The sequence below is a fragment of the Anoplopoma fimbria genome, chromosome 3 (assembly GCF_027596085.1).
Source record: "Anoplopoma fimbria isolate UVic2021 breed Golden Eagle Sablefish chromosome 3, Afim_UVic_2022, whole genome shotgun sequence".
Taxonomy (NCBI): domain Eukaryota; kingdom Metazoa; phylum Chordata; class Actinopteri; order Perciformes; family Anoplopomatidae; genus Anoplopoma; species Anoplopoma fimbria.
The window spans coordinates 26,953,883-27,025,971 of record NC_072451.1 but is presented as its reverse complement, the minus strand read 5'-3'; the positions used below and the strand labels follow the sequence as shown (position 1 = coordinate 27,025,971).

At 38.0% G+C, this 72,089-nt stretch overlaps 2 protein-coding genes across 2 annotated transcripts in view; one reads left to right on the top strand and one right to left on the bottom strand.

Annotated features, from left to right (window-relative positions):
* The window catches only part of LOC129112194 (vasoactive intestinal polypeptide receptor 1-like), a 26,083-nt gene extending 3,483 nt beyond the window's left edge, over window positions 1-22,600 (top strand). Inside the window, exons 3-13 of the mRNA XM_054624208.1 lie at window positions 9,648-9,755; window positions 12,227-12,327; window positions 13,070-13,167; window positions 13,552-13,684; window positions 14,295-14,448; window positions 16,876-16,936; window positions 17,084-17,153; window positions 17,719-17,813; window positions 20,737-20,866; window positions 22,215-22,256; window positions 22,454-22,600. Of these exons, the coding sequence (XP_054480183.1) occupies window positions 9,648-9,755; window positions 12,227-12,327; window positions 13,070-13,167; window positions 13,552-13,684; window positions 14,295-14,448; window positions 16,876-16,936; window positions 17,084-17,153; window positions 17,719-17,813; window positions 20,737-20,866; window positions 22,215-22,256; window positions 22,454-22,600 (1,139 nt within the window). The remainder of the gene's footprint in view (window positions 1-9,647; window positions 9,756-12,226; window positions 12,328-13,069; window positions 13,168-13,551; window positions 13,685-14,294; window positions 14,449-16,875; window positions 16,937-17,083; window positions 17,154-17,718; window positions 17,814-20,736; window positions 20,867-22,214; window positions 22,257-22,453) is intronic.
* A 7,170-nt stretch (window positions 22,601-29,770) lies between these two features.
* On the bottom strand, window positions 29,771-52,642 carry LOC129112178 (pituitary adenylate cyclase-activating polypeptide type I receptor-like). The gene is made up of 14 exons (XM_054624207.1): window positions 52,562-52,642; window positions 49,266-49,465; window positions 44,382-44,478; window positions 39,327-39,437; window positions 39,138-39,238; window positions 38,959-39,056; window positions 38,487-38,619; window positions 36,627-36,780; window positions 35,957-36,017; window positions 35,265-35,334; window positions 35,043-35,134; window positions 32,053-32,182; window positions 31,325-31,366; window positions 29,771-30,025 (listed from the first exon to the last, which is right to left on the bottom strand). The coding sequence occupies exons 2-14, from the start codon at window positions 49,305-49,307 to the stop codon at window positions 29,822-29,824; spliced, it is 1,335 nt and encodes a 444-aa protein (XP_054480182.1). The 5' UTR covers window positions 49,308-49,465; window positions 52,562-52,642; the 3' UTR covers window positions 29,771-29,821.
* Window positions 52,643-72,089: the final 19,447 nt, after the last annotated feature.

The window sequence follows — 72,089 nt, the reverse complement described above, 5'->3', positions numbered from 1 at the left end:
GTGATCCCCTGACTTCATCTAGCACCACCATGAGGTTCACAAAAGTGGTTTTAGGTGAAGTATAACATAAAATCTGGTCCCGACATTCGTTACATTGTCACTTTGTTGATCCTGACTTTTCACCTAGTGCCGTCATCAGGACGAAATTTTTATTTCTCCAACAACTTGGTTTCCAACAAGTGTTATGACCAACTACTCGCCAAACTAATGCCATTCCCACCAGCCTCGGTGCTAATTAGCAAATGTTAGGATGCTAACACGCTAAACTTTGATGGTAAACATGGTTAAAAATTCACCTGCTAATCATACGTTAGCATGGTCATGGTGAGGAGGCCGTGAAATGATCTCCAAAGGCCTGACTGCGCACAAGTGGCTAACAATGCCCGATTACCTACTCCTACACACCATTCAAAAATGTCTAAAGAGTATAATGGCTTCCGACGTTCGGGGTGCGCCTCCATGCTGCCATCTTGCTGAGTGCTTATTTTCTCTTTTTCGTTTCTCTCTTCTTTTCTGAGCATCTGTCTTTTGATGACATTTTGAAAGTCTTTCGGTGTGACGGAAGGGTGTTGCTAGATCTTAAATGTTTGAACATAAAGTTTTACAATTTACCGCTTTTTGCATTATAGAGAGGGAAAGTAATTGTTTTCGACCACTTTGTCAAGGAAAATGTATAATATAAAAATATATGAAGGCCCTGGTTCACCGCAGTAACAGCGGCCCTGATTGTGAGTATGTTAGCATGCTGACATTAGCATTTAGTTTACTGAGCTGCTGGCATGGCTGCAGACTCTCAGTGTTGTTCTTGATTAACAACTTAACAATTATTCCTTTATTAGAACTTGTAAAGATGGTAACATTTCACATAAAACACCCCTATTTACCATTAATAAACCGGGCTACGGTGCCAACAAACCGTCCTTTGACAAACAAATTGATTAGTCGACAAACCGTAACAGCCCTAACTTGATTTTGTGTTGATTCTGCTATTTATCAGCGATCAAATAAGAAAGGTTGCTGAAGGTTTTAATGGGTTTTTACACAGCTACACTAAGACGTGTTTTTTTTCTTCATTTGTTTAAATTATCTTTTAACATTGATCGGATGTTTGGCATAGAAATAGATTGAAAGTAAAGTTGTTTAAAGGTGGTATAAAATAGTCATATTTTTCCAACAAAAACACCCAAATGTCCACTAAACATTACCATTAAAACTAAATTCCACTGAAAAATCATGTGAATGCATGCTGCTTAATAAATGCATTGAGAAGTAAAATGACGGTTGTAATACAGTTCCCCTCTCAGGGGTGCTTTGGCAGCACTCACTTTGTGTCCAAGGTAATCACAAACACCTTTGTTAATCCTCAATGAGGTGACACTCAAGTGGTTTAATGTAAAGCTTATTCTAGAGCTGGCTCTTGATAAAGGCCCAAAAAATAGAGCACTGTTCAGTGGGAGAAAAAACTGTTGGTTTACATGAAAGGAAGTGTTTGAAACTAATTAAGTGCTTGACATGAGTGTTAATTGTGAACTCTTGACAGACACACCAGGGGACATAATGGTTTACTCAAATGATAGTTCAAAATTCACCCTGCTATTAAGCACGAACGCAAAAATGTCATAGTGAAACGGTGTAAGTTTCTATAATTCTGGGTTTATGGACTGGCTTTTGTTACAAATGTGTCTTCAACAAAGATCATATAATTGTGCCTCTTTATTTGTTCTAATATCAGGCTAAAAATGAAATATTTTCATAAACTGCACATTACAGTTTTCCCATCACTCTCAGTGTCTGTGTGACTCAAATCCAGAGATCTGAATACAAGATAAGATAAGATAAGATAAGATAAGATAAGATAAGATAAGATAAGATAAGATAAGATAAGATAATCCTTTATTAGTCCTGCAGCGGGGAAATTTGCAGGCTTACAGCAGCAGAGAGTAAAGTGCACACAAGAGACATAGTAAAGAAAGACAAGATAAAAATAAAAAGTGAAAAATAAAAAAAAAACAAGTATTATAAATAAGCAATAAAAACAGTAGAAAAACAATAACTGAAATATAATATTTACAGACAGAAAAAACTATTTTAAGCATCAAGAAGCAGGAACTCTCTTATGGGAATATTACTCCACCACTTGACAGTAAAACTTGTATTTGCACTTGCAAGCAATCTAATCCATAAGAGCAATGCTCAGCATGTATAATAGTTACCATGTTCACCATCTCAGATTAGCTTGTTAGCGTGCTTACGTTTGCATTAAAAACAAAGTACAACCGCGGCCAATGTCATTAGTTTTGAAATTATTTCATCATAAACAAAGATGTGGGACAATGGGAAGTTTTAAAGGTGAATACTATTCATCATGAATGTTTTTTGCAAATTTTATTGCATTCATTCAATAGCTGTCTTACTGTTTGACCGGCTGATTTACAGACCCAGAGGCCCAGATTGCTAAAAAGCTGAATCATCACTATCTTCTTTATTTCTGGCAGAGTAGATGTTAAATCAGCATTTTTGCTCTCATCCAACACCACATTGTAGTACAAAACCGTCCTCATAAAATAACTGTTAAATATTGCTCATGTCAAGTAACAAATTGGGAGAAAAACACCCCAAACTAACTGGCACAGGCTGCACTGCAAAACACCCACATCCATTATTTATTTTCTTTGTGAGCCCACATACTGTCATTGTGTGAGGATACACACTCTTACACTTGGCATCATGGCCACTGTACCTTCTACTACGGATCTTGTCAGTGTGGACCAGGCTGTGTGTGTGTGTGATTCGGGCATCAATTGATGGCAAATAACTAAGTACATGATGGGGATGGTGTCTGTTGCACTTTGTCCACCTTAACATCAGATCTTCTTAATGAAGCTTCAACTTTCTTAAAGAATTCATCCGCTGCTTTGTTGCTGTCTACTGCCAGATCATTTCTATAAAGCAACAACTGAAAATCAGTAATTAAATCAGGTCTACCTTCACCTCTCCTGTCCTGTACTGTCCTCAAATTAAATTTCCCTCTGCAGCTGGGTCTGTACTGTTGCTGGGTTTTGTGTGTTACACCTGCCAACATGCTGTAAACGTGCCGTCTCTGTAATGAAATCTATAATACTATTTGAAAGAAGTTTCCTCTACTGAATAGATGCCTTGTAATTTTTTATTAGGATTACATCCATCTGTGGAAACCTGAAAACGATCCTCCCACCTAGGATATGCTTGGGAATTTCCCCCTCCCACCAAATAAAAAAAAAATGTAGGCAAACATCCATTTTTTGTATTAGAAAACTACAATATTGTAAAATGAAATCTCTTAATCCTGAATACCAATTACCTCAGCACAGTTATGTAGTCACTGTATAAACACGATGTACCTTTTCCTTTAAACTCCGGCAGATAGTGACAGCAAGCTTGTAACCACAATATTTATTTTCAAGTGTGTACTTCACATCTTAATTGTCTTTCCCATAATGGATTTGAACAAGATGCACTTGACAGGGAGGCGGTTAGAAAAGCTTTTTTTTGGAGATGTGATTAATTATGGCTTAGTGTTGATGAGAAAAACATGCATCTTTATATTTAGACCGCTTAATATGACAGGAATCAACCTTTTCCAGCAGATATTTTGCCTTTTATATGTGACCAGATGATAACACTATACTCAAAACCCAGAATAAACTGGAGCAAGAGATTGCTATAGATTTTATTGATAAAATAAGGTAAAAAAAAAAAAAACGAAGCTATCACAAAATATGTGGACACAAATCAATTTAAACCAAATCAAAACTATTCTACAACTCTCAGATGTACCTGTTCACAGCAAGCTAAGGTGACTCAAACCACACAAAAGGTCCCACAAGACAAATAAAACAGAAAATTGCCCATTCAATGGATTTGATAAATGCACAAGACAATCGAACAGCTTTGGACAAAACTGTAGTTGGCTCCTCCATTAGTATCTTTGTTAAAAACTAAAATAAATCTAACAAATAATACAATTATTTAACAACTGTTTAATTTGATACTATGAGCTAGAAGAAATATATCATAGTTCAGTTTCACAATTAAAATCATCCTTTTAAACAGATTTTAAAAATGAACAATGAATGAATGAATGAATGAATGAATGAATGAATGAATGAAAGAGCTTACCAAATCAAACACCAAACAAAAGCTGGCTTCTCTCTCAGGTGTGTCAGTGCAGGAAGAAAGGGGCAGGTGAGATCCCGCCCCTTTTTGCCTGGGTCCTAGTGCTAGTCTACCTGTTACCTTCGCTCTATCATATAGCAGGAAAGGCACAGGTGTATTACAGTTCAATTGTCCCAGTAAACCAGTGAGAATGGTCCAGGAACTCATGGATAATGCATGTGATTTTTCCATCATAACCCTGCTGAATGTCTTCTGTAAATATTGTTTATGAGGGTTCAAGCTCCCCAGAGCCTCAGGTGGTCTACAAATATACATCTGTAAATATTTTATACTTTAATTTCAAGCTACTCTGGCTCCAAGAGATGGATAATACATTTTACAATACATTATATTATATATGTTGTTTTCTGAGACAAAGTGGAAAAAGGAGAAACTCAATTTTCAAGTTTATTATCTTGTGCAGACTGAAGCTGGACGGTTTATCTCCCTGCTGTCAGATTTTGAGCAGCAGTCTACTGAACCCATATGTATGAGGGATGGGTCCAAAAAAAGTGCACACTTTATATAAAAAAACGAAGATTACATTATAAGCAGTTAAAAACTAAAGAAGGGTTCACTGAAGAAAATGATGTTGAATGTTGTGGACACTGTTTGACTGATGATACTGATTGTTACATCATTTTGTTGACCTCTCTCATCACATAAACATTAACTTACCTGAATATGTTGGCTGAGTTTTGGATGTATTTGGAATGATTGGGGCTTTAAGTACAGTTAATTATAGTATATGTTACAGAGTATTTTGAAATATCAATAGATTTCTTTCTGTAGACAGGAGGCTTAGATAAAGGTTGTGGCATGTTTGTTGGTCTGCTAGAGCCACCTGCTGTGTGAAAGCCCCACAATTCATAGCTCCACCCCTTAGGCAACAACTAATTGAGCTAAAAATCAACGAAAAGACAGATCTGAGATCTAAGAGGGCATTTTGACACAATCCCCTCTGCCCCTCCTGGATCCTCGGCTTCAGGAATATTAGTCTGACTCAGCCTGACAACACAGGTCCTTCGTGAATAACTGCATCTTATCGCTTCCCAGAGTGACGTTGGCAAATCACTTTCGTGGGATTACCTGATTGGATGCAGGTTGTTTTTGTGAGACAAGGACACACAGGAGAGGGAGTGGATAATCGATTAGATACACTGGCTTTGTACAAATGAAATAAGGTACAGAGAGAAAATTTATATTTCACCCAGACATATTGCTGCCTGTAAATCACATGCCCTGATTCAGATTAATGTCACAGCCACAGTGGATTGCTCAAATAACGCAGATTCTTTATTAAGATCAGTTTTTTAATTTTGATTTGTTTTCAGCTATAAGATAATTAAAGCACAGACTGTTCAAGGTCCTATGAACCAAATAGTGTTGTTACATCTTCTCAGTTTTAGCTCTGTGGTTGCAATGTCTTTGGTTCATGACCTGCTAACGTCGGTGAAAACTTTAGTCTTGTTTTCAAGTAAATGTACATCAAAAGGGATTTAAATGTTAGGGTAAGTTAAATTATTATTATATTTGCTTTGATTTCATTAAATCTTCGTTTTGCCACCAATCCAAATGTATGGCTAAATGCACATGGTGAAATAAATGACAGCACAAAGATGTGCTACACCAACTTCCTGCTGTGAGAAGAATAAGAATCATAGTTTTACATGCAGTAAGACTTTGTCTAAGTTTCAGTCAGAATCTGAAACACTTTTATGTTGGTTGAAACTTATAGTACCTGAGGTGTTTTTTTTTTAAAGAAGATGCTGAAAATGTATTTGACATTTATGTTGGTTGCATTTCATGATATATGAATTAGTCCATTATATACATGTGACTGCTCCACAGGTTATTGAGAATCTGTGAATTATAGGATAGTACAGTGGTACAGTGATGTACCCCCTGTGAAATAAGTACCCCCTAACCAGCGCAAAGCATTTTTGGTTGAAATAAAGATGTAATACACAGCGCTGTGCCATCAGTGTCTGATTTATTAAACTGTCAACACTGAAGATTGCATCGTCGCATTGAATTTAGTTTATGAACTTACACTTATATTTTATTGAATATTTATTAAATAACTATTTTTAAAGGATTTGTGAATGGATGCTTATTTTAAATATATATTTTTTAAATGTCACGTACCCCCTGGAGTGCCTTCACGTACCCCCAGGGGTACACGTACCTCCATTTGAGAACCACCGGGATAGTATATGGAAAAACCTGAGTGCGAGGGACATTAAGCAAAGCATTTACCCCCAGTCCATTTATAGAAACAAAGAAACGCAAGGACTGTCAGCTGGTATAGATTTATTCAGCCAGTATTAGGTAGAAATATCCTCCTTTTTTTGCATGAGAAGATATATGTGAATAGGTAATCAGGTCACCTGCATGTACTGGACCATTTGACTGAATGCCAAATAGTACTGAATCTTCTTTTTCTAAGTAATATTTGGTTAGATTAACATTCACAAAAATACTGTCAGAAAGGCAATCGTCTTTTTAAGTGGCTTATGTGTATTGATAAACTGGCTTCTCCTTATTATGAGCGGGAAATATTCTTTTGATCATCCAGGGTGTGAAAATGAGCCTCCCGACTCACTTCCACTTCGGGACGTAGCGGTTTAGGACGCAATGAAGGTCTTTGAGTAGGCCGCAAAAATTCAGCCAGCAGCATAAATTAGTTGAAAAAACTGTGATTTATTTTCCATGCTTGAAAAGTGAAATGGCCACGACAAACAAAATACTTTGATAAACAAAACAAACAAGCAAAGTTCCATTAATCTGAACAGGTACCAGCCTCACAGCAAGCCGTCTCTCTATGCCTCCACACCCCCCCTTGAAAGCAGAAAATACCGGGCTTAAATAAAGCCAACCAATTACACAAAATGGTAGATACCAACTGCCATGGGGGTTCACTGACCCAAGTACCACAATACATTTATATTTTATAACGAAATCATAATCAACCAGACACTTCATTGCATATCTTAACAGTTTGCATCTTGATCATAAAGTTCACTGTTGCACAAATGCAAAATAGCATGATAATTAAACATAGAAAAATAACGTCCCCCCTCCCCCTTTACAACCAGTCAAGTTCCTGCATCCCAATCAGGCAATGATTAAATTCCAGGTGCTCATGTTCGTGAAAAGGAGGGCTACCTTTTCACACAGGGGTTGTCATGGTGTGCAAAATACAGAAAACATTTCAAACAAGAGTAAGAGTGCAGCCATGCTCGCATTGCAACATGTTGATGTTTAGCAGGTAGGCCTATATTGTTTATCATGTTAAACTTCTTAGTTTAGCTTGTTAGCATGCTCACATTTGTTAAATAGCACTTAGTCTTACATAGCCAGACCTATTTCCTTAGCACTGTGTCAGCGCTAAAGAAAGGTCTGACTCCACACATCATTCTGGTATAGAAGTAATAAACGTGGACGACTTCTACCGCCAGTCCACATCCTGTGAGTCAGACTTTATAGCACTAAACACTAAATCTCCTGAGGGAGATGTGCATGTCTGACTCTGAAACAAATTTCATGGCAATCCATCAAATAGTCGTCATGAGATTTCACTCATAACCAGAACCATGGCAACCTTATCAACGTGTTTTTGGTTTCATCCTCTGGGAACATCGACTGTACAAAAATCTTATGACAATCCATAAAATTGTTGTCGAAATATTTATGTTAGGAACCAAAGTGGTTGACCAAATTACAAACCAACATTGCAATCAATAGACAACACAACATTACAGAAAACAGACTCACGACAGAATAAACGTCCCCTATGCTTCTCAGCCTGGACCCTGAAGAACCAAGAGAATTCGATCTAGTTTTCATGTTGCCACGTTGTCTTCTGAAGAAATGTGTTTGACATTTTCAGTTCAGCAGACAGAACCACTCAACTAATATTAATGTGATGACAGAGTGCTGACAGGAAGCCTTCACTCTGCAGGAATTATATATGAAAGAAGCCAAGCAACAAATTATGCATATTCACTCATTCAGTACATACATATGATTATTGTTATTGTTAATTTATATTTTAAGTGTCAACACTCCGTCAACACCACTGACTGGCTGCTATGAACCAGCAGAGCTGTTGGGAGGAAAACACACAAATACAAAAAGGTCATCGGAATAACAATTGATGCATAATCATTCTTTGGAAGTGAAATTGGGTTTCTTGACACATGTATGCAGCTCTGGCAAGTGATGTTGCCCTAAACAAAGCCTGAAGGCATAATGATGTCTGCGCATACTTTGAAGACAGATTTGTCCATCTGATCTAATTCACAAGGACTTCAGAGGATATTTTCTGTGGTGGTATGGGAGAATATTCTCAGCTGTGATGTGATTCTCAGTGCCATATCTTAACATGCACAAATATCATCAAAATGATGTGGTGAATGTTTGATCCGTAGAATCCAAACAATTGTAAGGCTTATGATCATACACATGCTAATTCATGCAGTTGTTTGTCTTCTTATTCTTCTGATTGTCTTATGAAATATGCATTTATATCCAGTATGAAGTATATGTGAAATGTTCATGAGATAGGAATGCCTATTTTATTACGAACAATGGATGTTTTTTTATTTTCCTGTAACCTCTTACATTGTTAATATTTCAGATGAAGTTGGACAAAAGGACACTTAAACACATTTAAATCTATATATTTGATATTTCAGATGAGATTTGTTAAACTGAATTTCCAGAAAATCTGCAAAAGAAAATGCAAATGAATGTGTGTTCCCATCCATTGCTGTTATGTGCACATTAGAAAAAATACAAAAACAGAAAAAAACGTAGTGCAAATATGGCATTCATGTTTGTTTCTTGTAATCTTCTGAGGAAATGTCTTGCTTGATACAGATCTGATGTTTTCGTCTCCTCAGTGGATAGGAAGCTTCAGTGATGTTAAGTCACATGCTTTATGTACATGATGATTAATTTGCTATAAGTCTGTTTCCAACTATTCCACCTCAGCAAAGTGTTGATTTTTTTTTTTTTTACGTTTGAAATGTGCATACAAACAGGTGGATGGAAACGCACTTTTTGTAGAATCATCTACATCCGTTAAATCGCTTCACAAAACTAATTCTAGGACATTATTTCATTTCCAACATGTTTAATTTCTTATTATGATTATAATTAGAGCTATGGTTATTATTATTATTATTATTTTTGATATTGTTATTATTGTTATACTTATGGTTATTATTATTATTATATTTTGTTCCTATTTTATATTATTGTGCAATATTTCATTACATTTTTTTATTTGATTTAATTATCTGATATTATTTGCCCCATTGGCTTCTGAGATGTTTTCATCATGGTTTAAAACTGTTTAGAACTTGCTGTGTAGATACAGTTTATCACTATTATTTTTATTTCTTTTTACTGACTGATCCTGCTCCTCCCTCTGTTTGTGTTTGTAGGATGTAACACGGAGTGGGACGAGATTGGCTGCTGGCTGAGAGCTGAAGTCGGGCAGGTGGTCAACAAATCCTGCTCTGAGGTCTTCCAGCATTTCTCCAGCAATCAAGGTTGGTTTCTATGTTAATACCAATCTCAACAACCACAGGATAGAATAACTCAATTTCAGTTATGTACTCACTAGAGTAGTTCAAATACAGAAGTCAATGTAGAAGTCCCATTGCTCCAATGCTAAGTATAATTATCCGTTCTCTATAACTTGCAGCGCAAATGCAGGCTGGAGTTGCTCTGATTAAGGAGCACAATGAATTATTCATTAATGTTTGTTGGCAAGAATATATATGCTCTGGGATGTTTCTGGCAGAAGAAATGACGTGGAATTTTGTCTGCAGGGTTCATACGTGAAGTCAGACTTCCTCTTGGGCTGTTGCCTTGATTTGTGTTTCCAGAAGGATGGTGCCAATGACACCGAGAGAGACATATTCTGAATAATATAGTGATGAGAATAAAAGTGTTATCGAGTTTGAGAGGTTTATATTTAGAGTGATAATCCTTTTTGAAAGAGTTATAGTATTAAGTACAATCAAATATTACTCATTTGCATCTGTAAATTAGTGTTTATAGGACAGCTAGTACATTTTAGATATGGGAAACTTCGTCATCCAGTCTAAAGACACACAGACGTAGTGAATAAAAAAGAAATTCTGTATGTACCCAGTTGTCTTGACACAATTGCCATAATGACACCTCATTCAAGGAGGTACGGTCAGGATCATTAAGGAATAATGTTCTTTCCCTTTTTACCTTAAAGGAAATCATGGCTCATGATTATCTGAATTGCGGATCACTCAAACAGACCACAGTCTTTGCTTTCAGCAGTGTAGTTGCCAGCTTTAGTTACCTGTTTGCTCGGCTCAAAGGGAATAGAAAAAACCTACTGCCATGCGTTTCTATGTGCCTTTGTTCAAACCGTCCAGCTAAAGCCTGCATGTGCTATCTGGCACAAACATTTAGATGTACAATCCTATAAACACGGCATGGCAGGAAGCGATCCAGCTGATAATCTTCTCCCGGCACCTGCTGTTTCCAAAGGGTCGTTTCTGACTGAAAGCACTAATGGAGTGAAAAGGTGCAAGAGTGGCAATACCAAATGTAGCAGTCCTCAGATGCACAGGAATTACAAATTGAAACAATGTAGTTTACAATACATCAATTAAGAATTTGCGATACTTCACTATTTAACAATACCATTTTGAATGTTCTGGAATGTACAATTGAAAATCATTTTGAAGCAGTTTGAAGCAGTAAAATCTTTGTGAAGATGATGTTTCCCAGTGGTGTTGCACAATGTCAGTTGCTTCAGGATTTTAGGACATACAGTTTTGATCTGTGTTCAAATCGTAGTAGTAAATTCAATTATAAATACTGTTGATAACAAGAATGGATTAATTTGCTGATGGTACAACTTGGTACAACTTGTACAACTTGTGTAATGTTAGGCTATAAGAATATTAACGATTTCTTCAGAGGGATGGAGGACCAAAACACTGGTGTTGGACAAATTATTCATATCCTTTACGTTAGTAAATAATAGCCGTTCTGCAACAAAAAATATAGCACTGTTGAAATCTGAATGCTTGTGCGTGGAATATGTAGTAGCTGTGAAAAAAAATGTTTTTCTCTTGGACAATAACGACTATCTATCATAAGAAGTCAAAGTGCTTTATTAATCTATTATTGTACACAATTCGTGATATCCCACATGTATGCATTGCGTCGAGTCAATCGACGGAAAAGAAAACAGAAAAGGAACTGATCGATTGACCTTTCCACTTTTCCATCATTTTCAAAAACCCAGGAACCTTTTTATCATCTTGATTTCTTTCCTACTTAGTGCTGGGTGTCACAAACTGTTGTGAAAGAAGTACTCAGACCTTAGAAAGTAGCAGGAGCAATACAACAGTGTAGAAATACTCTTAATATTTACTTAACTTTACTTAATTCAATCTTACTATCTGACATTGAGAATGGCTTGTTTCAGAGGGGTGTTATTGGATTATAATTAGTGATGCATCACTTTAAAGTTGCAGCTGGTAATGGTGAGGCTAAGAAATTAATATACTACTGTGCTACTTATCTATAATAGTAATAGCAAATACAATTTTATAACATTTTATAACATTTTACATTTAAAATGTAAAATAAATGCAATGGAGTAAAGAGTACCATTTTTTCTTCAGAATTGTACTGGGGTAGAAGTATAAAGTTGCATGAAACAGCAATACTCAAGTAGAGTACAAGTACCTTAAAAAGAATAGTATTTGCGTAAATGGACTTAGTTACTTGTGGCTACTGGTCACTTGCATTTGAAACCATTTTCAGCAGAATTTCACAGCATAATTCATTTAAACTACATCATCTTTAGACAAAATTAAGCCAAAGAGAAGATTAAGAAGAAGAATAACACATTGGTTGAGCTGAATAGGTTGTATGACGCATTGTGATAATCTTAGCAGTGGATTAAACCCTTGAAACCAGTCTGATTCCCTTCATGTCCCCTCTCTGTCTACTCCCACATCAGGGTATGTTTATAGGAACTGTACGGTCCGTAGCTGGTCAGAAATGTATCCACCCTATGACGAGGCCTGTGCTTTCAGTGACGACAGCGAGCCTGAATCTGAGGTAACACACATGATGCATTAATCATGCCATCAGTTAATTATTCATTTAGTTTCTACTTCCTCCTTTCTCATCCTCCCTCGTGTTTTCCTTTTCAGTTCAGACCTCTTTCTAGGTTTAGTGCAAAAACAATACACACTAGTGATACTTTTGTTCCAAGAATACATGTAAACAGCTTAGGTTAGGCAATAGTCAAATATGTTTGATAAAATTCTCTAAACAAACAACAGCAAAGTTAAAGTTTTATTTATTGATTATACTCTGTCCTGCAGTAGAGAAAGTACTCAGATCTTTGATTTAAGTAAAATCAACATTAGAACAGTGTAGAAATACTGTGTAACAAGTAAAAACCAACATTTAACGTAAGTAAAAGTACAAAAGTATTAGATTATATTTACAGTACCTAAAGTAAAAGTTGTCATCATGCAGAATGACCCATTTCAGAATAATGTTTACCAAACTTCTGGATTATAATTACTGTCATTTTAAGGCTGCAGCTGTTAAACACGGGGCTAATTTGTTTCTGTAATCTTGGGACTTTATGATAATATATGAAATTTTATTTATTGATTATATTTTGTATAATAAGACTGCAAAGTAACCAAAATTATCAAATAAATGTACTCTACAACTGTACTTCTGTCAGATCCACTGTTTTAAACATTTTGTGTAACATTTTGCCCTTCAAGTTATTTCCCATTCGTACCTTTGACAGCATCACAATTTACTGTTTGTCTCCCTGCAGACGAGTTACCTCTCCACATTAAGACAGCTTTACACTGTGGGCTACGCAACCTCGCTCATCTCCCTCATCACAGCCATTGTGGTGTTCACTGCCTTCAGGTAAGACCAGAGCAGAACACACTGTCCCTGGAAGACACACACACACACACACACACACACACACACACACACACACACACACACACACACACACACACACACACACACACACACACACACACACACACACACACACACACACACACACACACATAAGGGCAATAAAATGGACAGCTAGCATGCTCACTCACCCAACATTTATGTAGTTCAGATTCTTAACTGGAGTGTTAGGAAGGGCGGTGAGCAAGAATTAATTAGCTATTTTGGAGACGGGTATATATCTGTAACATACTCCAACAGACACAAATATCAATATATATTTGTCAGAGGATTGGGACTATTAGTAGAACTGTTTGTGTACATGTGTATTTGTGCCTCTTTCAGGAAGTTCCGCTGCACTAGAAACTACATCCACGTCAACCTGTTCTCCTCCTTCGTCCTGAGAGCCAGCGCAGTTTTCATTAAGGACACCGTGCTGTTTGCTGACGAGACCCTGGACCACTGCTCTGTGTCCACAGTGAGCACACTAATTAGCCAACAATTATCCCATCATAAAGCAGATTCCCACATCTGCTGTCTGTTTGAATTAGCATACAGATGCATGGCAGCTGTAGTTTTGCAGGAAAATCCTTCATTAGTCTGCAAGATTTTGTGAATTCTTTTAGCAAAAACATAGTTTAAACAGCAGGTATGTTTCATTTTTTTGATGCCATGAATGAAATGTTAACAAAGTGAAATGAGAAAATTGTACACAACTGTAATAGTTAATATTACTATAGCATCCCGTTGTGGAGAAGGGGCATGGATTTTCAACTTTCACATGACCCGGTCTACTGAACCATATCCTGAGTGGTTGTTAAGTGGTGGAAATGACATAAAACACAAATATTTGGAATCCATAATGAAAACAAACTGTTTACACAAATCATTTTACATTGTGGTGAAAAAAGCTTAATTTATAATCAATCAAGAATAAACAGAACAAAACCACCAGGATGTTTATCCAATATATTTTGTTAAGAGTAGTTTGACAATGCTTTGTTGAAGGTAGAAAATAATGTATGTTCATGCCAAATGCATGTACAATAATGGAAAGTAATAACTTTGTTCCATGGTGTCCTATCTAGACAGCGTGCAAGTCAGCCGTGGCTTTCTTCCAGTTCAGCATCCTGGCCAATTACTTCTGGTTGCTGGTGGAGGGCATGTATCTGCAGACCCTGCTGGCCCTGACCTTCGTCTCTCAGAGGAAATACTTCTGGTGGTACATTCTGATTGGCTGGGGTAAGTAGAGATGACTGAGGAGGTCGTCTGAGGATGTTCAAGCCCATAACAGATGAACAAGTGATGATTGAATCTATACACATAATCTTCACATAACCTGTGGAATACGTCTCACGAGCCTACATGAATTTCGCAATTGCTCAAATCAAGGGGGGGATGTTAAACACCCAGTGGCAAGAACTTTTTTGGAGGCCAAGCACTCAATGGGAGATGTATGTTGTATTGCTATCGATAATCTTAATCAGGATGCGAAGAGGGAACAACTTTTTTAATCATATTTGGACAGAAGCAAATATTTCACTTGTCATTTGTATGAATTTGACCCCTGGACGGTTTACATCTATTTGGCCCAATCATCACCTGACTGTCAGATGCACCTACGTCAACTTTATGATGGTATTTTTTATATTGAATGTGTCCAGCTCTCATTGGGTAACTAACAAAGATTCTGCTGTCTTGCAGAATAAATATGGCGATGTTCGAAATACACAGTGGCTTTCAACGTTTTCCATGGTCAGATCAGTACTCTAGTTTGGCAGTTTCGGAGGTGATACATTAATCATAAAAGAAACATTAACAGCTCCAGGACAGAGAGAAACTCTGTAGCCTTCACTTCGTCTTATACCAAATATTACAAAGAAAGGAAAATCAAACTCAGCGTAAAATGTGGGCCTGTTTGAATAATTTGTCATTGTGTGGAAAAAAAGCACTCTATTATTTTGCTTTTGTGGCTTGCTGACACTGATATATAGGCTGTGTTGTACACACAATGATGAAAGCCTTGTTTTGAAATGCAATGGTGAAATAAAGAAGATTCTTCCAGATATTCAGCAGGCGTAGGAAAGACGTTTTTATGCCTCCATGCCGGTTACATATGTGGCAAGAGGCTTAATTGTTCTGGGTTTCCTTCCGCCCATTCTTGTGCGCAAAATCTCAGGTACGCCTTGAAGGAAATTCCTTTGAAATTTGGCACGGGATGAACTGATGTGACTTTGGAGGTCTAAGGTCAAGGTCACTGTGACTCATGTCCGTCCCATTCTTGTCAATGCGATATCCCAGAAACGCCTTGAGGGAAATCCTTCAAATTGTGCACAAACGTCCTCTTGCACTCAAGGATAAACCAATTAGATCTTGGTTGTCATACGTCACAGTCACCTCACAAAACACGCTTTTGGACAATAATTCACATGCAAATGTCTGATAGGATAAAATAGTGAAGTGATGCCATTTTGGATGGACATGGATTCAAGCTCCAACATGACTGGTTGGCAGAAGCACACAACAGAGAGGCTGTAATTCCAGTTTCACTTTGCTTCTTTGTGACTTGTGCATCTCGTTGACTGGTTTAGTCTTGACAGCACACTCAACCCTTATTATTAACAAAAACACACTACAGTTTTGTGAAACTTATCAAAGACACTTTAGTCTGTGTCAGAGAGGTAGTGATTTAGCTGGTCATTCCTGAGCCTGTATTTTGTGATGTTGTTGTATTACACTGAATGATACTGGAAGGTTTTCCTGTTGGTCTGTCTTGTGAATGCACTATACAGTCACATTTTGGTGGTTGGAAATCTATTTCCGGACAAGATTTATTTACACAATAGCTGTTCCTGAGCAGCAATGGTGGCTGCATTTGCTTTTGTTTCCTCTGCTTTTGTTTCTCCTCCCTTATCTTTTACTTCACTGAGCTCGATGTTTTCAGTGCTTTCCCTTTGTATAATCCTGTGTTGCTCAGTCAACAGATTTTTATGGTCTCACCATCCCTATCTGTTGGCTGTATATTTTCCCTGTTTAAGCCCGTACTCTCAGGTGCTTCTAGTTATGTTCCACAGACTGTGACAGAGAAGCTGAATTTCCTAGTGAGGAGCAAGAGTGCTTGAATTTTTTAGCCAACAGAACCGACAATTGGCAAAACTAAATATCTAGAGGCCATGCCTGGATTTTTGTTATCAAATCTGCTTATTGTAGTGGTTATAGTTATGATAATGCATGGCATATTCTCCATTCAAGCGGATGAACAAACAAAAACACATTTAACGGGTTTCAAACATAAAACGATGCAATAGTTGCCAAGGAAAATCTGGACCAAAATATTTCTGTCCTGAATATCTTATGTTTTTACTATCTGACAAGCAAACCAGGGTCTGTTTTTGATTTGGTGCTGACTCAGTCGCTCTCATGTGTCTTATCAGCATCTTTCCGGTTTGTACTATCTTGCTCTCTTTCCTGTCTCCTGCTTTCATCCTGTGTCCGTTTCTTTTTCTGCAAGTGGAAGACGGATACATTTAAAACACAATGCTTCATATGTACAACATATAAATTAAAAATGTAGTGCATCTGTGAGTTAGGGATCGAGCGCCTTTTAGAAGAATTTTACTTGACACATATCCAACCTATCAATAATTAATCTCTGCTCTGATGTTGCAGGGCTCCCATCAACAGTTCTTATACTTTGGGTGTTGACCAGATTCTTCTATGATGACAAAGGGTACGAGCGGCTTATATTTTCTCATCATTTCACTGCTATAGTAACATTGTGCAACGGCAGTAGTAGAAGTAATTCTCCAAGTGTTATGGTGTACTTTGATTTGAGTGCAACATGATTTTATTTCATTTTAATTGGCTTTAATTGCAGTTGCTGGGACGACACAGACAATGTTCCTATTTGGTGGATTATTAAAGGACCAATAACAGCCTCGCTGGTGGTGAGTCAAGAATAGTAGTCCTAATATTGAAATACATAGGATTTTTTTTAGGACAAAGAGCCATTCATTTCACACCGCCTCCTGCTGACCTTTTAGTGTTTCTAGATGACTTGTTTTAAATCGAGAACCATGCAGGAGGTCGCTACATACCTAATATCATGCTAAAAAGGAGGTTAAAGCTGCATGTGCTGGGTAAATCCTCATCCTCACCAGCTGATGTCCCAGTATTTTGATAAAAGTCTGTCAATCATAAATCTTTTCCTGATGTCACTTCCTTATGTCATATCTAATGATAGATTTTTCCTTATGTAACTCTAACATAAATCAGTTTGGATGCTTATCTTATATACTTGGACAAGCAGAAGTTTAGGTATGTTTCACTTTTAGAATTCAATAAATTGCAGGAACAGGACATTATTATCCAAGACTAGCTTCCAATCAGTGGGGAAATACTGTACCATGCAGGGGATATGCTATGGTTTCCAAAGCAATTTCTCTCACTCTGTGCATGTTTGGATTCTGTAATTTGTGTAAATGTGCATACGTGTGCATGTATCTCTTCCAGATCAACATTGTCATCTTCATCAACGTGATCCGGATCCTGGTTCAAAAGCTTAAATCTTCAACCATAGCCGGGAACAATGACACTGGACACTTTATGTGAGTCATGACTTTCTGACACAATTGGACCATAAACTTAACATTTATCCCTCCTAAAACAAACAAAAAAATAGACACATCAGGCAATTTATCTCTCTAGATAATCTAAGCAGCAACAATGATTCTGCGGGAAGAATGTCTCCCCTAACAAACACTTAGATATAGGCTATGAATAGCATATCTAAGTTAAGCAATAGGTTACAGCAAAATAGAAAGGTAGGTGGAGTTTGGGGCGACGGAGGCAGCTACAGTCACAAACAGTGTTGTTAAGAGCAGAGCAACATGTGAGGAATGTCTGGCCTTTGATAATGAGATTGGCTACATGCTGGGATGTAACGCCCAAACAGCTGATGAGTGAACCACTGATTGTGAGGAAAGCTACAAGCAGCTGATGCCAATCAGCTAACACAAGCATGCCATCAGAGCTCTGTCTGAATTTACCTAAATCCCTGACCTGTTAAGAAATGAAGAAGAAAATAGATAACAGTCTCTATATTTAAATTATTACATGGGGACTTTACCGTAGTGATGATTTGTTTTGCATAATGCCATTTAATAATAAATCACAAATGACAGGAGGTTATCCTGTTTTTTTATATATATTTATATTGTTTTATGGGATACATATTGATTATTGCAGTAGCAGATTAAAAAGTCAGTAATGGTCTTTTAAAGAACTTTAATGTATGGAAAAAGACTGAAAAGTGAAAATGTATATATTGTCTATATAGTTCAATCTTATAGTTAAAATATGTTTGAGGAAGACATTTTAACATGGCACAAGTGTGTGTTTCCATTCACATAACCTAAACTCTCAAGAACAACGGGGCTTCCTTTTCTTTTGCTTCGAGGCTGATAAAAAGAGTCACTGGATAAAACACATCGGGTAAACATCAGGTACAGCTAAGTCACCTAGCTAGCTAGTGTTGGTGACGTAGATTTGTGCAAGACGAGAGATTTAGTTCACTGAGCAGTTTTACGCAAAATAAACAAACCTACAGCAAACCTTTAAAAACAACAACATTTGTCACGTCAAACAGGGTCATAGGATTATTTGTCACTAGCCTTAAATATTTTTTCTGAAATATGGTCTCATGGGGGAGACCCGTAAGGGGAGGGACTTTGCCTCTCTATTTGCTTGCAGTGACCCTCCTTTTTTTACTTACTTACTTTTGGAGACAAATTTAAGTTGTGCCAGTGCTTCTTGAACTATTTGAATATTTGAAGCATTTGTTCAGTGTTGCAGTAAAACTGCTGAGTAAGAAACTGATATGTCGGAAACAGTTGGCATTTTCTATCTAGAGTTTACTAGGAAGAGGGAAAGAAGAAGTGTTTTGATGAAATCCCTTGATAAAGTACTGATGTCTCCTCACAGTTGAATAGAAAAAATGCTTCATCTATGAATCTACTCATGCAACCCAGAAATCCTTCTTAACCTGAGTGAATCCTTCCTTCCTTTTGACTTTTGGATGGTTCAGATTCCAGCTCAGCTGAATTAACAATGAACGCAGCATATAAAAATAGCAGCGGATGCCAGAAATAGATGTCTCCTCTATCGCCGTGCGACAGGATTGTTCCACCAGTTCAATGATTGTTTCCTGCCTTCAAAAGCTTCATCTCTGTCTTACAAACTTCAATCTGATTCAGACACATGAACACAAAGGCATGAATCTCCGGTGCGACAAAAGACAAACACAATCCTATTATAGGCCTGAAAATACTCTAACTTTAACAAAAAAAACGTAATCTTCCAGCAGCCAGAATGTTATGTCTGATAAGAGTGATTATTTTTGTTATTTAGAATCTCCAGACGACTCTTGTCACATCCTTGTTCAAGCTTTGAATCTGATGTGGATAATGTGCAGACATTTCTATTGGCGTTAGATCAACCACCAATTGATCTGTGAAAGATTATGTTTTGAATCAGCCGAGAGTTTAGATCACTAGAAAATGCGTGAAGCTGATTTACCATTTCTGTGACATGAAATAATCAACTTTATAAAGATTAAGAGAATAAGATGAGGTACTCATCAGTGGAAGTTATGATTTTTGAGAGATGTCATGCAAAGGTGGAGTTTTATTTCAAACCACATGACTTGTAGCTAATTGGTGCAATAATTTAATGTCACCGCTATTAAATAACATTTACATGTCATCAAGAATCTGATTTGAACTAAACTTTGTTGCACAATACGTCAGGGTTTTGTATTTTGACATTTTAATCTATTCCACTGATAATTTGTTGTTAAAGGTCAGTTTGTTTAATACAGAATTTATATCTGCCACATCTGCTCTACCTTTGATGAAACTTGGCAGAATAATGCATTCTGGCATTTAAAACAAAAACAATGATGAGACTAACACTGATAAAGGTGAATATTTCCAACTGAGGAAAAGTATTATATTACATATTCAGATTTATGTTATTGAGATGATGCATCTCAATTTAAAGCTCCTGGAAACGTTCTAATCTTCATTATTTGTCTTTTACATTCAACACTAATAATCAAATATGTGAATTAGAGTACACAAAACAATATTAGTTATAATTTATCAATACATTAAGTCTAAAAAAACTCAACATCACAAACAGCAACATTAGCAAACAAATCTATAACTGTTGTCACATTTTGATTCAAAGTTGCTGAATCCTGATTGGTGCATGAGAGTAAGTGACATCATTTATTCCAAAATGATCCCCACCCACTCAAAAAGTAAAGATAACAATCCTAAAAAAAAGTAGCAAGGTGCTAAAGGAGCAAAAAATAAATAAATATCTTATCTGAAACAACCAGAAGATTATGTTCATCAAAGTCCCCATCACTTAAAAGATGAAGCTGATTGAGAAAGTGTGTAATCCTCTACCTGGAGTGCTTTCAAGCCTTTCTTCTTTCTTTCATTCCTTTGTTATTGTTTCCCTCAGGAGGCTGGCTAAATCCACACTGTTCCTCATCCCTCTGTTTGGTATGCACTACACAGTATTCGCCTTCCTGCCCGAGAACACTGGAGTGGCGGCCAGACTCTACATCGAGCTGGGTCTGGGATCCTTTCAGGTATAAAGCAATAGAGATGTAGCAGGATAAAATGTCCAGACTTAAAAACTATATAAAGACAAATCACAAAAGAAGTTACCAAAAGTGAATTGCTTACAGTAGGTTGATCCTGAGATAGAAGTTTTTCACAGCAGACATTTTGATTTATTGTCCCAGTTAATCATGAAATAAGCACATAAATAATTTAATGTAAAAATAGTCTGAACACGGGCTGCACGGTGGTGTAGTGGTTAGCACTGTCGCCTCACAGCAAGAGGGGCCCGGGTTCAGTTCCCGGGCTGGACAACCTTCTGTGTGGAGTTTGCATGTTCTCCCCGTGTCAGTGTGGGTTCTCTCCGGGTTCTCCGGCTTCCTCCCACAGTCCAAAAACATGCAGCTTAGGTTCATTGAAGACTCTAAATTGCCCGTAGGTGTGAATGTGAGTGTGAATGGTTGTCTGTCTCTATGTGTCAGCCCTGTGACAGGCTGGAGACCTGTCCAGGGTGAACCCTGCCTTCGCCCATTGACAGCTGGGATCGGCTCCAGCACCCCCCCACCGCGACCCTTAACTGGATAAGCGGTTACGGAAGATGGATGTTCTGAACACTTTACCTGTTTATTTGGGGGCATTTTTTTTTCTTCAGTCAACATTTGACAGTAGAAAGATGAAAGGCAATAGGTCCTTTTACAGCAGCCATTTTGGCATGTCATTTCAGGGTAAACACAGGTGTGATTAATAACGTTGATTATGGTCCTGTTCCAGGTGGGCCAGTGCCCTGGTATTGTGCATGCTGACTCACTAGAATGGCTGTGGCACTAAATAAAATGGAACAATGATTAACTTTATCAATTACACCTGTGTTTACCCTGCTGTAACATGTCAAAATGGCTTCTGTGAAAAGGGCCAATATAGGGAGGGAGTGATGGGGGATTAACCAAACATTAACCAGGGATGTGGGTCGGCAATGTAAACTAACTTACACTTTAAAAATAATTTGGAACAACTCCTCAGCTGTCAATATTTATGTATAACAGATTTGTCGAGGTTAAAAGGTCATCTGTTGGTCACTGCATATTGACTAGTGAAAAAAATAATATTTTCAAATGTCTCCTTATTTGTCACTTGAGGTGTGTAAAATTCAGGAAAATCTCTGGATCTGAATGATTGAGATCAAGCTTAAAATCAGCCCAAATATGAGATTGTTTTTCCATTATCGCAATATCTGAGAAATTTACATCCAAGAGATACTTTGAACCGTTTATCTTTAAGGCTGACTATACAAACATCATGAGTATTTACTGTAGTAATTTAAGTAGAGTGTGTATATAAGATTAAAGTGTCATAAGTGTCATGTCTCTCGTATTGCAGGGTTTTGTGGTGGCACTGCTTTACTGTTTCATGAATGGAGAGGTAAGTGACTAGGTGACGATTATAAGATACAAATGTTCAAGCATGTGTCATACACAGACAGACAGAGAGAAAACAAACCACATAAAGCTGTAACATCTTCACTGTTCTTCACTCAGGGCACATTGTTCACATATAGTGGCTTTAACAAAATCAGATCCTGCCACTGGTACTACTCTTCAACATGTGTTTGTGTGCAGGTCCAAACAGAGCTGCGGAGATGGCTGTGGAAGTGTCACAATCAAAATCCACTCACCCCGGCCAAGCGAAGCATCACTCAGATAACAGTTCACTCGCGTGGGGGCCTCAGGCGACCTCCTTCTAGCGGAAACATCTCTTCAGTTTGATTTTTAAGAGACGAGCCATGAGAGACAAGTTGTCGTGAGAATGTCAAGCAAACTACTAGAGGCAGTCCTCAACCTGCTTTTGACAATAACTCAACAACCCCACTGTGGGACATGCGTTATGAAAACTGGTGAGTGATTGAGGAAATGTTGCATTATTAAATGCATTATATCAGTGTCAGCAGCAGCTGGCCGTCCATGACATCACACATTTCTGAGTTAAATCACAGATTCTTCTATAATGGTTGCAAGCAAAAGTAACTAAAAAGTAAAGGAACACTGGTGCTTGATTTGTAAGGATGTTGTGGTGACATTGTGGTCCACAGTAGAGACAGAGCTAGCCTGAGAACTTGTAGGAGGAGGATTAAAACATGGTTTTGTTTACAGAAGCCCTGTCCCCTTAAAGTTACTTTCCCATACAATGAAACAGAATTACAAAGTAAGTTTCGAGGGAAACGTATTAGTGCATGGATTAAATTTGCCTTTGATATATCACAAATACATTTTAAATGAGTCTTTGGTGAACAATGTATTTTTGATGCCTTAACATAACCAAGTAGCAGTTATGTTGATTAAAGTTACGTCGTTTTTTTTAAACACATTTTCACTCCCAACTTGTCAAATAGCAACGCTTCGTCAGTGGTCCTAAGCTTCAAACTGTCAGTTTTGGAAGCGTCAGTGATGCTGTGTCAGTTTCCGTTAAGTGAGTATTTTATTTGTCTTTACAGGAAGTTAGGTTTAGGCAACAAAACAGATGAGTTACGTTTAGGAGTGTGGTTGAAGTTAACTTGACTGACGACTCACGTGACTAGCGAGTGACAGACGAGTCATGTGACAAAATGCTAATGTTTAATTTAGTCTGAAAGGGACAGGGAAAACAGTCACATGTTCAAAAGTCCTGTAGTTGTTTGACCCATCCACCTTCCATTTAGCCTGCCCTGTGTGGATAATCTCTCTTTTTATACTACTTCTGTTGTTCTGAGCGTCTAATAATGACGCAGCTGGGTTTACATTGGTGCATCGGTATGAGCAATGAGGGGAACTTAGCAACTGCCGGTAATTGACGGGTTTGGAGTGATACTGGGTTGTTTTCTACTAAACCTAACAAAGTAGTTTTGTGGTATTTTTGCTTTGTTTTATTTTAATTTACCACATTAACCACGTGTTTCAAACTGTTTGGAACTGTGACCATAATCTCTCAAAATGTAACTGAGAGTGAAGTTTAGTTGTATAGGAATGTAATTTTGTAGGAGACAGGGTTGGTTTACAGATGGAGTACAAAAATGAACAAATGTTGAGGGATTATAAGGACATCGCTGTGGAAACGATGAGTGTTTGAACTTGGCTTAATTGTACGAAATGAGCTTGTCTTGTCTAATTGTTTATTGCTGCAGTGACCAGAGGCAGTTACTTTATTTCGGTGCAGGCTGAGTATACGTACAGGACTGATACAGACTGAGTGCTAACCGATGTCCTAATTGATTTTTGTGCAGCAATTCTTCGGCTGGTTTAGAGAGAAGTTCAAATGATGACCTGACTAAAGTGTAAAGTGTATTAACAGCTGTGTGTGCTTTTGCTAGTGTGTGTGGGTGTGTGTTTGTGTGTGTGTGTGTGGGTACGTCATGTCTTACGAGACTTCTTGTTTTGAGGAGTAATCTGCTTTGATGAGCCATGTTAAACCATCTCAAGCCCAGTATTTGTGAATATTTATAAGCTTTTTTTTTCTTCATCCCATTTTTATGCTGTTGCCAGATGTGATAATCCTAATTTCTTGCTCCATAGGAGATACCAAATATATACAAAACGTTGTGTCAGGCATTTACATGGTAATGTTGCATCAAAAAGGTACTGTGACAAGATTAACCATTTCATCTGACATAGTGAGAGTGTCTTAAGATACATATCTGTGTTACAATTTTCCTGTTAGGGGTGGATGAAAAGGTGCTGGGTGTTGGGGGGATTTGGTGTAAACAATAAGTGGGAGAATGAGAACTACATTTAGCCTGTAAAATGTTAAAACAAACCCTTAATGATAGGTTGTCAAAAACAGGGAAATGTGATTAGGCCTTAAAAATGTCTGTTAAACCTGCACTCGTTAATGAAAAAATGAACACTGTTGGGTTTAGTGTTCAATATTGGTTGAATCGATGCATCTCTAGTTTTTCGTAAACGATGATTAATGCAATGTAATGTTCTATTAAGCACTTTGATGGTCATTGTCAGCACAATATGATTTACTGTTGCACTTTATTTTACACTGATTATACTGTTTTACTATTGTTCTTGTGGGTTAGGAGGGTCAGCCTTTGTAGGGCACAGTAATAAATGAAACGTGGTTTGAGAAGTAAGCCTACTACTTTTGTATGACTATGTTAATTACATGAATTTCATCACCACACTGTAGGATTAGTTTTTGATGTAGAAAATACTTGGGGAAAGATGTTCATAAATGTTTATATGTACCTTGATTTGGATAAAATTAGGAAAGAGAAGCAGCAAGTTTGTCGTTGTTGTACGGTTCAATATCCTTAAATTAAAAATGATTGGCTTTAGACACAAATCTTATTCAGCCAAAAATGTTTGTACAAGATCATTTTCTCTTATGATAAAGTAATAAAACTGCCAAATCTGTACACCATCCATTCTAGTAGATGGGACAGCTGAGTGAAACAAAGATCAATCTGGAAATGCAACAATGTACCACAGATAGATTTATTTTGCAGTCAAAGTTACACAACCTGGGACATAAATGTTTGACACCAGAACGCATGTATCACATGACACACTGTCACAGGTAGAACATAATATGGATGAGGCTTCATAGATATTCTTTTGACATTTAGGTTACGTATATCCTCGTTAATAATGCTTGTCATTACGTACACGTGTACAGAATACACTCCCTCCAACTTCCACACACACTCATACACACTCTGAAAACAGTTACATAAACATACAAAAACACGGTCACAAACATTACAGGTTTTCATCAAGAGGTCCACCTGTGTGCCGAAAATATACATATATTGCAGTGCATTGTATATGATCAAGAAAAGACATCATTTGTACACCATGGCAAATTGATAGCAGGCGACATTTAAGAGCAGCTGAGCAACATCAGTACATTCAAAAATTCATTGGCAATCAATTGAACTCACACACTTGATAAAACTGGCTCAATACGCACAAACGCCAAAGAAAAGGCATCAAAACACAGAGATATGCCACACTGAGAAACGTTACATTTAAAGGAATAGCTTGACATTTTGGGAAATACACCAAATATTCGCTAGCTGTTTTCTAGCTAGCTAGTCAAGATATACGCTAGCTATTAGTTAGCCAATGATCTCTATCTTGAAGCTCATCTATGTCCTCAGGGTACGATGTTCCTCAGCTCAATATGACCTTAATACGTTTCCTCAGTAATGTTCAAATTTTCAATGTATGTTTTCCAGGGTCAAGGTGTTGAAATCACCAACCGACAGTTTATAGAGGATGTTATACTCTTTGAAACCGACGCCCTCTAATTTGCCAACCATGATGTTTTTACAAAACTTTACCAAACATTTTTGATTAAACCTAATTAGGTACTTTTGTTGCATTTTTAGTTGGTTCAATTTACAATGTTAACCATGTGTTTAAAACTGCAATTGTAAAAATACAGGGTTATAAAATGAAGACCCTGGGAACATAGGGATGCTAGCTGCTTCCTCCTGCTTCAAGTATTTAAGCTAAGCTAAGCTAACCAGCTCTAGTTCCATTATTGGCGCACAGACATTAAAGTGGTATCAATCTTCTCACCAAACCCTCAGCTAGAAAGTGAATGAACATACTTTCAAAAATGTCAAACTATTGCTTTCAGAAAACTTGTCAAGAGCTTTTCTTCCACACATAAAGATTAGTGTGTTTCTGTAATACTTAACTAACTTTAAGAAGTGGTGTTTGTGGAGAGAGGAATGGTCACTCAAAGGTGCCCCCAATTCTCAAAATGTAAGGTTGGAAATTCAAATAGTTCATTTTTTTTTTTTTAAACTAAAGTGAACAGGAAGGACATTTTGGGATTGAGAGAGGGGCACATTTGGCCTCATTGAGAAAACTCAAACCTGTAGGTTTGTTAATTGATTTGTATATATATATATATATATATATATATATATATATATAAAATAATCAATGCTGTGAAAAGTGAACGGTGTTCAGCATGTGGCATTTAAGTGCCTCAATGCCCCACAGTACCTATTTCATCTAAATACAAGGCTCAAAAAGCAAATCAATTCCAGTCTAGCTTACCCCCAACTAAAAATATTTGCTGCCACCTTGTGGTAAACATATACAGCACAGACATGGTCAAGAAAGGAGTTTTCTACTCTTCTTTTCACAGACAGTAACAGCTTTGAGACATGGTCGTTTCCATCTGAGCTGATTCAGACTCAGAGTGACGGCTGGTGATAGAACACGCAAGCAGCAGCAGAGTGTTTTTTTTAAAATCACACCCTCATACACACTTTGTGTTATATCTTTTGCAGTTGTTCTACCTTCTTACACCTTCCTAATAAAAAACAAACAAAAACATTTCTAACCTTGCCTCGAGTGCCCTTGATAGTATCTTGTCACACACTGTTTAGTCATAAAGCAGCCTAACAGATCCACAAATCCAATGCATCTCTTTTTCAGTAGTGTTTATGTTTTATCTTGCTTTTTAGAGTTTATATTTTTGTTTTCTCACAATATCCTCAGTAGCTTTGGACAGCAATTTCATGTGAGTGTTTTTTGTTTTCTTTAAAATTAGAAATGAGACATTGTGCCACACATCTCATCAGTTATGGCACCAAGAGATTCAATATTAATAATGAAACAATACATCAGGCATACAACTAAATGACACATAAGAAAACATGAATACTGTACATTGAGTCATTTCACATGGCACTGGTTCATGGAAAATAAATATACATCCTTTTCTGTTGTCAATTGTCAATTCATCTATTTAAGATACTACAATCGTTTAATCCACTAACATGACAGTACAAAAAAATAAATATCTTGAGTAAATATCGTGGATAAATCCTCCTGTACACATCGTTTCACATCTTAAATTATTTCCACATCTGTATGGTTATTGTTTGTTAGCTTACAAACAAAAGAGAGAAAAGAAAAAATGGGCAACACACTGCGATTGTCAAGAGCTGTCACATTAAAGCATTTTTGTGTTGACTGTTAGAACATGTATTATTTTGAAGCTGTTTATGTGTTTGACGTTAGTGCTGAATTGTAACGGACTTATCTTGAATAAATGATAGTTGTAACCCGGAGGTCAAATAAAGCATAAGTTATGTAGAGCTTAAACTTCAGTCTTGTCAAACTCATTATCATAAAAAAGAAGAAAAAAAAACAGCAGGACTCTTTTCTCTTGAAGAATTTTCACAGATAAATGAGCAAAAATGTTTTTACGTAGAATACAATAAAAAAAACAACAGCATAACTTTGCTCCACAATAAAAACACACCACTCTGTACATTCTTTGCAGGAAATGACTCTTACTACAAATTTAAGATATCTGTTCATTGTACTGGAGACAAAAGTGAGAGCTATCTGTGACTGACTAGGCACTTTGGAATATGAGTGTAGCAGGTGGTTCATTAAAAAAAAAATTATAATGAAGAGCATTTTGATATGATAGATTTTGATATGGCACAATGGGCTGACACTAAGAGAAAAGAGGACAAAAACAAAGAGTCCTGTTATCTTTAAGAGCATGTTAAGGGTTTGATTCTCTCCAACTATGATAAAATGCTGTACATATGAACTCATGGCACTATGAGGAGCTTTGGATGAAATCATCGGTTAAATGGCACATTTATGTCCACAGTCTACAAGAACGTTAATGACAAGTCGGTGAAAGGAAAATCAACTGGAGGAAACTACTGACACTAGCTGTGAGGCTTAATCAGTTCAGAGAGGAGACTTTAAATATATTTTTTAATAAAATGTTGTATTCCCTCATGTACTGCGATGTCCTCTAGTGGTTCCTAACCTTTTTGCCTCTAAAACAATAAGAAGTTATTAACTCCTCATGAAAAGTTACATATTTCTCCTCATATGGGTTAATTCCAATACCTGTAAGCCTGAAGATGTGAATCTATCTGGTGTTTTACAAGAAAAAAAAACTAAAATAACTTTCGCAAAAATAAACATAGTTGAAAGGAGCAGAAAAAAATGCTCTCTAACATTGTTGTATCTGACATTTCAAAACCCCTCAGATTCACCTTCAGGTTGGGAACCCCAGCTCTACAGTGCTCATTCAGTTTAGCGCTTTGTTCTTCTGTATATACTGTGTGTTTTTATTAAATATAAACAAATAGCTCAGAATATAGTGGGCAGGATCTTCTGGGTCATCAGGACATGTGATGAAATCTACAGACTTGGGCTCCAGTTCCTTTTGGTTGAAAAGGTCATTACAATACTGCGTTATGCTAAAGAAAAAATTCTGATCTCGACACCAAAAGTAACTATTTACAAAGTCCATGAGGTTTTTTTTCCTTCTAAATATATCTTTTGACATACTCTGTACTTACGGCTGATTGTAGAAAAATGTAAATTTAGGATGAAACATTTAAACAATGAGCATTTGTACAAGCAAGGCGCATGTTTGGTTGTTACTTCACTTTGGACTGTTATATCAGATCCAGTCAGGCAACCTGTATGGCACTTTGAAGCACATTTACTTTACACACCAACAGCCACATATGACCCCTACATTTGATGTTTAACTACTGTTTTCTTTTTTACAACAAGTACTGTTTTTTGGCACCAACTCTACATTTATATTAATTATACATTAATCATTAATAGGGGCTAAATTTAAGATAAAAACATTGGTAGGAAGGACATTTCTAATATCTCTCTGTTTTAATCTATGGAATGGAATTTGTCTGTAAAAAAATCTGTCAAAATCAGTCATTAATCAGAAAAGTTTACAATCTACAGAGTCAAAATACTCAAATAAATCAAATTGTATCGTATCGTCAAATAAAATGACACATATTAAAGTCAGCTATGGACCTCTAATGAATCTCCAGTAAATGCTTTCAGCAATACCTCATTTTTGAAAGGCCAAAATACAAAATGCAATGAGGTATGAGGGGCCACTTTGGTCTGCTCTGGTTGGTCTGGATTTACACAAGTGAAACGGCACCTTGAAGTTGACTCCTACCAATCAGACGCTCAGGTCGGGAGGCTGATGTTGGCGTTCTCCGCCAGCGGGCTGGACATTCGTATCTGGGAGCTGCTCTTGCTGAGGATCGACAGCTGAGTCCCGCCGTTCACACCGCTGCTCGCCAACGAAGGGTGCCTTTGCTGCTTCAGGTCCACAGCAAAGTACCGGTTCACGGTCCAGCTGCGCCATTTCCTCTTGATCTCCGACTGCACCTTCAGGGAGAAACTTCACAAGGTCATTTTTTAATGTACTTTAAGCTGTACCAGCTCCACGACAAGGTACTCTACACTAATGTTGTGTAGGTGACACTTAAATGTATAATTAATGTATTCATCAACAGGTACAATTCCCATGAAGGATTTGTAAATGGTGTGTAAACAATTAGGGAATGACTAAGAATATAAAAAAGCAAACCTTTAATCACAGAAAATAAGTCTTCATCTATTACATCAGAGGTCAGTTGACACATTTTTTCAGTACTGTGGAAACCCAGTCCTGTAGTGTATGTTTCAATATGTTTTTCTTTATTAATTTGCGAGGCCTTAAAGAATTACAGTAATTTTTTTATTAATACTCATTTGGCAAAAATGAATGATTGTTGTTATTCTCTGTCATCAGCACACTTTTTCTGGTGTTTTTGATACTCAAAATGTTAAGGTCAAAGAGGCTTAAGTCATGGAATTTAAACTTTGTCTGAAATCTTGAGTCATTTAAATGAAGTGGATATTTCAAGGTCATATATGAGGATTTACATTTACATTATATTTTATAATCTACAGTAGATTTGTAAAACTCTAGGGGTAGCATGTTGTGCTTGGGGGGCGGATGTGGTACCTACCACAGATTTACATGCAACAAGTTATATTTATTATAAATATTATATTAATATAATGAATTGTTGTTTACTTTTTTAACGGAGTACTTAATATATTTAGATTTAATAATTAACAATAGATACATCACAACTTCATTTGATGTGATAATGAAAACACTTACCCATGTTAAATACTTTATAAATGAGTCTAAATAAATGCATTTAATGCATTTAGTGAACAGGCTCTTGTTTTTCAGTTGATCAGTTGAACAAATAGAATGTACGCTAGTATTTAATATAAGACAGGATGTTATAAGTAGGATACAATTTTCAAAACAAAATGATCAATCAGGATCCCTTTTGTGGCTCAAAGTTGTACTGCAGATATAAATGTTAATTAAAAGTAATTCATTTTCTGGCAACCCTAATGAAATCTCCTACAACCCACCTGTCTTTGGGTATGAATGTTATATGTAATTTTGTGTTTTAATATATTATACATGTTAAATAGAAAGCTTAAAGTAAAGTGTTGCTGTTTGCAGTATTAAGAGACATTTATCCTAAAATATTTTCAGTTGCTATGTTCATCAAAAATAGCATTAAGAGCATTTCTGGTATAATAAGAATCAGAAAAAAAACAGATGCAGATGCAAATAACACAAAAGAAAACTGTTCATGAATAGGGACAAAAGCTTACCTCTCCATTTAGGAAACAGTAAAGCACAGCTACAACAAAGCCCTGACGAGGAGAAAGGAGAACACAAATAAGAGAAAATACAGCTTGAGATTGAAGAATTAACTGCATCTTTATCAGCAAAAGCTAAAGACATATCAAAAAGAGTGACTGTGGGGATGGATGAACTTTAAAAATGTTAAGCCATCTCTATTAAAAGCTAAAGTCCAAACTACTGTGTGCTGACAGCTCTCAAGGACAGAAGGAAGTGTTTGAAAAATTCAACTTCAGTATCCAGGAATTGTTATGTGCCTTCAATAAACACCACAACATTTGGTATGACAGACTATGGAGCTGCTGGTTAGGCAAATGTAAATATTCCCGTTAGGATTTGTTTGGTAGTTTTATTGTTGCAGAGGTGTCGATACCAAATATTTAATTTATACAAATTGGAAAAAAATACAAGGTCTTGATTGAAGAATTCCATGGCTAATGGTGCATGTGTGTTCTCTGCTTACACTATAAAAGTGAAAATAATTTGAAATTCCTATGAACATTTCTCAAAAGTGATTCAACCTTTATTGGGAGTGTGTAAAGCTCACTGCATAGCTGTGGAAATCAAGGCAAGAAGAGGTTTGAATATTGATATCACTCTCCTTATTTTGTTTACGCTGATGATTAACTGTCCCATTATGTTCTCTCATTCATCATATTATATTTCTCTTAAATTGAAACCAGACGTTCGAGCGTACCTGGAAGGATCCCAGTCCCAGTTCAAAGACCAGTCTCTCCCTCTTGCTGACATCTTCAGGTGAGAAGGCGAACACAGTGTAGTGAATACCAAACAGAGGAATGAGCAGGAGGGTGGAGCGCGCCAGCCGCCTACACACACACACACAGACACACACAGTTTAATAAGTCATGTATTAATTATGCTGGTCAGCTGGACGTGATGCAAGAACAGAGCTACTGATGCAATGTTATGACACAAGTGTTAATATTCAGATTTAGTCAAGGTAAATGCTGGATGAAATGCAGCTCAGTCACAATTTTATGATTATTTTAATGTTTACTTTTAAGGATAAGGCGAAGATATTTTTTATATTTCTTATTGTCAACAAATCCCATAAAAAACAAAATCAACAATTAATTCGTCCCACTATCAGGTATTGTTTGTCTAGCCGAAGTTGTATTTTGCTATAAAGCTCTATTATTGTCTGAAAACTATGAAAAACATATTAATGAGCTGGGTCACTTGTTTCTTAAACACCATAAACCTGGAGCCTGTAGTTTATTATTAGTCGATTCCATTTACATTGTCTTGCTGACATAAATACACACTAGAGTACTAAAAATGTACTTATGTTTGTAAACAGTGCCAAGCTTTTTCAGGAAATATTTAGAAAAAAACTACATCTACAGTAAGATAAATTGATATGGGGTTGTGGAAAGGAAATCTGAAATAGAAAGTAAATAGTGATTATTGAACATTGATGGTTCTGGTCTTCCATGGAATTTCTTGACAGAAAAAGAATAAATAGTAACACAAGTCTTGTGTTATCTTTAAATCTGTGGTTGGATTTAGTGTGCTAATCTGTTTTTATGTAAAAAAGATCACAAGATTGCGACTGACATAACTGTTGACATGTACAATCTATCCCTGAGGTCATATAGAGTATTATTTGTGTCCTCATCGAATCTGTTTCCGTATCATGCAGTTAAACATAGTGTTGGACAAACACATACCAAATGGAAATACACAGAAACAAACAACAAATGACGTGATGTTAGGCACACATGTGCATCACAGTGGTTTTTACAGTGCAGTCCAGTGACCCCCAGGGGTCCTTGATGAGCAGAAAAAAGCCACTGAACACTTTCATCGGAGATGCCAGAAAATGCACTCTTATCACCAAAAAGTGTAACATTTGTTTTGCAGTCAATCGATGAGCACTACAGAAACAACTAAACCTCGTTTTTCAAGCAGATGAACTAACTGCTGTGTGCATGTACATGTGTGTCTATCATTGTGAGGACCGGTTAATTTTAGGTGAGGACAATTCACTTTGGGTGGAATCTTCAAAGGCCATTTTGTGGGTTAAGACTTGGTTTAAAGGTTCACATTAGCATTATGTTTAGGTTCAGTTAGAGCTGTGGTCAGGCATGTAACTGTGATGGTTATGGTTAAGGGCTAGAGATTGTAGTGTGTCAATGAGGGTCCCCACAAGTACAGAAGTACAAACATACGTGTGTGTGAGAGAGTGCATTTCAGAGTCCAGACCACCAAAGAAAAAGAACCCCTGGTGTAAAACACACATATATACACACATGCAGTTGACAAAAGACAAACTCACACAAACGTGTGTCGGCGGACAAACACACACACACACACACACACACACACACACACACACACACACACACACACACACACACACACACACACACACACACACACACACACACACACACACACACACACACACACTTACAGTGTGATGGTGGATAACTCTGACATCCTGCACGAATGCTGAACAGCCTGTGTGGGCTCACTGAAGCATTTCTGAGCACAGCTGCTACACGGCACAAAGACAACACAACAATACAACAAAGACAGTGTCTTTAGGGACACATACACACACGTCTAACACAACACACACACACACACACACACACACACACACACACACACACACACACACACACACACACACACACACACACACACACACACACACACGTCTTCACACTTGGTCACGCACGCACAGGTCTAAGCAACAGATGAGAATGACATTATCTGCAGAGCCTCAAAAGACGCTGTCCATTGGGAGCGGAAAGGGAGTGATTTCTGGCTACAGTACAACTCCATAATGAGGTTCACGCTTCCTGCCAACAGGTACTACAAATTAATATATTCTGAAAAGTGTCTAAAATGACACATCAGGGGTTTAATTATAAGAATGTGAAAATAAAACTGTTATGGATAAAACAACCCATTAATAAACACATGGTTCCTGTTTAAAAAATGTTCAGTTAGTAAGATAGTTTATTTAAAGGGGAAATACCGATCCAAACAACAATCTATACTTTTCTTATCATCAACAAATCCCATGAAAATACCAAAATCAACAATGTTTTAGTCCGTCTCTCAATGCTTCTAACTTCTCCACCCTGCCATTGGCGCTCAGCCCCAAGCCCATTTCTTCCTACTGCAAATCTGTATATGTAGTAGAATGTATTTAAAGGCTCAGTAATTTCCTGAAAGAGCTGATAAAAGTAGTGTTTTAGCTCAAATAGGAGGAAATAGTTCATTCTTTTGGGACTATTTTTAGATGCGGATTAATAAACATTATTTACAGAAGGACGGTGTGTGTACGTTTGACCCAAAATAAACTACAGGGCCCATTTCTACGCTAAAAAAGGTCATCTGTTGCATTAATGTGTTTTTGATTGTTTTTCAATGGAGCTCTACTGCACAGAAAAAAGTAAGACATATCAGACTGTAGATACATGGGCAATACGTTTTAGTGGGATTAGTTCATTTTTGGTTTCAATATTCTCATGGGATATACTGACAATAAAAAAAGATATTGAACATTGACAGCCTTATCCTTTAAGCAAAGGTGATACACATTTATTTAAGCTGCAGGGTTGTGTATGTGTTCACTAGAGTTCTTAAAAATCACTTTATTTTTCATGTGCCTTATTTTTCTGAAGAGTGAATTTGCTGATCCTAACTTACAGGTAAATGCTTGATTCATTCCCTCCGATGTCAGGGGACTGCAGCTTCTGCACCAGGATGATGATTATTCCAACGAAGAGGACAAAGTTGATCTAAGAAAACATATAAGATACATTTTGTTGTCATAAATTACATTACACTCAGTTAAGCAATAGCAGCGCATGTGTACAAATGTATACACAAGAATTTTTTAAAAAATGAACACATTAGCATCCGTCTCACCATAATGGAAGCCACGACTGGTCCTTTGATCACCCACCAGAGGGCGGTGTTCTCATTTGTATCCCAGCATCTGGAGGAGGAGGAGAACAGTGCTTTACAATTATCATTCAACACTCTCTATCAGCACTTGGAAAAAAATAGCATCATACAATACGTCAAGCAAGTGGCCATTTGCAGAATAAGGACGGTGGAGGAAAGAGTTGGAAAGGAGAGGAGGATTTAAAATGGAAGCTGGGCTAAAATCATGATTTAACCTTTTTAGAAAAAATCTGTCAAATAATTCTAGATGATGTTTGCTTACAGTCACTTAGTTTATCATGTATTATTCACAAAGTATTATAAAAGATAAATACAAGCTGACACTTATGTACTTAATCCAATGCAACACGTGGTCAGTTTGTAAGGAATTTGATCTGTGGTGTATTAATGAAGGATGTCTATTCCCTCTAACTATTCCCCTACATTCCTGAAATTGACAATCCCCTCTCCATCTGTAATGTATAGTTGCCAGGATCAAGAGGAGATACATTTAATTTATCTTATTACAATAATTGGACATGAAGGTCTCTGCCTCTTCGCTCTGAAACAGAGTGTTCTCAAGTGCTCTATATGCTATTAACAACATGGCCAACAACCAACATGCATTTCTTCCTTTTATGACAGAGAGGCTTAAGTTGGAAGAGGAGTTATACCCAGTATCATGAAAGTGGAGCCTCAGAACTGCCCAGACAGTGACGCAGATGGTGGGAGTACCTGTAATAACAGTAATCATTAAAACAATGGTGAAAAATGCAGTACAATTGTCATAATGTTACTCCATCATACATTTGTATAATAACGGTACTTTTCATTTGTCCAAACATACTTCAGTGAAAATCCAACTGATCAGTAACAACAGTATGAATAGATTTTGTGGTTGTGACCCGGTTTATAGTGTATTTATTAGTGTATTTATAGAATGCTGAAATGTTTATCTCAAGGATGTATTGCTACTTTTGTTATTATTATTATTATTATTATTATTATTATTATGATTATTAATTTTATACATTATATGTAACGGCAAGTTTGGCTGTATTCTCAAAGGTCTTGGCTAGTAAATTAATAAATAGAAAGCTGTTTTAATGAGACCTTTAGGATGAAGATCAAAATACAAATATGCATATACATATATCTCATTGTGCCATCTCTTTTCCTTTAAGCATTACAATTTTTTTTTTTCAATTTTCTCCAAAAAAGGTTTAAGTAAATTACTTTTGGAAGTTGAAATTGTGGCATAAATGGCTGAATTTACAGTATGATCAGAAAGAGAAGTTACAACTTTTGTGAAGTAATGACTACTACTCAGGAGAGGTTACTCACCCCATCCTACAATGGTGTACCAGTAGAAGTAACGTCTCTCAGGAAAGAAAGTCTCCACCAGCAGAGTGAAGAGATACAGACCTTCAATGAACAGCCAGAAATAGTTGGACATGACACAGTAATGGAAGAAAATCATCACTGCTTTACATGCCACCTGCACGGGGGGAAACAAAGAGAAGGGACATTTATTTCATATCATTCATGATTTTACATCTGAATTCTCACTTAGAATCAATTACCTTCTTAGTTGTTTTTTAATGATTTATTTTCACATCTTAATTAATGGTAAATACATTTAGATATATTGTGTACCATTCCTTCAGTAAGCTAGGGATTGACAAACATGGTGCAGTTTACCGGTAATTTTAGTAATGATTAAGGTTGGCATAGTGATATGATGATGAGGTGATATTTCATGATGCTGTCAGTGTTCAGTCAGTGTTCACTAGTGTGACTGTGGAGATGAACATTATAGTGGACCTAAAGTTATCCTGACAACACTGTCCCTGTTTACCCACATCCTGGAAGTAGTTTTAATTAAGTAACTACAAGTTTATCATTAATGCTAAGAGTAACCAGCGTTACACTGGTGGAAGGGTGACCACAAACAAGTACCTGCAAATATCAAAGGTACCGTCAGCCATTTGCTAGACCCTCATTATTATGGGTATAATATGCTCTTGATAAAGGAGAGAAATTATCTTTATTGGTGGCATTATCCTCAGTAAAAGTATTTTGCTGCAGCCTCAAAATGTAGAATCCATGTTTAATGATCAACCTTTCTTTTAAAAGCTCAAGACAATAAATGTCCTTATTCCTATAAAACACAGTGTAAACATAGATTGCTGTCCCTGAGGATGGCTGCAACAAACTGCACAATGCTGCATTTACCCTTGAAAATGCAGCATTGAGCAACTATGTGTGGATAACAAAATGTTATCACAGCCAACAGTAGGGACCCACCTACAATAGGCTACATGACAGCTGGGTCACTGTAATCTAATGACATCATGTTAATGAAAGAGTCCATATTCTGGGTGTGAGGTCAACCAATTAACGAATGGTATAACAGCGTCCCAATAGTGACCTGTGATCGCCATAGCGACAAAGGTAGAGCAGCAGGATTAAAAAAAAAAAAAAAAAAAGGGCAGAGTAACCATTGATATGTTAATAAGCCTCTGGTAGAAGATTTCCACTGGCCTTGCTGAAGCCATTAGCGTACCTAATTAGTTTATTTATCAAGCCTGCTTAACAACACTCAGCAGTGTGTCGTTCCCAGACAAAGGCTAAGAGCTTGTTCTGCATTTGTAATCAGGGAATATTAATCATCTAATGGTGTGTTTGCTTTTTGTAAAAAATTAGCATGTGAGTGAAGTTCCTTCAAAGGTGCGCATCAAACAGCAAAGACTTGAGGAGAAGTGTTTCAACCCCTCTGTCTGTGAACCTCTCCTTGTATATCTCAAACAGACCACGTTTGATCACAGTTTACACACATGCTTTCCTTTAAAAATTGAGTGTTTGCACTTTGATGAAATCCTTTAATTATGTTCTCTGGAACCAATTTACAATAATCTTGAAAACGTTTTGCCACAGCCAACACTCTTATACCGAATCCAAACCTGCCAGCAATCAGAGTAGCAATCATTAAGAACAATAACGGCCTCATTTTGCAATTATCTGCCTTGATTTCACATTATTGAAACATTTGTCATTGTGCACTAAAAACATATTTATATTATGGCAGGTCATGGTTGATTTTTTTTATAAGCAATTTATCAGCAAGACATGTATGTATGTGATGTGTGTATTAGGGCCTCTGAGTGACCACACAGTATAAATTAAGAAGATGTCTTTACTGACTGTGTGTACGAAGCAGTGGTCGCTGTCTTCCTGAGCGTACAGCACACCGTCCTTGATGAAGACTGAGATGGCTCTCAAGATGAAGGACACAAACAGGTTCATGTGGATGAAGTTCCTGGTGCAGTGGAGCTTCCTGCAGAGAAGAGAGAGAGAGAGAGAGAGAGAGAGAGAGAGAGAGAGCATGAGTATACACAACGTGGCAGTAAAGGTGGACCAGTCGGTGTGATGACTTTTGTAGTTTCATTGAGCCACATTTTAGCACCCCGCCTTTTTTCAAACACGTGAAAGCTTCAAAGATCACGAAAACATTTTCTCACTCCTACTGGTTTTCTTTCGTATTCCCATTCGGGCCACATATATTTTGAGATTTTTCGGATTCAAATGGTCAAAGCAAACTCAAAGAACAAGCATGAATAAAACCTATTTTCATATCATGTACCAACTTTGAGAAACCTGACTTTGTGACGCTCACCTGAATCTGCAGAGGATGACCATGGCCGTAGTCAGAGACACCAGTGATGTGCTGTAGCCAACTGTGTACAGGGCCTTGACTGAGGCGTAGTACGTGTCCTAATGTGGGGACAGAGGGTTAGTCATGTGTGTCAACGACAAATTTTATATTAATTTCAGATGAGGTTAAAGAGGTTGTACAGGTTGAGTGGCGTTGTCATAGAATAAGCAGACATCCACGTAGTGAGGGAAAGGTTCGGACCAGCCTTCCTCGGTGCAGTTACGACTGACCCTCCCCATCTCTGAAAATAAAAAAAGGCCTCGGGCTGAACTGTACTGAATGAAATACATTTTTGAAATACAAATGAGAGACACAGCTGATCTCCTTACCATCCTCAGGGTCCATGAAGGCATGAAAGAGCTCTGGACAGTTGACCACCACAACCTCACCAATATTGGCCGCCTGCCAGCAGGTCAGGTTGTCCCACATCCACGGACACACTGAGGAGACAAGAGAAACACAAACACAATGAGGTCAGTGTAAAGCTCCTGTAATCATTTCTGTTGTAATGAAAGTGATGAAATGATACTGAAACTAATTGAACTGCAGTGAATTAATTTGAATTTAATGTGATATGGTATTTGAGTTTAATTTCCCAAGATATTGAGCATTTTCCTGACACCCAAATGGACTAAACTATTGCTACAACACATAGTAATAAACAATGCATGAATTTAACTTTTCATTATTACTGCCGACATCTCAATTCATCTGTGGTCACATACTAGTTGTCACTATCACTGATTAAGCAGCAGTTACAACCAACTTTAATGAACTGAAAACCCACTCGGAAAGGGTTAAAGTTGTAATACAGAAACATGGACATGAACTCCTGACCCGACAACGCCTTGGTAGCCAGCAGAATATACAAAATTACCATCATGCAGTATTGAAAAAGATTCATTGAAGAAAAACAATTCTCGCCTGATCAAATGTTAAATAGATCATGCTTGTAAGGGATTTTGTGTTATTAATGGAACCTGATTGACAGACTAACACATTAACTGAAACATAAGACTGAAATTCATGTTATCACACGCACACAGAATCAAAACTCTTTTATTGTTGTTTTCATGTAAGGAAGAATGGACGAGTTCAAGGAAAATGTCCTTTCTATATTAAGCCGCTAACAATGATAATTTCCGTGTCTCCATATTACTGAGCATGCTGTTGTTGTTGCTAATTAAATTTCACCACTAACACGGCCTCCACCAGAATATCACCTCCAGCACTCGAAAGGCGGCACAACATTTAGTACATGATGTTGATAATCAGGGTGAAGTTTGATGGCAGAGCAATGTAAGAGATGTAATACAGAGGGGTGAGTGTTTGTGCAAGCGTTGGAGCGAGAAGTCATCATGCATTAGCTGTGAATGGTTAAGCATTTGTGTATTTGCAGATACAGATTTTGGGTTACTTTAGCTCAAACTAAATTTTAGAGAACTTATAAGTTACACTTATAGCTAAAGATAGTTTAGTCTAATTCAATAGTCCTGCAATCAATTCTACCTCCATGTGGTCTAGAATGTTAAAGTGTTTAGAGATGTGTCGTTTCAACTTTATGATCATTTTGGAAGCTAAAGTTTGTACTTCTGTTAAAATTGTATGTAACAATGAGTCAAAGAGTTTCAACAAAATCACAACAACCTTCATGGAGGTAGGATTGGTTGCAGGGCTGTTGTGTTGGACTGCATTAGGTTTAGCTTTAGTTGTACCTAAACAACTGGCCAACATGGTTACTAAAGGTATAAGATTGAAAAAACTTGAATGCACATATGTAGATGTTTTCTTTTTATTGACAATTTCATCTGACATCATCCAAATTGAACGTTTTATCCCAAATAAGCTTAAACTAAATCTTACTCAAATCATCCTCACTCATTTCCATCTATTGTTTTTGTTCCGTTTGGATCTCCCTCTGTTCATCTTCCTCAGTCATTACCTGACTCAGTTCTTCCATTCAGAACTACCTCTCACAGCTATTATTTCTCCGTCTCTCTTTCTTTCTTTTCATTCTTCCATGATGACCTTTATCTGCAGCTACTCCCCATCCCCTCCACTCTGTCTTCCTCCATCTCTCCAGGTTTACCACATTGTTTATGCTCGGGTGGCTTTATGGTGATGCAGAGGCTGGTACAAGTCCAACTGTATGTGTGTTCACCCGCATGCATTTTGAGGGTGTTTTTGTGTATGGCTGCATCTGTGTGTTTGTGTTCCTAGACATGCGTGTGTGTGTGTGTGTGTGTGTGTGTGTGTGTGTGTGTGTGTGTGTGTGTGTGTGTGTGTGTGTGTGTGTGTGTGTGTGTGTGTGTGTGTGTGTGTGTGTGTGTGTGTTTGCAGACCTTTCTCTACATTCTGCTTGGCTCTCTAATCTGTTTTGGTTCTGTCTGGTGAGCCGGACACGAAGCCAATTACCTTTTAAAGGGCAAATCTGAGCCAAATGAGCCGCACTGAGCTACAGAGGTAACCGGCTTAATAAAGCACTCTGTCTGCATCACCGGCTCTCTCACACAAGATCCTACCCTAAATGGTCACTGGGCTGCAAAGATGCAGCATTTCATCCACACTGCACATGCATAGTGCAGAGTACGTGTACACAAACACATAAGAGACATTCATTTTTTTCTCATTAAAGTTGATCTAATCGGAAGACTGAATGAGATTTGTTTCTGTATTCATGAGTCATGAGGTGCAACGTTGGCAGAATACAAATCAGAGCTAATTTCTCCTCATTCATTCATACTTTAAACACTGGTCTGAAAGGAAAGACATGGCATGAAGATCCTGGAAATATATGGATATTCATGTGAATCCATTTGCTTTTGTGAGAATCCTACAAATGCTAAAAAAAAGAAGAAAAGAGCTGCCAAATTTAAATAGAGCTATTTATGTCAAAAAACATTAAAAAGACATAAAATAGTGAAAAACACCAATCACAACTTCCTGAAGGCCAAGGTGATATCATCAAATGCCTTGTTTTGTCTGACCAACAGTCCAACACATAGTTATTTTACAAATTCTATGTAGTGGCAAAACCTAGGAATTACAACTTGCAGGTCCGTAACATGATGCAATAGGGCCCAGAAGGACTATTTTTCCCCCATAAACTTACATTGGGAAAGAAACATCTGTAATCCACTGATTCATTTTTTATTTCAAGTAAATAAACTTCCCAGCAGAAATCACTTAAATAGCTTTTATTTAAATAATTTTGTCATTATTCAATCATTATTTAAAAAAATCACTTATAGCTGATTCCAGAGTTATTTTCCTTCCCCTATTTACAGGAATAGGACTGACCAACCCTGGTTGCTCTATATTTTAGTTCTATGCGCTATTTCATAACCGGCAGTCGACCCATTTGGCTACCCAGCAACTTTCATAAGAATGAACAGGCCCCCGTCTCCAACCAGTTCTCTTTATTCATCCACGATATGTGCATGTGAAGCAGAAATGCTCTTACGCAAGGGTTGCTTTGTTCTCACGGATACTGTTCTGCATTCTCCCATCACATGTGTATCAGACTAATTAAATACCGTATAAAAAGTAACTGTAATAAATAGAATAAGTATTTCACATGCTATACATCCCCCACTATTTTAATTTCAGCATCATCTCCCTAAAGGTTCCTTTTTGTCATTTGATATCTTGTAGTCCTGAATTTTGTCACACCTTCAAGAGGCTTCATCAGTTTGGAACTGATTGATGAAAATGTTCTCTAGACCAAACAGACAAAGTCCAGTAGATTTAAATTAAGGACTACACTTGTGTCATGTAAAACTAGAATGGTTACTGTGAAGGGTTATGTGATCTATAATATGAGCTTTTATGACATATACATTTTTGGTTTTGTGCAGTGGTTACATTGTTAGTTGCTACAGACAGTCATTCATTCATTCTCATTTAGCATTTAGAGATACTGTTGACTGAAGATCATTTAGTTCTGAAATGATAAACACTGTTCAGAGGCCATTTTATATCAACTGTTCATTTACCAGTGTGCTAAATTCAGCTGGACAGTGATTACAGCACCAGACAGCAAATCATTATGTAGCAATTTTACACGGCCTGCAGACTAATCTGAGGCCAGAGCACCTCAATTAAAAATATAATAACAAATAAATCATGAAATATGCTTTTAAGAGAGGGTCTTGATAAATCATATGGCCAGGCTAAAAGCAGACCATCACCTACCTATCTCTTTTTCTTTTTCTCTTATTTATTGTTTCCCTGTTCTCCTTTTTCTCTCTCCCCACCCCTCTTCTTGTTTTTTTTTACTGTCTCAACCCCCAAGATTTCTGCAAACCAGGCTTTTTTTATTTCCTCACCAACGATTTGCTGTCAGCAGAAACACAGAATGGTTCCTTTCAAAGGGACAGGGGGAAACAGGGATTGGTGAAAGGTGGGCCAACATGTGGTTTAATACCGTCTGAAAACGGCACAATAACAGTCAATAAAATAGCAACAGTGTGTCTGATTTTAACCATGAATACAAGAGTGAACTGACTTAGGCACATGAGTTATTTATAAAGAAAACCTCTGCTCTAACCTTCCAAAGGGCATGAAACAACGTAAAAATGATTTAAAAACAAAAAATAAAACTTAGATAAAACACTGAAAAGAGCATATGCAGTTTGCTGTGTAGCAAACAGGAAGACTGAATACCAGACCTTTAAGATCTACAGATGAAAAACGAGTTGAACTTAAAGCTCCTCTCCTCTTCTAACTTGTTATCTTACATCTCTAAATCTTTAATGCTTCATGTTTTTTTCAAAGAGCTCTGTGGCTGTCAGCGAAGCCATGAGTCACAGTGAACTCTGGGAGATGCAGTCTGTTGGGCTACTTTGGAGCAGCGGGAGGCCTGCAGTAGTTGGTAATGAAAACCGCAATCCATAGCCAAGAAAATAATTGCTTCCAGGAATCTCACACCAAGTTTCCTGTGTTTTTGGGAAAAGTACGTGAGAAATGTGACAGCAGCTCAGCGTGACATTACAGGCAGACATTTGGTTTGTGAACTGTATATCGCCAGATGGGCTGTCCTGTATAGCACTCCGTCAAGGTGATGTATTGTCATATGAACATGATGATATGAAAAACTGCACTCTTTCATCCTTACATGTCCCTCTATGACCTTTTCAAAAACTGAAAAAATACTGCTTATTGAGTATAAGAACAAATGCTTTCGTCATTTGTTCCCGGAGAATACGATTTTTTTCGGAGATGCACGACTTTCATCCGCAGCTATGTGTTTTCTGAGCGGCCCAAGATGTACACAATTAAATCACTGCAGCAGAAAAAAAAACGGTGGCTTCATGCCAAATTATGCACAAAGCAGGATTCGAGGAGTCACACACATGCATACTCGCACACACATCCTCACTTACCTAATTCAAGGTCGTCACTGGGGTCGTGCAGCATGATCCTCTCCATGCATTTCTCATGTTCACGCTTGATCAAACAGTGCTCAGACTCTGATGCCACCTGGAGAGTAGAAACAAAAACACACACACAGTGTCACAATAAATATCCTATATACTAACACACTGCACCATCGAGAATAGTGTTCTGAAAACCAGCTTGGCACGACATGAACACAGTAATATCTGTCGAAGCTAAAACGATCATTTTTATGTGATATTAAAAGTTTCTGTATTTGTGTTTTTGTTTGTGCTCCTCTTATTTACCTAAAGAGAGCAGAGCTTCGTTAGAAAAGAAGGTGATGGCAAGTTTATTCAAGGACTAATTCGAATTTAGCAAATCAAGAATTAGAATGCTTTGGTTGCCAAGGAGACATTACTGTCAATCAAACACACAAACTTTTGAGTTGTGTACTTACATTATCCCAAAAATATTCCAAGACTTCTAAATAATTCGTTATTTTGGTCAAGGTAAAGGTCCATTAATATTCGGATACCTATCAATGGTATCATTTTGCCTTTGCAAGGGCGTCAGCGTTGTGGTTGATTTAATAATAATAGTTAACGATATTTAGTAACACTTAAGATTTAAGAGGGGCTTTAAAGCGGCAAATTGGAGCAACAGGCAGCTATTCTTTTTGAAAAAGCTCTGATAAACCCACTCAGCACCAAACCGCACATAGTTAGCGAATTAGCTGGTGAACATAGTGGAGCGCTGAGCTTCTAGAAAGCCAGATAAGTCCTCATGAGTTGGTGGAGACCAAAACAGAGTTAGAAGGAGAGGGAATACATTTATTAAAGTGGTCGGAAATAGGACTTAAAATAAATACTAATGTTGCTCTGTATCTGCTGTTTGCTAACATGTTCAATGTAACAACTAAGGCCACAATATGTGAATGCTGTGGCCTTAGGTGCTTAGTAATAATTATTACAGAGAGAAAGAGCCCAATGTATACTGTGTGCCTGCATTCATTGTATCCCTATCTGTGGGTTTATGTTAAATATTTGAAAAAGCACTTATGAGTAGCCTGTTCAACACCAACATCACTCTCTTCCTGTACATTTTTAAAATATGTTTTATGACTCATCCAGCTCTCTAGTAGCTACACAGTGATATCATGGGTCTGTGGTCTTAAAAAAACATGTTTCTTCCTGAGTTTATAAGCTGATGGTGGACCAGGGATTTTGTGGAGGCTCCAAATTGTAGTTCTCCAGAGATTCGCTAATTTAAATCCACTTTAGAGCGATCAAATCAAATCCCTCATAAACTTTAATACCACCCCCATATCCTACCTCTCTTTGAAATACAGTGGAGTAACTAAAGGTGTAATGAGGGAAACCATCTACCCAGAGGTAGTAGAATTACTGCATGCCTATCAACTTTTCCATAACTCTTCCTCTCGCTCTCTTAAAGCCAATCTCTGCTTTGCATAACACACATGAAAAAAAAAAAAATCTCTAAACAATATATCATGGCTCTTATAGGTGCAATATGTCCCAGCCCTCTGAGCCATGGCTGACTCATCACTCTATCTCTTGGCCCTCCAATATGAATTCACTCCAGGCCTCGCTGCCTAGATAAGATAGAGCATCAACCGACAGAGAAGATGTCCTAGGACTTATTTCCTTTCTTTATCGCACTGCATGTGGGCAGAATTTTAAATCACTGCATGAATGATTCCATTTCCAGACAACACTGAATACTGGAAGCTATTCAAAAACCATGCTGGCTAAACACACAAAAAAACACAAAAAAAGGATATTAAAGAAGTCACTTTTTCATGTCATGTCAGAAGGGTTTGATATATTATTTAATGAAACCCACACTGGCATTGCTTAAAAGAAAAAAACTCTTTCTGCCCGTAGCAAGCTTTCATGTTGCTAAGCCGCAGGTAACCAGCTTAAAGCCAATTCATATTGAAGGCAAGGCTTTCCAGAAACAAGAAATAGTTGGATGCAGATGACTACGTCTGTTTGGCATGAGTGCAGACAGGCCAGTAAAGTGACAGTATTAATTGTGTTCAACATTAATTTAATTATGTAGACTCCTATTTTAGTTATACTATACTACTATACTATAATAACAATTGATATTTACTGCTGTTTTTATTGGCTAATCCACACACACACACACGCACGCACGCACGCACGCACGCACGCACGCACGCACGCACGCACGCACATTCCTGAAGAGTGAGCAGACTGCTGTGCTGCTGTGCTGCTGACGTTTGCTGTTTTATGAAAGGGTTATTTGCTGTGACCATTTCTAAGACTGCAGGAAGTTATTGCTCCTAACCAAGAAACAATCCTGCACACAACCCCTCATAAAACAGCCCATCGTTATTGTTACACTTTTTGTACAGAGGCATAACGTTTTAATTAGTGAGCCTTACAGGTGCTAGTAGGCAGATTTTGTTTTCTTTGGTCTCAGCTAGACAATTTGTTCTCATTCCAGTATTCATGCAAAGGTAGTTAAAGCGTCTCCTGGCTGTAGCTTGATATTTAACGAACAGATATGAGATTGGTATCAATCTTCTTATCGAACTCTCAGACAGAAAGCAAATAAGCACATTTCTCAAAATGTCAAACTATTCCTTTAAGGGGAGAAAGGGGTGTCTAGAATACTCTGCTAAAACTGCTGAACCTGAGACCAGGCCCTGAATAATTCCAAAAAGATCATGGAAAATGTATATTCCTCTAAGTTGTGTTGGTGCTACCTTTAGTAACCTTTAGCTGGTGCTATCTAATGCAGGTTAACTGAGGACTGCTAAATCAGGACAATGACTACATTGCAATTTGTTTTATTTTTAAGTGTGCTTCTCATTTTGCTTTTCCAGTCACTCGCCTCTCCATTGAACAGATGTCTGTCCAGATAAAACGTCCATTTGGACAATGCAGAGCTTCCAAATGGACAATCCCCAAGGCTATTTTCGAGGGGCCAGATAACTCAGTAGCTCCCACAGCACCGCAGCAGCACAGACAATAAAACTCCAATTTGACGTTGCAGACCACTGGTTCAGCGTACAGACCCCTTTGACACACAATAAGTACATCAGAACAGACGTGTCTGCCACATCAGCCGCGTAAGGTCAGCTCGAGACTGCACTGTGTGAAGATGTCAACTGGAGAAACCCGTCACACATGTTTGGGAGCAGTGTTAACTTAAAGGTTAGAGAGATGTTTGTGACTACAAGGTCACATTGTGAATTAATTTGAGTCTCCCTAGCAACCATCATTAGGTTGGTACCACTGCAATTACAAAAGAATAAGACATTATCATCAAATTCATTGATACAGGATGATACATAGGTAGTCGTAGTCAAATAATGTTACTTTTTTTTTTTTTTTCTTCAAATAAACCAAAAACATTCTGTGTATCTGTGTAGCTTCACAAGGGGAACTGCTGCTGTGTTGCATCAGTGTGCTGGATAAAAATCCTCCCACGCATCTTGCACAGCTCTTCCATTTTGCTTTTTATTTCAATGAGCTGGCTAATGAAAGTGAGTCACAGCAGATGGATAGGCAGCTCTCAGGTCAGCGGGGCCATCTGTTATTGTTCCAACAGGCGGCCAGTCGTCTAAGCGCAGAGCTGATCCAGGACATGTAACTAATGCTGATGTGCTGATGCAGCATATGGTGATTTCTACGCTTCCAGCACCTATCAAAAGCACTCTGCTGTGAGAGTGTATGTATGACTGGGCTGATGATGGATACATGTGAACACTCCCTTGTACATGGAAATGATTACACACTCTTGTATGCTCCTAAACACCCACACACACACACACACACACACTGTATGTGAAGAGTAAAGAAATTGGGGGCAACTGTAACATTTCTTTACATTTTCCTTTATAACTCAAAACTTTTTGAATTAGACAAGTCATCTTTTGATATAAGAAACATATATATGTGCATTAATCAATAGTATCATTTAATTGATTTATTATCACTAATGAGAACAAGCCTATAATATCAAATTCAATGTAAAAAGTTTAAGAATTGCCACTTGTTAAACAGTTTCACATCTGCTCCCAACAGATGTAGATTATCTTGAGTAACCAGGTCATGATTTCTGGTAAAAGTGTTTTTTTTAGTTTTTGGTGCTTTGAGCACAACAAGCTGAGTGTCATATTGTTCCATTATAATGGAGAGAAGGCAGATATCTCTACGGTCGATATCTCCAAAAACTAGGCAACTCGCGCCAAAACAATCTAGACTGATAAATAGCAGGTAAGCAGAAAATATTTATTTTTCTCTCTCAAAATTTTGGGATGAACTGTTTCTGAGTGAATCTGTCCTTTAACTCACTGTATTGCAAAAAAACCCACCTCATATGTATAATATATATAATATATGATATTCACACTTTACTGTAAATATGTTTGATACATATAAAACACATTATTTTGTTGTGTTTAACTGCTATACTAGGTTAATTTTAAAATACCCTTCTTAAATGTAATTTAACATTTAAATATAGCGGAATATGTTGAACTCCAGGTGCTTGCATTGAGGCATGTTGCTCAGATCTTGCAGCCATGTTCAAATCTTGTATGCTAGCAACACACATATTACCAGAGGTTGTTAATGGTTCATTTGTAACCAATAACTCAGACATAATATTGATGTTAGTTTATATTCACAGTTATCTAAACTTTAAGAAGCAGATGAAAATATAGTAAATACCAAAAAGTAATCTTTATACCTCAAAATAAGTTTTTAGTTGAAAACTTATACGGGGATGAAATGATCCTTCTCAGAGAATCCTACTGAGCATGTGCAGAGTAAGTGTCATCACTTGCCCCCGATCTCCCCCCTACTGTAGACACATGCTCACAAACTACTCACCAAGGGCAGCAGAAAGATTGCAGTCAGCAGGTAGCCTCTCATTGTCTCCTTTGAAGGGCTTGTATCCAAAAGACTCCACAATATGTGTGTGCATGCGATGTGTGTGTGTCTGGATATTTGTGTGTGTGTGTGTGTGTGTGTTCACTGGGATGCACTGAATTTGCTCCCGTCAGCGTCACCACACCTCAGCATGAGGGGCTCTGAAATACAACACACAGATGATAACGGTTAGGACCATGTCAGGAAACTGCATCAGTATTATTGTGTTCTATTAGTAAGAGCCTTAATAAGAATAGTAATATGCAGATATATGTTGTGATAGTATGATATTATGGTATATAACATTTTTAGAGTCTTTACTATTCATTTGTTTGTGCTTACTATAGCAGTGAAAATCTTTGTTTTTAAAAATAGTTAAAACGATACTCTCCCAGATAGCTGTCATCACTGCATTTTAAGTTGTGATTGGCTCTTTCTTACCGAAATGCACCTCAGGAATTGTAGCTAACTGCTAGCTAGAAGTTTGTACACAGGCTATAACTATTTCTCAAAGAAACAGATCTGATAGAGATATCTATCTTTTTACTGTTTAGTTTTATGTCTCCAAGAAAAATGCACAAGATGTTTATTTCTTGCAACCACAGACGCCCAAAACCATCTAGTTTATTGAACAAGACAATTTGTTGATTTGTTACTTTATATTTCATCATAGGGAACCTTTGAAATTTCCAAAATATTCAACTGATAAAACTGGAAAAAAGTTCAATTGAAAACGCATTGCTAAAATGAGAATGTTGTCGATGGATTAGTCGACTGACAGATTAACTATTGGATGTTTGAGTTGTAATGATTTGCTGCTTTTCATTGGCTTATCTGATAGTAAAATTAGCATCTTGAGGTTTTGGGATGTAAGTTGGACAAAATAAGCTATTTAATAATTAACTTGAGATGTTGGAGATTGTGATGAGCATATTTCACTATTTTCTGATGTCTTATAGACACACAATCAATCGAGAAGATAAGATTAAAAGATAACATAAATAATTGTTTGTTGTAGCCTTGCAAAAAATGCTTTTATTTTATTGTCCTCAACTCACACACAAAAAAAACACATCTTCAGCATCACTTCATATCCCAAAAGTATCCTGCAATCATATAAACCCCTTCGATCAAATCACAGAGGGAGCGTTTGATGTTCTTTCACTGAGGGTTATATACAACCACAAAAGATGTGTCATCACCTGCACTCTGAATTAGAGCAGAATCCCGAAACAAAAGCATGGATTTATGAAGGACTAGTTGATTACCAAAGCCAAGACATTTGGAAGGGTCGAATAAATTTCCTTTAAGACAATCAAATTTATAAGCATCTGACTTTTAAAACACTCCCACCTCCCAACCCCCCCCACACACACACACTCCTTGCATGTCTTACTCACTCACACAGCTTCCTGAAAACACAATGATTCACTGCAAACACAAAGCACACTGGCCAGCACCAGCAGAGACACGGCTCTCACACACACATACACACAATCAGTGAAACAGCAGAGCGCGCGCACACGCACACGCACACACACACACACACACACACACACACACAGCTAATTCATGCACACACGGACACATTCCTCTCTGTGTCTCTTCCCTCTAGTACCAAATCCAATTACGTCTAAAGCATCTCTCGGATGCTTTATCAAGTAAGAGGACAGACCGTGCCCAGAGGAAAGACCCTGAGATTTAGAGGAGGGATGACTGGAATCAAACTGTCGGGATGCATGTTCAAACAGAAAAACACACACATTCAGACAGACAGACAGAAGGACAGAGAGAGGAACTTGTCAGACATGGTGTCATTTAGCTCCATTTCTTTCCATCTAACCCAAACTGTCACAGCCGCCATGTGTCTAGTGGCTCTAAATGAAGTAAGAAGACTTTGGTATTGAGGAAGCATTGGTGCAGGAGACAACAGAAGGGGCCCACAATCAAAACCATCCTCAAAAGAAGAAAGAAAGAGAGTCCTTGATTTGCTCAGCACAGGATTGAAGTCTGTGAAGCTTTAAAATGATGGGAATTTAAGGAAAGATATCAAATGATGTCCAGTACCAGCAGTACCTATGAAAATGGAGGGAGTGGAGATGTGTGGGTTTACAGAAAGCACGGTGTTGTTTATTTAACCCAGTAGTACTTAATACAAGACACAGACACATAAGGATTTCCAATGATAAATAATGGCTGAACCAACTGCGAGGCGCTGAACGTGACCAAAACCTATACAAGGAACATCCCAAAATAGACTCCAACCCTTAATGGGAAGATTGGGAACCACATCCATTAAAACTGGCAAAGGAATCACTAGGTTGTGTAAGTGTGTGTGTGTGTGTGTGTGTGTGTGTGTGTGTGTGTGTGTGTGTGTGTGTGTGTGTGTGTGTGTGTGTCTACAGATGCAGATACACGGGAAAAAAACAGGAGAGGAAAAAGCTCTATTTATTTATTCATCTCAATTGTAGAGGGATTTTTTTTTAAAATATGTCTCCACACATCAGCCTCCTCTTCCTCTTGTGAGCTGCATTCCTTTGAACGTCGTGGTGCATTAATAATTCATTTTCACTTTAAAACGATCCCTGTTAGACATGAGGAAGCTTGAAATTAACCCAGATGCAAGTGTGTTAATGCCTGTAAAGAAGGGGATTGCATGTCTGTCAGTGTGCAATCGCAAAGCCAATCAAAAAGAATCACTGTGGTCATTGGCAGCTTTGTTAATATGTTCTAATGAATGCCCCTGTGCTGAAATCACAGTCCACAAAGGCTGCATTACAAGAACCGTTTATATCTAGAGTTAGAGCTATTTTCTTATTATTTTACAGCTTGCAAAATGTCAGTTAGTGGGTGTCCAGTCTTGCTGACAATCAATCAGTGACAAATGTTTTACCCCTTGGTGGTGCAGAATCAATATGCTTATTTGTGCCCTGCCCCCCCCCCCCCCTTCATCCCCGCATTCGTAAAGGTTTAATTCATGTGGATGACCTTCGCTTTGCACATGGAACAACATCAGCAAGAGAAGCGTCTGGCTACTGACAACCTCTCACGAGAAATCCATCTCCAGCTTGCTTACTTTTGCATTTAAGAAGAAATATATGTTTTAGTTTAACATATAGCATTGGGCTGGGTAAAAAACACCCCCAAAAAACACAACCCTCTTAATTGATCAGCCGCAGCGAAATGTAACGATGTGAAGGATGTGAAGGAAAGCAGCAGCAGCAGCAGGCGTGCAAAAACAAGTCAGAGGAACTTACCGATGCGTGAATATCTACACATGAAGCCATCGGTATTTACGGTTCCCTCACGAATACCTTGATTTACTCCTCAAATGGTTGTCAGCTCATGCAGGAAAAAAAACCCCGACAGGTGCCGTTACTGCTGCTGCTGCTGCTGCAGGACTCACCGCGTTGGCTGCTGCGGCACCACGATGAGGAGGAGGAGGAGGAGGAGGAGGAGGAGGAGGATGGGGGATGAGGAGGTTCCTTTGGGATTCGCACCTCGTCAGACAGAGAGACAACAAAGTGAGACAACAGTTTAGTCGAAAAATGCAGCTGGAGGAGGATGTTTTTTTAAAAACAAGTCTCAACACTGGGATGTTGAGCTGAAAGGGTAAAGCATCGTCTGCATATCGTCGCATCGCACGCGTGGGACTTTGTTCTAGAAAACGAACTATTCATAAAAACTCTGACATTTGCGCCTGAGACTCTCTGACGCTCCAGAAGGCACAATCTCCGGTTCCCTGCTGGGTGCAATTTGTGAGGCACAGAGGCAGCTCCATGATGTGTGTGACTCACATCTCCACTAAAGTTTAACACGTGAATGATCGCATGTGTTCCACAGTTATCCCAAAATGCTGGTTAGTTAAGCTGTAGTGTGGCATTTTAGACCAAAATGCAGATTTGTGGCCATGGAAGGGATTCATTTGGGGCATCCGTGGCCGCTGGCAATCCTGTTTACTTTCAGCACCATGGGCAGAGACCAAAGATTCACCTCAGGGCATCTATGGGCTCAAAGCAAGAGTCCATTACATCATTTTATCTGCAAATAAACAACAGTCTGAATACTACAAGCTGATTTAATTAAATCTCAATAGGATTGATCCATGGCAGGGACCCTGGACCAGAGCCTCTCTATGAAGACACTTTTATTGTTCTTATTTGAAAGTCAATCAAACGACTAAAAAGAGACGCAAATCGACAATGAGAGAGACACAAAATAAGCAAAAATTGATGCAAAACAACCACAAAGAGATGCAAAACATCCCAACAACAATAGGCATGATGACCACAATGAGACATTAAAGTACCACAAAGATGCAAAACACCCACACAGAGATACAGAAAAACGACCACAAAGAGAAGCAAAACGACAACAAACGGATGCAAAGCAACCTCAAAGAGATACAAAATAAACCACAGAGAGAAGCAAAGTAACCACAAAGAGACGCAAGATGACCGCAAACAGACAACAGAAAACCTCAAACAGATGGAAAACAACCACAAAGAGACTGAAAACGAGGTGAGGGGCCTTGATCATGTGTACAGGGGCCCTTTGTTTCATTATTTGCCCATGACTTTAGGCTATTTGGAGTTACAAAGAGCAGGTATTTATTCATATTAAATTAAAAATTATATTATAAAAGTATTGAACAATCAGTGGAACAATTGATATTGTACATCTTATTATTATCAAAACAGGGCTTTAAATGTGAGTGTAGTTTGTTTTTTTCATCTTCCAAACATACCCTTTAAATGCCCCCTTCTTATCCGTTTCTTAAACTGTCCCTGGATCCATCCTAGGCAATTTCTATTGGCAGCTATATGCAGGATAGTGTTTTTAGTGCAGGGGTGATTGATCACCAAGCTAGGCCCTTTGATGGGTTGGCCATAAATCAATGAGGCATAAAAAAATACTTAACCCTGCCACGATGTGGATATTCTCAGAGAACAAAACAGAAAATAGAAAGCACCACAATAACTGACTAGAAGACATTCGCTCCCTACCAAAATGTATTTTTAAAAACAATCCATGAAAACTCCTGATTGGATGAAGGGTAGTGACGCATGTCTTCTGCTGTTCCTGGAACATTTTGACACAGTTTCTGGCCATAGGGACATCAATGGAAATACTCACATTGAGAGAAATTGAAATATTCTAAGCTATTGCAGCAATCTGTGGGCTATTTCTGCAGCATAATAACAAGTAAGACATGATGTGAGCCTTGTTTCCATGGGAAACACTCTGCATCTTTCAGTGGCTCTTGAGTGTTTTGGCTTTAAAATTCTGTATGAACTTTAGACAAGGCAGCGAGACAAATGCAGTCTAACACAGCGGTGATAAATACAACTGTGTGAGAGCAGAATAAAAACAGTGAAAAACTAACTTTTTTTTTTTTAATAAATAAATATCTCCACAGACGTTGTCTCCATTGTGGTCACAGCATAAAATAATCAATGTTGGCTTTCAAGGACACAGTGACATTGATGTCGAGTACCATAATTTTAATTTATATCAGTGTCAAGGGCCAGGCCAGCAACCTTCTGGCTATTAAATGGCCTCTTGATCCAGAGAACAGAATATGATAGATGGTTATTTCACATATTCACATGACAACTAGCTAGGTATAGTGGACTGGGGTTGGGTAAAGGAATGGGTTTTTTGGATAATATATTGTATTTTATATGGACTAATTAAATGGATAATTAATTTTTTTTCTGGTTTACCCTGTAACCATGTTAGTACAAGCCAGTTTACCTTTGTGGACTATTTCACTTTCACCAAGATGAGCCTTTAGTTCAGGTTCTGCTATAATTGGTGTTATCAAAGAGTCTGAAGCTCGATACAAGAAAGCTTGAAAACTTCACGATAAAAGGATTCAAGGATAACATGGTTTTGTCTGAGATTTCAATCTGTCTTGGTCTTAAGAAATCATTTGGTGATCATGTTTTCCTTGCTGAGATAATATGGAAGCCCTTTGGATTTAAAACTAAAGAGCAAATTATTACTAAAAAGAATCTTCTGAATTTATGTGGCCAGGATTCATGTCTTTGAAGTTTGCAGGAGGTCATTTCAAGATGTGCAAGTGCTCACTAATTCAGATGATTAATTCAATTGTCAAAAACTAAATTGCTTTGTAGAATTTCAGCTGTTCATTTGTTTTCGTGTTCATTCTCCAGCTGTTTTCTTTTATTTGGCGCTAGTCATGGTCAAACTTTGTATAAATAGTGATACTCGTTACCTTGAGAGGTTGTAAGAAAATATACGTTTCTAAAACGTTATGTTTCTACGTAACAACCTTCAGAGATAACATTAGCAGAGAACGCTAGCACATCATTAACTAGCGTTAACGCTTCTATGCTACACAAGATACTGAAGGTATTGTGGTAACCCAGAGAACATAGAGGCAAGATTCACTATAAAACAGGGGACTCAGAGGCAGTTGGAGTGAAACAAAAAGTGTCCTTTAATAAGAGGTTATAGGGTTAAGGGACTGAGGGTTCCTCCCGTTTGGGGTCTTGGTTCTTCAGCTTACTCACAACATTTCTCCAGTGGTTCACTAGATCCTCCTTGTCTTCTGCCCAGTCTGTCTCTCCAGCCTCTCTGCTCTTAAGCTGGTTGAACATATAGCCGCACTAATTATCTGATGGGCTACAGGTGTGACCAATGCCATGTGCCCAGTGGCTGCAGCACCTGAACCGGATAAAACACTCCCTCGATCACCTTTACATTACATTTTTTTACATTACAGTCATTTAGCAGACGCTTTTCTCCAAAGCGACTTACAGTCAGTAGTATGTTACATATCATTCACCCATTCACACACTGATGACAGGCTACCATCAAGGTGCCACCATCAGACTCTAACTAACATTCATCATCCAGTCCACACCGATGGCCTTCAGGAGCAACTTGGGGTTAAGTGTCTTGCCCAAGGACACATCGACTGCCGAAGCCGGGTATCGAACCACCGACCCTCTGATTGGAGAACTACCTTGCTCTCCACTATGCCACAGCCGCCCCCAACCTCCCCCCAACCTGAGCTTTGGGATCCGCCCCCTGGGCTGGATATGCTGGTCTTTATCCCCTGGTTTGCCACAGTTTACTGAATGTACTTGTTGCTTTTGCCTTTAAATTATTGTAACAGTGAAAAAAACCCTCCAAAAATGTGATTCCTCAGGGAGTGCAGTTGGTGACAGTGTGGGCTTCATGGTAGCTCTGACAGCTTGACGGAGTAGCAGGGGGTTAGCAAAGGGTCTATTTCTTGTGAAGAGGTCCATGAATACACCCCAAAAAGTTTCAGATAGAGTAAAAATAAATGGCATATGTCAAACAACTAAAACAGTGCACCAACATACCCAGCAGCCTTAACGTCTACAGTATTAAGATGCACTTAAATAATCATAAGTGATGATCCGTTGATTATTCTCCTGCCTGCTATTTCCTTTACTTGTCAGCTCCCCGTGTGCAATGATGCAAACCCCTTGTATTAGTATTAAACTGTTCACAGAAAATAGCATTAACCTGTTTTTAATTTTCTGTGCAGTTGTGCAATGGAAAAGATTCCCACAAACAGATGAGAAGCATGTGTTTCATATTTATTGCTTTATTGATATAACTCAGTCTATTTAAGGAGTTTATGCTCCATGGAGCCGACACTCGATGAGGCTCTCCACAGGATTTATCCCCCCCTCTCTGTCTGTCTCACTTTTGCCATCACGCACCAATCACACTGTTGGATTGCCATGGCGACTTGTCTTGACAGAATGTGGGAGGGAAGCATCAAGTGGTTGAGTGCCAAGCCCACCTACCAACCTCATCTCAAGGAGGACGCTGTCGGAAACCAGCCAGACCTCATCCTAACCCCCACCTTCTCTTCATTCTCCTGCCACATCCGTCTCCCACTGAGTGTCCCACTCCAAGGGGATTAATCAATTGGATATCCACATGAGAAAAATTGGATTTCTCAAAGCTGTGGGTGAAGATACCTATATCCATTCAAGTTTGTCCTCACTGCAGAACATCACTGCCTGTATTTGGTGCTGACCAGTTTTACGAGACATTCTGCGGTCAGTGTCATTAGATTTGGTGTTTAAATATTGTATGTCCTGTGTATGTAGCATTTTAACATTGACAAATCACTGCCATCATTGATTTTGATAAATTAACATAATTACCAAAAACAAATAGATCTCTGCCAAGACGATTGGCAGCTTCGACAGGCATTTTAGCTACATTTTGTGTGCTTTCGGGGTTAAGATTTCACAGGGGGTCTGCTGGATTGCTTTACGAAGGAGGAGGAGGAGGAGGAGGAGGAGGGCTGCTGATCGGAAGGAACTAATGTTTTCACGCAATGGCAGATGGTGAGATGAGCAAAAAGAAAATTCTCAGTTCTGAGCTATGAGCACTCGCCCTCTTTTTTGCTCTTCAAAACAAATGCATGTGGAGAAATGGCAGTCAGTTGGAGGGATGCAGCATGGTTTATTGGAAATGTGTCCTTAATTTTAGGAGGCATGAGCACCAACCAACTAAATATCACTCCCATGTGAGATGGGTTGCCTTGAATATGATCTCATTTGGAAAACCAACTAATTTGAAAACAAATACACTAGATACTGGTCATGCTAACCAGATTAACCCAGACCTCTTCAACTACAAGTTGTTTCATCCTGTCCTGTCTTCAACTAACGATACAGAATGGATGGATGACGCATTTCCAGCTGCTTACGCTGTTTTATTAACTTAGCAGAGCTCATACAACATAGCATACATGCACAACTCACTTAACCTGTGTTGCCCTCTAAAAGGTCCGTGCGGAAACAACAACCACATAACAATACTATTGTTACACAAGTTATTAACAGTCAATTGAGAATGATACAATGAAGTTAATATGTAACGCATACCCTTGCATGAAGTTTAAAGGGTCTTTTTAAAGGCCTTTTTTAATTAGCAGTCCATATCAGTATAGTGCCCACCTCCAATTTGGTCCTGACAAGTCTGTTCAAAAGCTTTTGATTGCCTTTAATGAGCGGCTGGCAGTGTGGATCGACTTCTCAGAGCATGCTGATATAATTGCAGGTTGCCATAGAAAAGAGAAAAGCAGCTCAACGAAATGTTCTGTAATGGATGACACATGTCGTCACGAGGTCCTTTCACTCGTGTGGGAGAGGAGAATGACAAATCACGAAGACTCAGTAGGAGAGATTTCAGTGCGTATGAGTGTGAGAGAGTGTGTGTATTTATTGTTAGTTACCATGAGCAGGCATCTACTCTGTTGCCAGCCAAAGCAACAGTGGTATGAAGGCAGATAAAGGAGAACCAAAGTGAACATGTCAGTTATAATTATTTGTCTAATAATAAAAAAGATATACAAATAGTCACAACAGCTGAGACATTATTACTGCTGCACAAGACTAAATAACTTCTCTTTTTAAAACAACTTAGATTTAGCTTTGTACAGCCCGTTTGATTCATCTCTGCACATTTATACTATTCCTCTTGTGACCCCTCAAATCAAAGCAATGTCTACTTTTAAGACGGCCTTTATTGGTTGCATATGTCAACCAGTTGTGACTTGTTTTCCTGTTCTGTTTGAATACTTTTTAAGAGGCATGAGGTACTTTAAATTGTCCAGTAAATAATAAGAAAAAAACAAAAAGACTGAAGGAAAGTTTTTCTTAAAATTACGATTATTTGGTTGAGCAGAAATGTTTTTTTTCTATTCTGTTAATAATTTTATGGCCCAACAGATATAACTTTGCGAGGGTACCAACACACTATATACTGGTAAAAATGTATAGTTGGCCTTTTTATGCAGTTAAAGAACAAGGAAGATGGTCAATCCCTCACATGCCTGTTTAACTTTCATTCTGGAAACATTCCTTATCAGCTTTTCGAATTTCACCACATTAATATTTTGTTATAAAAGCTTTTGTCCATCTACTCTTTTTTTCCCTCTGCTGATTAAAAACATTGGATCTGTGGCGCTTTTGAGCCAAAATACATAAACTACAACATGAGGGACTAATTGGCTCAAGGTTCTGCTTCTCTCCACTGTTGTTACTGTAAACATTACGTGGACCATCAAAGAGATGAATGAGGCTATGGTTTATTGTCTCTATGATACTAAATACTGATTTGGCAAATAAGACACACTCATTTGTTTTATGTCATTGCTTTCTTGTGGTTTAGGTTGAAAACACTCGAGGGTGGTGAAGAGAGAAAAGACAATAAATCCAGTTTGAAGCAAATAAAAAGAGACAAACACAATAGCAGGACATTGATATGTTGATATGTTAAAACAGTGTGGCCGTGATGTCTTTGTTTTCACCACAATGACTTTCATTTTTTTTGCCACTGTAATTATGGCAGCCAACAACTAATGTTGTCTCACTGGTTGTGTCTAAACGTAATGGTTTGTTTGGAACATTGTGCATCTCCTGCACACATTCAATTTGAAAGAGAGACACTCCAACCTCCAGTCAGTGAATTATCTTTCTTTATTACATCCATTTAGATGAGTTGTGCTGTGAGAAAATATGGAAGATTTTTCTGCAGCAATGTATGGATTTCCCCTATTTTATTTATTAGGCATAGAGAGGGCATTTTTCAGTTTCATTTTTATTTTTTTGTTAAGATTCACTTCTATACTGCTGGTCCTTCTAAACATTTGGACTTCAGTCGAACGGGTGTATGAATGTATGTATGAACAAAGATCACAATGCAGTTGCTCAGTTGATTCATGGTTGCAATGTGCGATATAGTAATCACTGTCCCTCTGCTTTAGACAACTAATTATAAGGCGAATGGAAGCCAGCTGCATGACCTCCAGGCTTTGTTCAAGCAGCTGGAGCTTTCAATACGCTACAATGACCATTTGGCCTTTTTCTGATGACTGAGATCACATGAACCTCCTGAGGCTGCAACACACAATTATAAGTGAAAGCTACTTGTTGGCGATCCCTGAGAGGATGCATCCTAATAACGTCTGTGATTCCCTGACTTTCTTTTTCAATGCCACCATGAGGTTCACATTTGTTTCTCACTTTTTCATTACTATTAAACGGACTGCCGTGAAATTCAGATAATCATGTCTTCTCTATTGTTTTCATCGTCCATCCTTGTTTTGTCTCCTTTCATCAGTTCATCATTAATTGGCTGAGCTTTTGTCTCATTATCTATGATTGAAAAAGTATGTCCACTGATGTTATCATTACCAAGTTTGTAGATTTAAAGACCCAAGTGAGTCTTTTAACATTAGACATTTAAAGGGACAACAGATGCTAAACGTTGAAGACAAGAAACCCGGCATCTTGGACACCTCACAACGTCCAAAAAATGAATTTATGACTCTATAATCTTTTGATCTGGCACAGTGGCCACCTTATCAAACAAGCTATCGTGTTTTTTGAACCTGTTTGGCATAACTAATGATTAAGTAAGTCAGTAATGATTCATTTATTATCGTTACTCAAATGTTTTTATGTACCGTATGGTAAAATGTTACCCAAAGTATAAATTGAGAATATCATTTTTGACAATGTATTCAGAGTTGCATCCACAATGCTTGTCACCTGCATGTCTGTCTTCAATAAGAACCCATGTCTTTGATAAGAAATGTATTCGGCTGTTTTACATAGCACATGTTCTGTCAGTCACACACAGTATGAATGTGGCTCCCACAGCGTCAGAGAAATCAAGGAACAAAACGTCCGTGTTGTCATGGAGACCAAAAGAGAAGGCCTTTGGAGTGCTATATACAGTATTTGTTGGTTGTGTGCAGAACTGAGACGTCAATCTTTTCTGATTATGTCCGACAGTAAAGAGAAATGCATAAATACTCTGTAAGCGAAAAAAAGAAACCAAAGAGTTCTTGTCTTGCATTGGCACTAGTACCATCCAGATGACATCACGTTTTAGGAAGAGAACTACATATCAACACATTGGGAACTGAAACTGAGACATTTCAACCCCTGCAAGTGTGCAGGAAAAGAAACAAAAAGGGAGCATGATGCATATTCAAACATGACAAATCATTTCACATTTGATCTAATCACTGACCATTGATTTCTGCTCCTTGGGAGTTTTCAGAGGTAATAAAAAAAGTCATGCAAAAGGATCGAAATACAGCTTGAGAGATACTGTATAGCAATGTATCAAAGGACTATTAAGGTATAAGGAAAATAAATTAGCTTAAGGCTTAGCTTCATGTTTGTCTCGTACTCTATTTTTCTTATTTATGTTCTTTTATTTTATTATTTCTGTTGTTTCATTCACATTGACTGTGGAAGATGCTTTAATTGAGCTATAACTCAATCTTATAATTTACACTAATTGGGCTGAATGTTAAATTAATGTGAAAAAAAGTGGGCAGCACAGAAGAAGTGGATATCAAGTGCTGGATTTAAACATTTACAATCTTACAAATCACTTCTGCATCAATCACAAGTATGGACCTATTATTTTTGTATGCCCTGTTTCATGCCTGCACATAGATGAATGCACACACATCCAAGCATTTTTCAGATTTTTTAAATGTGAAGTTGCTGCTGGAAAAACGGTCTGTCGTGTTTATTTGGCTCAACAAACAAGAAAACAGTTACATAATTTCCCACAGTGTAGTATGTCAAAAGATCTAAGCTCTACACATTTGATATCAGCCTGCGTGTGAAGAGAAAATTAATCATGCAGAGATCTTTATTTTAAAAAGAGATGTACCACAAAACCATCAGACTATTGGTTTGACTTTTTGACCAGGCTATTTGGTTTGGATTGTTGAAGAAAAGACATGCTGTGCTACTCAAAAGCTTAGTGACAAGCATAAAATGTTATCAGCCTGTGATGTGCTCTGAGTTTGGTGAGTTGAAACTGAGCAATATTATTGGTTAATATCATACTGTCTACGATTTATAGCATGTAAATTCATAAGAATTAAAGTGCCAAGTTAAAGAGCAGAAAGCAAACACTGACTGTGCTGGAACCGTTAACCCAAGGTTGCTCTGTATTCCTTAACAGATTTTAAATTGTTTGCTAGCTAACTAATAAGCCTAACGTTACTCATGATAGCTCTGCAGAAAGGCTCTAATTCATGAAATTAACAGAGCAATATGGCCAAATAACAGAAGATAAAAAAAAAATGGACAACAGCACAAAAATAAACCTTTTTCGAGTGAAGAAAAAAGAAAGTTCTTCCTTTTTAGCTCCATAGCAGTTTGCTTGCTGATGGGCAGCGTCATTAAACTCATTCGGGTTGAGTCTGTCACCTAACTTTCTTTCTTCCAGGTACTTTTATTTCGCTAAATCCAACTCACGTCTTGGTACAACATAATTTAAACTTAAACCATGATTTAAACAGGCTTAAATATTAATCCTTGCAAACCCAACCTGAATATTTACTAAGTCATATTAGAGATGAATACATCTCGAGGGACCTGCTGAATAAATTGGTTACTGTGCTTTCATCTGTTAATTCATATTTAGCAGCTCGCTGGATACAGTTATTGTCATATTTCTTGTGTGTGTGTGTGTGTGTGTGTGTGTGTGTGTGTGTGTGTGTGTGTGTGTGTGTGTGTGTGTGTGTGTGTGTGTGTGTGTGTGTGTGTGTGTGTGTGTGTGTGTGTGTCACCTTTTAAACCTCTCAGTGGTTCACTGTTTATTTCACATGCATTGTGACATGTACTTCATTAAATCTTAAACTTGGGCCTAATGAACCCATGTTGTGCTCACACTGTGATGCTTCTATTTCAGGAACAGACAGGGCGCTTGGGAACATATTATTAGGTCACAATATTTCTTTGCAACGAAATAAGATAAGGGCACATAAAATATACAAAACATTTATTTTTCTTGTGACATTAATTTCTCTATTTGCAGTCAGAGTAAGTCTTTACTTGCTTATGTTGAGAATTACTTCAGTAAATGCAAGAAGAAAAAAGAGATGTTGGAGGAAGATTTTGTATGATTCGCTAAATATAGTTTATTTTTGTGAATACATTTGGTGAATCATGTCAGACAAAGGTTTTGTAGATATTTACATATTTCTGTTACATGCCTGGAAACAAATCACTTGCGCCGACTCACTTTCCACCATTGTTATTTCCATACAAGGACAAACATCAAAATGGTCTCTGCCATTGCTGTTCTGTAACTTACCACAGTGTAAATATTTTGTGTTGTGGCCTGATCTTTAGTAAATGTGCCAATATTTAGGAGTAAACACTGTGCATGTGGGCTTTGTGCTGAACTGCAGCTTTTCCATGTGTGTGTCAAAATACTGCACTTTGATGAAGACTTGTAAAATGAATGATTGCATTGCTGACTGCAGTAAGTTAGACAGAGAGATTCAATATCACAAACTATACAGCAAAAAAAAAAGCTAGTTTTCTTTAACTTCTGGTCAGTCATCTTTATTTTTCACTTTTCCATTTCGCTCCTTCCAAGTTACCATTGAATACTATCTTGAATAAACCCTTTTCCCTGTGGACAATGTTGTCTCTTGATTTCAAACTATACATAAATTGTAAACAGTGCATACTATGTACTTATCTCTCATGTACCCTTTCTGCAGGTGGTATACAACACACACAATCAACACACTTACAAAGATGATACAAAATGTGTTTGGATGAACGTCTATGTAGGTGTGACTTTTGAACACCATTAATAATTGTTTTTGCAATGAAATAATCTGACGTGTTTTCCTGACGTGTTTTTTTGGGTTAATTAAACTATCAAACAAAACAGATTTCAGTATGTAAACTGGCTTATCTCAGTGTACTTTAAGGTAAAGGGAACTTCATGTCCATCTGTAGTAATGTGGGAAGCATTTGAAGTTTAATCAAACTTTGAATGAAAGATGAGAAATACCAAAGTCTATTCTGACTTTTAAGATGCCCGGTTCCAGACTGCTTATCTGACATTAATTCTCTTGATAGTGAAAATTGAAAAGAGATCACAGTTTTGTCTAATAATCGACCTCAAAGCCACACAACAAATCCATGTTTCCCCAGCATAAACTCTATATAAGACGTGTATGAAGTTTTGAAGCCTTGAATCTGCTATCGCCATCTTGGATTTTGGCAGTACCAATCTCGTTGTTTTTTTTAAATACCTCAGAATTGACATAAGAGGTTGTAGCTAATTACAATCTAATACTGAAAAACATATTTCTGATCTGTCAATTACAAGGTAACAACGCCCTAAAGCATACTCTGAATTATTGTCTTCATCGTCATTGTTACTCTAAATGGGACCATAATTGACTTTATGAATATTATGCTGTATTGAAGAAATCTTGAAATGCAATTGAGACCATAAACTCATATTTACAATGTTTACTAAGGTGATAAATCAAGTGAAAAGTAGGGTGCACACAATGCACCTATGCATATAATTTTTCCCCGAACACTCTTACTTTAAAACATTTTTGCAAGCTAAATTGTCTAAATCGATAGACATTGTAGATGCCTTCAAATGAAAAAGGTAAAAAAAAAACACCATTGCCTCGTTTGATGGTGTAAAGAGACAAAAGATACACTCAAAAATTCACTTACATCTCCCTCTGAATGACGTAACACACTTTGTTTAAATTATATCGGCTGCAATTGCTTTAGCTCAGCTCACCAGAAATGATAATAACTGCAGCAGGTCTGTGACATGAAAGGAGAAATCAATGTCTATGCAGAACACTGTGGCAATCAAAACATATGTACACTTCTACCTCAGCCATTCAATCATAACTCCTTATCATCAGATTGCCATGGCAACTTGGAGCTCTGTGTGTGTATGTGTGTTTGTGAGTGTGTGAGTGTGTGAGAGCATCAGAAAAGGGACAGAAATATCTGAGGTGACTGGCCTCCATCATTACAATGACACGGATGTTAAATGACACGAAGTACAACATGAAACTTGCAAAGCTCTGCACCTGTCAGGTCGGTGCAGGTTGGCTGTGAAGTTCAGGGGAGGAATGACGGATGCAGAAGATTCTGGGAATGAAAGGAAGAGGAGAAGAAACACATACAATGTAACACAAGACAGAGAAGTGCTAGTTGAGCGGACAGTCTGGAGCTGACAGGTGGTTTCAGCTTCGCCGGAAGTTTAAATGAGTGAGCCAGAGAAGTGGCGTGGGCGACATGTTCTCAGTCCACAACGGAGCTGCTTTTTTCAGCCCTCTATCATTTTTCTGCTTCATATTTATGGTATGCAGTGAGTAATGTTGACGGACATGTTTTGTAATTCACCACAAAAAGATATTTTAGTGCAATTACATATTCTGTTTATCACTGAGTTGTGAAATGTTACTAGGTTACCAATAAAACCTTTTAAAACTAAACTGCTACCTTAACTGTTACTTTAAGAAACTGTCATAGATATCTGCTATATTTCTATGAAGAAAATATGTTGCCAAGTAAAATACTTGTTTGGACATTTAAAACATCAAGAACCACAACTCACTCCAATGACATGTCCAAGTATAATGAGATAGCTGGTGAGTTAAATTGGAGAGTCACTTTCAAACTGTCAAACTTTACCTCCCTCTCCCACCTGGATGTGTGTGTGCAAGAGAGAGAAAGAGATATGCAAGCATGAATACATGCACAAACTGATCTTCTGCATAAATGGGGCCCAAAGAGCAAGAGCACCAGTGTTACCTCTAGCCCCGCCTCCCAGCCCTCGGTCCAATCTAGTTCTCGATCTCGTATACATGAAGGAAAATAACTCTGGATTCGGCTATTATGCATTTTTAGAACTGACATTCATTCCCCCTCAAGAAGAATTATAATAACTTGTATTATCCCTTCAGCCTCATCATCAGATCAAAATTTCAGTTTGCTCAACTGTTATTATCAAGCATTGTATCGCCGTTGTTGAAAACGGAGTCAAAAATAAAATAGGGCAAAGTGAACTGAAACCTCGAAGTTCATTTTATTCAAAGCGTGTTTCATTTGAGATGTGATGTTTTGATCTGGAGCCACAGCCAGTCCTGTCTGAACCATCTGCTGGGCTCTGAGGGCCGGGCTGCTGTCAGCACACTATGCCCTGCACTGCCCTCCTGTCCCTCACACACACACACACACACACACACACACACACACACACACACACACACACACACACACACACACACACACACACACACACACACACACACACACACACACACACACACACACACACACACTTCCTCTCCTCTTTCTTCCCTACCGCCTCCACTTCTCTCCTCTCCTCTTGTTGTCACTCCAGCTGGTTTTCAGTGAACGCCGTCAGATGCTGAGCTCCCTAGTGCGGAGGCGAGGAGTGAAGAGGATGAATGGATGAATAAAAGATCACAGGCTAGCTACAGTATCACCCTATTCTACTTCCAATGAGAAAAAAAAAATACTCTGACACAGATGCACATGAAATGAACTGGGCTATGTTTTGGGTACAACTTCAAATTCATGTGAAACCACTTCTCATTTGCAAAACTTCCAAGAATTGCAGTAAAATTAAAGAAAGTATTTTTTTTTCAAAGACTAAAGAGTCTGAAGCCCTGCTAGCTGCTCTGTGAGGCTCTACTGGACTTAGTGGTGTTGCCCAGAACAAAACACAAAGTAGGCTACAGATGAGGCTGATGGGAATGTAATCAGTTTTTCACATATTAGGTCATAGAAGACATATATTTTTGGCCTTATGCTGGTACTCAACAAAAGATAAGGGGTCCCCAAAATTGTAACAATTTCCAGAATTTTTCCAAACATCCAGAAGGGAATATGAATTTTTGTAGTAAATTTCATGGCCATCCATCCAATACCCATTAATGAGAAGCTCTTCATGATGTTCAGACATCACTAGAACGTCATTAAGATACATCCTCTGGTGAAGACAAATGTCCAGCAAATAGTTGTCTCGATATGTCAGTCCGGCCCAAAGTGCTGGATTTAAATGTCTTTAAATCTTCTTCTTAAACTCCAAAATCTGTCCAGATGGCTCCGTCACCAAAAAATAAAAGCCATCGTCTGTGTCCCTGTCCATCAAACAATTTGCACACAAAATGCTGAAATTAGGAGGCTTCACTCTGTGTAAACACCACATCCTCTACACCTGTACTCCCCTCAGAATAAAAGTGAAAGTAATTGTGTGCTTTTCCTCGCCCTGAGGTCCAGAACGTTTCATCCCTGTGGTTCAACGTGGAGCGCGCTGTTATAATTAGCGGGGTTAATATCCCGGGCAGCATCTCTAAATTAAATCTCTAACTCCATGGCGACGCGGCTGAGTGATGCACCTGTTCAGGGTAATTACAGATGCAGCCTGGGAGTGTGCTCATAATGAGTTGGGAGAGTCAAGGTTGAATCACTTTAAAGGCACATCCCACCACTTTGCCAGTAATGCTTTCAGTCTGTCTACATGGAAATTGAAGTCACCTACTGGGAAAGGAAGCCTGGACCCACTGGATGTTCTGAAAACTACACCAATGACTACGATCGTCTTCAAGCTGCAGAATGACATCCAGACTGGTGCCCTGGATCAAGGGGCAGCATTATGGTCGGTCCGTTTTGGTCCAGTCTGAAATACTTTGACAACTTTTGGATGGATTATAATGATATTTGATAAAGACATGCATTGTCTCCAGAGGATGAAGCTTGCTGATTTTGGTGATTAGCATTTAATTAAGCTCCACCAGCAGTTATTTGCACTTATTCCGTGCAACATTTACTTGATATATTGGCGCAAAATTTTGCATAGATTAATATGTTTCCAAAATGATGTTCCCGGAATGCTTTGGGGATCCCACATCTTTTCCTCCAGTGCTACCACAAGGTTGAAATCTTTGGTTTTGAGTGAAATATCTTTACAACTGTTGGATGGATTGCCTTGCAACTTTCAAACAAATACCTGCAAAAACTGATGGCATTCTCATGAGATGAAACTATACACTGTGCTTAGGTTTATTAATGTTGGCATGCTTACAGACTACTAAGATGATAAACATTGTAAAAGGATATCTACAAAACATCAGCACTGTGATCATATAGCATTGACATTAGCATTTAGCTCAAAGCGCTGCTGTGCGGAAGTACAGCTTCACTTAGATGCTACCATCGGTGTTGTTAACTATTAGGGCCAAATCTCTACTGAACTTGGTTTTCTTGCAATATTGAAAAGATTTATTATAGCCTTTATGTGCAAAAAAACAACAACAAACATGAAAGCAATTGTAAGTGGCTAAAATATGTGTAAATATGAGTACATTTGAGTATACTGATACTATTTAATATATAGTTTAATATGTTACGCAAAGGTTACGTTATTAATTGGCCTGAACTGCACTTTTAATAAAGGCAGATCAAAGACATGCAAGATTAACATCATGTGATCAGTCATTCAGACACACATAATGAAATTACAATGGCATGAAATCTAGAGCCAAATGGTGGATGGGAGCAGCTGTACCAGCTGAATTAAATGTTCCTACTAGGGTACAATTAGAAAAGATAATCATAATTGTGTCCTGAAAGAAGGCCTTGCTCCTTCATTTGCCAGCAGAGAATTTACATTCAGAATGAGGGGTTCTCATGAGATTATCAGATGTAGTGTCCAGTATCCACACACTGTTTTTTTGGTAAATAGTGATATAAGGAAAACCTGATTTGGCTGGACAGTTTTTTTCTGTTGTAGCTTCGCAGTCCGTCTTACTGAAGTCATGAAGAGCTCTCAGTTTAAATTGAAATGTCACTCATTTTATTTTGTCAATGTCCCAGTATTTAAATGAATGCCATTACACCATGAAGCCTCTCTGTAGCCCTGAAGTCCTCTCCGACGTTTCCCGTGCCCTCACATCTCCTCAGACAATTTTCTCCAGCCCTTTGAGCCCGGCTCTCTGTATAAGTATGTGCTTAGGCAAGACAGGCCTTCTGCACTAATTGAAGTCAATGACACAGGCTGCAGGGGCGCGAGAACAAACCGAGTCTCCATGGAAACGCAGTCTGGCAAGTGTGTCCACTGAGGAGCCTGCAGCGCTACATTGGAATTGCGGTGTACACCAATCTGAAACCCAATCACCAAGAGGAAGCAGCCGGAGACGCAGAGAGGGACTCTTATTGTCTCAGCCAAGTCCTGATTTGCCTCACTGTATGTGGTACAAGATATCAAGACATCCCAGCATGTGAGGGACACATAGGAGTCCGTATGAGTGACACATTTTGTTGCATGTTACATTACATTATTACATTACATTACAGTCATTTAGCAGACGCTTTTATGTTAGTGGCAACATCTTAGTTGAACACTGAGTCGACAAAGAGAAAACTTCTTACGTAAACTGAAGGGTAACAAGTCTTCTCAGGTACAAACTAATAGGAGGCAAAACAATTCCAAGTAACCAAACATTTTTGATACATTTTATATTCATTTCTGGTGTTTTGTTGTCAATCCCTGCCTCTTTCTCTTCCCTCATTTCTTCTCATCTCTCTATTATCAACTCTTAACAAAGGCATGAAATACCGCAACAAATACTTTTCAACGTTTAATCTGACTTTAGCCAGCATTGACAATAAATATACTAAAATTACTATTTAAATATTTTTACATATTTTAACAATTCCATCAAAATTGGGTAACAAGTAATACAAACAAAAGCTCCTGCTACTGAGTGGACCTTGAAGGATTTCAGATTGTTTAGTTTTTGTTGATTTTCTTGCCGTTCTCCATCTTCGTTGTTTATATATACAGTAGTAAAACATGCACACATTAATTATAATAAGTCAAATTTTACACCCATTACCATGAAATATAAAATATTCTTGGGTGTATGTGTTCATCCACCAGCACAGTTCGATCACACTTGAACAACCCCTCATGTGAAGGATAATGTGCTTATTTTGCTTCACATTCATTAGGGAAATGACAAGAGTTGGACTGGTGATTTCCACACAAAGCATGTTGGGATAGGTTCCAACCTTTTGTGACCGCACATAGGAAGAAGGAGACACAGTGTCAAAGGGCTATTTACCAGCATGTTATGAGTTCATAAATGTATCAACAAACAAATTTGATTTATTCCAGGTTATTTACATATTCTAAAATATGCACTAGGATAAAATATTTGGTTAAACTCGTTTATTAAAACACCTGACTTATTACAACACAAAGAAGCAAAACTTTGGCCACAAAGAGTTGCTCAACTTCTGATGTTCAGCATGAAGAAAACTGCATTTTTTTTATCCACACAAATAAATAAAAAGGGTCCACTCATACCTTCTGCATCAATGCCTAAATATTCCTTAATTTTCAACTTGACGGCGAATCAGAAGAAACAAATTAAATTCTAACAAGTTCAAACTTTCAAAAATATTGTTATCACTTTGTGCCACTTGAGGCCGCCAAGTGTAAAGTATAAAGTCTTCTAGAATATTTGATAACCTGCCAATAAAGCACTGTGATAAAATGCTGCAAAGGAGCTATTAAAACAGATACTTTTATGTGATTTTAAGCAGTGACATGCCGCCAAAGCAGTTCAAATATTAAAATTTTGAAAAGTAAAACTTCTTTGTCTCTCAGAATAATGTCGTTGCAGATGGTGAATGTTTCTCCACCGCTGTTGTGCATTGAACCTGCTACAAACAAAGCCCCACACAGAGACATGCTGTGGGCTCTGCACTGCATTTCATCCCCCCAAAAATGTGTACTGTACTGTATGTACATGTGTTCACTTGCTGCATGTGTCAGTTTTTGTTTGGTATGAGAATTCATGATTTTTTTCTCCCTTCAAGCTTCAGACATCATCTCGTCTTTTGTTACTTTAAAAATAACATCTCTGATCTTTTGAGATGTTGTGGGCGGAGGTTGCTCCAACAGAGTTGCCATGGAAACAGTGGCCATCAAGCTACCATTTCGCTATCTACCTCTAGATAGAAGAAAAGGCTGTAAGGAACAACTATGCCCCCTTCTCTCCTCCTCCCCTCTGCTCTATATCTGCCTTAAGATGGTGGGGATTTGTGGGTAAATCAATACGTGATTGGAAAAAAAAGGAATGTATATGACTCCGCTGCACATACGTCACTCACACAAACACTGTACATAAAGACACATATATACATATTTTAAATAAATGACTCACTCCTGTTTCTCATCATGAATCAGTTAAGGATCACGCTGCTGGATTTATTTCCTGCGCCTTCTAACTCGTCAACGTTCATCATAACCACTCCGACAAGACAAGCTGATAGGCTGCAGGTTCGTAACTACAGAAACAGAATCTCCAGGCTCGATTGATCAAAAACAGGAGCCGGCGGGGCTGGGGGTGGCTAGAAAAACACATCACTAGGTCTTCTGATACATCCGGAAAGGAAAAGCTAATTCAGATGTAGCCAGAGCTGGTCACACTGCTCTGAAAATACTGCAGTAATGATACTTTAGTCGGTGACCACTGCGGGAGAAATGCAGAGAGATGAGGTCATCATCACTGACTCACTGAATCTCACATCAGTGGTGGAAAGTAACTAAATACATTTGCATTAAAGTTACTGTGAGGAGCTTTTAACTGTTTATAAAACAGTCTCAAATTAATACCTATAACTCTATTTGACCCTCATAAGTAAACGACATCATCAGCGAGAAGACTGGCCATTTCCGATACCGGATTCCGTGTGAAACTAGAGGTCAAGTGAAGGTGCAGGATCACCAGAAACTGGGAGCCAACACTGACACCATGCTGCTAAAACCAGCTCCATCTGCAGCAGCTAAAACAGTTCAAATGTTGCTTATAGATATGTAGCAGTACTGGTTCCCCAGATTTCAGCTGAT

Excerpts from the sequence above, each read along its gene's own strand:
- LOC129112178 (XM_054624207.1), bottom strand. The coding sequence starts at position 49,307 with ATGAGAGGCTACCTGCTGACTGCAATCTTTCTGCTGCCCTTG. Across the intron at positions 44,479-49,265 it reads CAATCTTTCTGCTGCCCTTG|GTGGCATCAGAGTCTGAGCA; the intron begins GTGAGTAGTTTG and ends TCTACTCTCCAG. Across the intron at positions 39,057-39,137 it reads ATGACAACGCCACTCAACCT|GACACGTACTACGCCTCAGT; the intron begins GTACAACCTCTT and ends TCCCCACATTAG.